The 70,746-nt window shown below is 42.4% G+C and overlaps 1 protein-coding gene across 1 annotated transcript; it reads right to left on the bottom strand.

Moving 5' to 3' along the window:
• Nucleotides 1-10,682: 10,682 nt before the first annotated feature.
• HPSE (heparanase) lies at nt 10,683-61,123 on the bottom strand. The gene is made up of 12 exons (XM_032239734.1): nt 60,804-61,123; nt 39,917-40,062; nt 36,195-36,320; nt 30,747-30,920; nt 29,109-29,277; nt 28,402-28,449; nt 27,783-27,876; nt 27,239-27,345; nt 24,592-24,706; nt 20,036-20,154; nt 18,890-19,036; nt 10,683-10,866 (listed from the first exon to the last, which is right to left on the bottom strand). Exons 1-12 carry the CDS (start codon nt 61,028-61,030, stop codon nt 10,707-10,709), a joined length of 1,632 nt encoding a protein of 543 aa, XP_032095625.1. The 5' UTR covers nt 61,031-61,123; the 3' UTR covers nt 10,683-10,706.
• Between the last annotated feature and the right edge of the window lie 9,623 nt (nt 61,124-70,746).

Raw genomic sequence — 70,746 nt, 5'->3', positions numbered from 1 at the left:
GTGTTTATTCATATGGAACGGTTAAAAAAAAAAAAAAGCTTTGAAAAACCTACTGAACCCAAAAGAAGAACTTGCATACAGGGTTAGCCGTTTTAAGACAAAAAGTGGCCACATACAAGACTGTAAATTAAAATAGCATTTAGGGTTAAGGGATGTTCGTTACACAAGTGAAAATTTTAAATTTGACAGCCATTCAAAGGAGTAGGTATAATTAACAGACAGCCAGCATGTATGTTGCTAAGAACTGACCAGCTGAAAAGTCTGGTCAGCATTTTTTTTTTTTTTTTTTTTTTTGTGAGATAGAGTATTGCTCTCATCCAGGCTAGAGACCAGTGGAGAGATCATGGCTCACTGCAACCTCCACCTTTTGGGCTCAATCCATCCTCCCATCTCAGCATTTTAAACAGCTGGGAACACAGACGCCAGCCACCAAGCTAAATTTTTAATTTTTTGTAGAGAGGAGGGCTCACTATATTGCCCAGGCTAGTCTCAAACACCTGGGCTAAAGTGATCCTCCTGCCTCAGACGGTCAGCACTCTTATTCATAGGCAACTCTGTATACTGCTGTCTGCCAGGCACTTTACGTGTATCATCCTATTTAAGCTCTTACTGGGTAACTCTAGGCAAGTAACTCATCTGGATTTTAGTATTCTAGGAAATTGACTTAGGCTTTCGGCTCCTTTCCTCAAAACCTGTACAATGATTCTGTGACTACTTTCAGGTCTCAAGCACAGCAAGTTGATTGCCTGGCCACTTTGGTGTAATGAGGCAGGGGGTACCCAGCCTTTCTCCTGCCTGCAAAGAATAAATTCCAATAGGAAATTTAGTAACACTCCTAGTTGTTTAGGTTGGAGACTATTTAGATCAGACTCAAACCTGAAAAGGGTGTAATATCAGTCACGTATTGCATCCATGACCTTCCAATTTAGGCCACACTCTTTGTTTAAAAAAAACATATTAAGAATTTCAGGATGGCAACGGCAGGGCATTAAACCAAGTACAAGGTGCTTCTTAACATAGGCCCTGAGTGACTGCACAGGTACCCATGATGCTGACCCTGCCCAGAGCTGAAATGATTCTAAGATATTTAGTCCAATTAAAGTGCACGGGAGACCGATATAGGTACCCACATGTCGCTCAGTTAATTTGTAGGACAAGAGAACAGTCACATAGTGTAGAACCCTAACTTTCACGAATTTCCTCGAGACTAATGCCAAGGCACAGTATGCCCTTGGGAAAGCCATTTAACTGCTGCAAACTCTTCAGAAAAGGCAGGGACTAGGCCTTCCCTAAAAGGGCCAAAAGGCTCTGATTCCTCATTTTGGCTTGGCCAGGAACTTGTTTTGTTTTAAACTTATTACCCACAGGAACTGAAATGGTTAATTTTACATGTCAATTTGGCTAGGCCCTAGTGCCAAAATGTTTGTTCAAAAATTATTCTGGCCAGGCACCGTGGCTCACACCTGTCATTCCAGCACTTTGGGAGGCCCAGGTGAGAGAATTGCTTGCGCCCAAGAGCTCAGGACCAGCCTGGGCAACATAGTGAGACTTCATCTCTACTACAAATTCAAAATTAGCTAGGAATAGTGGCATATGCCTGTGGTCCCAGCTACTTGGGTGGCTAAAGTGGGAGGATTGCTTGAGCCCAGGAGGTTGATGCTTCACTGAGCCATGTCACTGCACTCCAGCCTGGGTGACAGGGTGAGACCCTGTCTCAAAAAAAAACAAAACAAAAATCCTCTTTCTTTCTTTTCTTTTTTTGTTTTTGAGATGGAGTTTCACTCTGTTGCCAGGCTGGAGTGCAGTGGCGTGATCTTGGCTGACTGCAACTTCCACTGCCCGGGTTCAAGCGATTCTCCTGCCTCAGCCTCCTGAGTATCTGGGACTATAGGCATGTGCCACCATGCTCAGCTAATCTTTGTGTTTTTAGTAGAGATGGGGTTTCACCATGTTGGCCAGGATGGTCTCGATCTCTTGACCTCATAATCCTCCAGCCTTGGCCTCCCAAAGTGCTGGGATTACAGGTGTGCGCCACCATGCCCGGCCTCTTTCATCTTTTTTATAGTAGCTGGAAGAATGTATTACAATGATTGACAAGGCTTTGAAAACAAGACAACCCCTCCCCACATCACAAGGACTGAGAAAGGTGATCAAATAGATTTTGCAGTATGTTCAATGGTGATAAGTGGCATGGAGAAAAGAAGAGTAAGGGAGCAACGTAGGGACAGGTTGTATGTATACTTAAAAAGGGTGATTGGGGTGGTAGGGTGGCCCTGATGTCACTTTCGCAAAGACTTGAAGGAGGTAAGGGAGTAGCTATGAGAGATCTTAGGGAAGAATAGCACTAGATACTCTTAGAGGAGATGGCTAGTGCAAAGGCCCTAAGATGGGAGCAAGCTTGAAGTGCTTTCTTAATAAGAGCAAGGAGGCCGGTGTGGATAAAGTAGAGTGAGCAAAGGGGAGAGAGATCAGGGACGAGAGCAGAGAGTATTGGGGACCAGCTTGTGTGGGGTCTTACATATCATGGTAATGACTTTGGCTTTTCTCTAAGTGAAATAAGGGGGAGCCATTGGAGGATTGTGAACAGAACTGTGACATGACCCAACTTCTATTTTATTTATTTTATTTTTCTCTCATAGTTCTTGTCTCATACTGACTTCTATTTTAAATAATTATTCTCACTACTGGGTTGAGAGTAAACTGTAGGCAAACAGTGATAGAAGTAGGGATATTAGTTAAGACGCTTATGAGGCTCAGCTTGATGGCTCACTCCTGTCATCCCAACACTTTGGGAAACTGAGGCAGAAGGATTGCTTGAGCCCAGGAGTTCAAGACCAGCCTGGGCAACATAGTGAGACCTCATCTCTACAAAAAATCTTTAATAAATTAGCTGGACTCCTTTAGTCCCAGCTGCTCAGGAGGCTGAGATAGGAGAATCACTTGAGTCTGAGAGGTCAAAGTTGCAGTGAGCTATGATCACACCACTGCACTCCAGCCTAGGTGACAGAGCAAGACTGTCTCAAAAAAAATTAGACAAGTAAACCATTATTCTGGTTGTTTCTATGAGGGTGTGATATGGTTTGGCTGTGTCCTCACCCAAATCTTATCTTGAAATGTAGCTCCCATAATTCCCACCCGTCATGGGAGGGACCCAGTGGGAGGTAATTGAATCATGGGGGTGGGTCTTTCCCGTGTTGTTCTTGTGATAGTGAATAAGTCTCACAAGATCTGATGGTTTTATAAAGGGGAGTTCCCCTGCACAAGCTCTCTTGCCTGCCACTATGTAAGACATGCCTTTGCTCCTCCTTCAACTTCTGCCATGATTGTGAGGCCTCCCCAGCCATGTGGAACTGTGAGTCAGTTAAATCTCTTTCCTTTATATATTACGCAGTCTCAGGTATGTCTTTATTAGCATCATGAGAACAGACTGATACAGTACTGGTAGAGTAGCGTGCTGATGTAGATACCTAAAAATGTGAAAGTGACTTTGGAACTGGGTAACAGGCAGTTTGGAAGGCTCAGAAGGCAGGAAGATGTGGGAAAGTTTGGAACTTCCTAGAGATTTGTTGAATGGCTTTGACCAAATTGCTGATAGTGATATGCACAGTAAAGTCCAGGTTGAGGTGGTCTCAGATGGAGATGAGGAACTTGGGAACTGAAGCAAAAGTGACTCTTGCTATGTTTTAGCAAGAAGACTGGTGGCATTTTGCTCCTTTGCTAGAGATTTGTGGAACTTCAAACTTGAGAGAGATGATGTAGAACATCTGGCAGAAGAAATTTCTAAGCAACAGAGCATTCCAGAGGTAACTTGGGTACTGTTAAAAGCATTTAGTTTTATGTATTCACAAAGATATGGTTTGGAATTGGAATTTATTTTCAAAAGGGAAGCACAGCATAAAAGTTCAGAAAATTTGCAGCCTGATGATGCAATAGAAGAGAAAAACCCATTTTCTGAGGAGAAATTCATGGGGGCTGCAGACATTTGCATAAGTAATGGGGAGCCAAATGTGAATCACAAAGACAATGGGGAAAATGTCTCAGGGCACATCGGAGGTCTTCATGGCAGGTCAGAGGTCTTCACAGCAGCCCCTCCCTTCACAAGCCAGGAAGCCTAGAAGGAAAAAATGGTTTTGTGGGCCAGGCCTAGGGCCTTACTGCTTTGTGCAGTCTTGGGACGTGGTGTCCTGTATCCCAGTTGTGGCAAAAAGATGCCAATGTACAGCTTAGCCGATTGCATCAGAGGGTGCAAGCCCCAAGCATTGGTGGCTTACACATGGTGTTGTGCCTGTGGGTGCACAGAAGTCAATAATTGATGTTTGGGGACCTCTGCCTAGATTTCAGAGGATGCATGGACATGCCTGGATGTCCAGGCAGAGGTCTGCTGCCAGGGCAGAGCCCTCACAGAGAACCTCTGCTAGAGCAGTGCAGAAGGGAAGTGTGGGGTGTGAGCCTCCACACACAGTCTCCACTGGGACACTGCCTAGTGGCGTGTAAGAAGAGAGCCACCATCTTCCAGACCTCAGAATGGTAGATCCACTGAGCTTGCACTGCGTATCTGGAAAAGCTGCAGCCACTTAATGCCAGCTCATGAAAGTAGCCAGGAAGGGGGCTATATCCTGCAAAGTCACAGGGTGGAGCTGCCCAAGAGCATAGGAACCCACCTCTGACAGCAGTGTGACCTGGATATGAGACATAGAGTCAAAGGAGATCGTTTTTGAGCTTTAAGATTTGACTGCCTTGCTGGATTTCAGTCTTGCATGGGGCCTGTAGCCCCTTCATTTTGGCCAATTTCTTTCATTGGAAACAAATGTGTTTATCCAATGCCTGTACCTCCATTGTATCTAGGAAGTAACTAATTTCGTTTTGATTTTACAGGCACATAAGGGGAAGGGACTTGCCTTGTCTCAGATGAGACTTTGGACTTTGGACTTTTGAGTTAATGCTGAAATGAATTAAGACTTTGGAAGACTGTTGGGAAGGCACGATTGATTTTAAAATGTGAGGATATGAGATTTGGGAAGGGCCGGGGTGGAATGATATGGTTTGGCCATGTCCCCACCCAAACCTCATCTTGAATTGTAGCTCCCATAATTCTCATGCATCATGGGAGGGACCCAGTGGGAGGTAATTGAATAATGGAGGTGGGTCTTTCCTGTTCTGTTCTCATGATAGTGAATATGCCTCATGAGAACTGATGGTTTTATAAAGGGGAGTTCCCCTGCACAAGTTCTTTTGCCTGCCACCATGTAAAACATGGCTTTGCTCCTCCTTCAACTTCTGCCATGATTGTGAGGCCTCCCAAGTCATTTGGAACTGTGAGTCAATTAAACCTCTTTCCTTTATAAATTACCCAGTCTGGGGTATGTCTTTATTAGCAACACGAGAACAGACTAATACAGGGTGTTTTTAGGATGAAATTAACATTTAAAGTGGTAGATTTTGAGTAAAGCAAATTGCCCTTCATAATGTGAGTGGGCTTCATCCAATCTGTTGAAGGCCTGAATAGAACAAAAGATTGACCTACCTTAGGCAAGAAGGAATTCTCCCAGCAAATGGCCTTTGGACTTGGACTGCAATGTTGGCCCTTTCCTGGGTCTGCAGTCTGCCAGCTAGCCCACCCCGCAGATTTTGGAGATATATATATGTCATTTCCGGTAGTCACCAGCAGGCATGTGCAGTGGCATCAGCAGAATACAATCCTGCTGAAGAGAGAGAGAGAGAGAGAGAGAGAGAGAGAGATATGTTTCTATATATCCTATTGGTATATATATATATATATCTGCCAATGTCCATATTTAGATATATATATCCTGTTGGTACTGTTTCTCTTCCTTGGAGAACCCTAATGCAGAAATGTAGCACCTAGTAGATGGTGAATAAATTCATTAATCCCACAAATATTTGTTTAAGTCATGTGTAAACCAGAACATTCCACTTTATTTTATTTTATTTTTTTGAGACGGAGTTTCGCTCTTGTTGCCCAGGCTGGAGTGCAATGGCGCGATCTCGGCTCACCGCAACCTCCGCCTCCTGGGTTCAGGCAATTCTCCTGCCTCAGCCTCCTGAGTAGCTGGGATTACAGGCATGCACCACCATGCCCAGCTAATTTTTTGTAGTTTTAGTAGAGACGGGGTTTCACCATGTTGACCAGGATGGTCTCGATCTCTTGACCTCGTGATCCACCCGCCTCAGCCTCCCAAAGTGCTGGGATTACAGGCTTGAGCCACCACGCCCGGCCTACATTCCACTTTATATGTACCCTTCATTTTACAGATTTACACATTTGAACCACTATATTCATATTTTTCATATCTACTATATTTCATCTGATTTTTTGGGTGGGCCCTGGAGAAGGTGTTTTAGGCTTAAAAAATGTTTATTGGCTGGGTGTAGTGGCTCATGCCTGTAATCCCAATACTTTGAGAGGCTGAGGCAGGCGGATTGCTTGAGCCCCAGATTCAAGACCAGCCTGGGGAACATGGCAAAACATCGTCTTTACAAAAAATACAAAAATGCATGGTGGCACACACCTGTAGTCCCAGCTACTAGGAAGGCTGAGGTGGATTGAGCCCAGGAGGCCTGGGCTGCAGTGAGCCATGAGCGTGCCATGCCACTACACTCCAGACTGGGTGACAGAGTGAGACCCTGTCTCAAAAAAAGAGAAAAAAGAAAAGAAAAAAATATTTATCATTTGACTCCCAATGAGATGTTAAAGTGACTTTCAAGCTTAACAGATACAATCATTAACTATAATTGCTTCAGGTCTTAAAACAATTTTATGTGAAACTGGTGTTCTTTATAGAAATTGGAATTGACAATAATGCAACTATAAAATGATAACTGATGAGAAATAAGAGAATATTAAGAGACAAATTTTGGGAGGCATCCCCTACGCTTCTCAGTAGTGCTGGTGGAACTGAACGCTCATTGCCTATGGCAGCAAACTCAACAGCAAAACTTAATACTGGCTTTTTCTTCTCCTCCCTCTCATGGTCCCTGATCTCTCATTCCTTATGCTCAAATAACCCACCTGATGCCAAGTCCTTGTCTCAGACTGTGCATTGGAAAACTCCCACTTCTGATACCTAATAGCATAATGAGGGTGAAACTCAACACACTTGTGGTTCCATATCCTGTTTCCAGGTATAAACAAAGCAGTGAAAGAAAACAAGGCTTCCAAATGTAGGAATCTGTAGGCTTTAGCTTTACTAAAAGAATAGTCATACAATATCAAGGTTATAAAAATTACTTTATTTCAAATGTGAAAATATAAAAACCACTTACATAAAAAAATTTAAGAGTATTGAAAGACCTAAAATTTAATTTCCAGCTTTAGCTCCTTATGAATGTACTTAAATTTAATTGAATGAAATTAACCTAAATGTCCATCAACTGAGAAGTGGATTAAGAAAATATGGGGTGTGTATATATATATATATATATATATATATATATATATATATACACACCATGGAATATTACTCAGCCATAAAGAAGAATAAAATAATGTATTTTATAGCAACTTGGATGGAACTGGGGGCCGTTATCCTAAGGGAAGTAACTCAGGAGTGGAAAACCAAATACTGCATGTTCTCACTTATAAGTGGAAGCTCAGCTATAGATACACAAGTACATACACAGTGGTATAATGGACACTGGAGACTCAGAAAGGAAGAGGGTGTAAGGGGGGTAATGGATGAAAATTACCTATTGGGTACAATGTACATCAGTCAGGTGACAGGTACACTAAAAGCTGAGACTTCACTGCTATACAATTCATCCATATAACCAAAAACCGTACACCCCTAAATCTATTAAAATAAAAAATTTAAAGATACTGCATTCATAACAGGCATAAATATAAAGAATTTTAATCCTTAAGAGAATTAAAATACAGGGGAAAATATTATATGTTGTCACTGGTAAAAAGCAGAGAACTGTAGTATTCAGTATGCAGACTGACCAACATCCTCTCCATTCCAAAGGATTACTCAGAGAAACCTCACTGTTGTTGGCAGTGACTGGTGAAATGGTCACATTACCCATTTCTGAACAGTAAGACGTAAGGAGACATGAGGAGAGGTTTGCTGTGAGAAGCTCTGAAAAAGAGTTATTGACATCTATGAAGGAGACTCAAAAAAATCGCTCATTTTTTTCCTCTGGTTGCTACGAGGTCTGAAGGGGCCCATGGAACAGCCACAGCCACCATCATGCTACCAGAGGCTGAGAATGAAGCCAGCTCTAAAGATGGCAGACCAGAGAGCTGGGAAGATCTCAGATCCCTGGCAACATACTGAAGTGCTCGAGCCTGCCCTATTTGAATGTCTAGTTATGTGGGAATATACATTTCCTTATTGTTTAAGCCATTTGAATCAGAAGTTTCTGTTACTTGCAGCCAAAAGCTTCCCAACTGAAACAAGAATGAAAGGTAGAGAAAAAGTAAACATTAACAGATGGTTATAATGTATTGGGTGTTTTCTAAAATTTATCCTTTTGGTAAATCAATGTCATTTATAGTAATTTTAAGTTTACAGAATCTCTCCCCTCTGAATTGTCATTAATCATTTTTTATACTATTACATCTAGCAATCTGTCCTCACATATTATTGCTGACAAACAGGAGAGAAGAAAATCAGCAAAATCTAGCTCTCTTTTAAGGTGCAAATAGATAGTTTCTCTTTTACAACCAGTTTCATGGTAATGGCACGACACTTTTTCTGATGGGAGCCAGTAGAGATGGCACATGAAGGAAAGAAGTCTAAAATCTTCTAATACATTTTGAAAGACAAATATAAAACTAAACACCTTCTTAAAACTCCAAATCTATCCTTTACTTCCTTGTTTCCTGGCCATATTAGGAGCATTCACATACTTTTTTTTTTTGAGACAGAGTCCTGCTCTGTCGCCAGGCTGGAGTGCAGTAGTGCAATCTCTGCTCACTGCAACCTCCGCCTCCCAGGTTCAAGCTATTCTCCTACCTACCTCCCGAGTAGCTGGGACTACAGGCACGCACCACCACACCCAGCTAATTTTTGTACTTTTAGTAGAAACAGGGTTTCACCATGTTGGCCAGGATGATCTTGATCTCCTGGCCTCAAGTTATCTGCCCGTCCTGTCCTCCCAAAGTGCTGGGATTGCAGGCATGAGCCACCGTGCCTGGCCCACATATTTTTTTTTTTTTTGAGACGGAGTTTTGCTCTTGTTACCCAGGCTGGAGTGCAGTGGCACAGTCTCGGCTCACCGCAACCTCCACCTCCTGGGTTCAAGCAATTCTCCTGCCTCAGTCTCCTGAGTAGCTGGGACTACAGGCGCATGCCACCATGACCAGCCAATTTTTTGTATTTTTGGTAGAGACGGGGTTTCACCGTGTTCACCAGGGTGGTCTTGATCTCTTGACCTCATGATCCACCTGCCTTGGCCTCCCAAAGTGCTGGGATTACAGGCGTGAGCCACCGCACCCGGCTAAGATGGAGTCTTGCTCTGTCACCTAGGCTGGAGTGCAGTGGCACAATCTTGGCTCACTGCCACCTGTGCCTCCTGGGTTCAAGCAATTCTCCTGCCTCAGCCTCCCACATAGCTGGAACTACAAGTGTGTGCCACCACGCCTGGCTAATTTTTGTATTTTTAGTAGAGATGGGGTTTCACCAGGTTGGCCAGGCTGGTCTCAAACTCCTGATGTCAGGTGATCTATCTGCCTCAGCCTCCCAAAGTGCTGGGATTACAGGTGTAAGCCACTGTGCCTGGCCATTTTTAATAACTTTAAATAAAGACTGGGTGTGGTGGCTAATTGCTGTACCCACAAGTATTAAAGTCTTTCACTGACTAGCAACACTGCACAGAGGTAACATCAAATGATTTCCTGCTGTACCATGCTGTACTCCCAAAGAAATCCCAGCACTTGGAAGGCCAAGGTGGGAGGATCAGTTGAGTCCAGGAATTCAGAACCAGTCTGGGTAACATAGCAAGACCCCATCTCTAAAAAAAAATTTTTAAAAATAGCCAACTGTGATGGTATGTGTCTGTGGTCCTAGCTACTTGGGAGGTTGACACAGGAGGATGACTTGAGCCCAGGAGTTACAAGGCTGCAGTGAACTATGATTGCACCACTGCACTCCAGTCTGGGCAACAGAGTGAGACCTTGTGTCAAAAATAAAACACTGCTGGGTGCGGTGGCTCATGCCTGTAATCCCGGAACTTTGGGAGGCTGAGGCGAGTGGATCACTTGAGGACAGGAGTTAGAGACCAGCTTGCCAACATGATGAAACCCCATCTTACTAAAAATACAAAAAGTAGCTGGGCATAGTGGCAGATGCCTATAATCCCAGCTACTCAAGAGGCTGAGGCAGGAGAATTGCTTGAGGTTGTAGTGAGCCGTGATAGCCCCCCTGCTCTCCAGCCTGGGAGACAGAGCAAGAATCTGTCCCCCCAAAAATAAATAAATAAAAAATAAAACAAAACTTTACATAAAAGTAAAACATGCAAAATGCCAAGCAGTATTTGGAACAAGGTATTATTAGCTATTATTATTAGCAGTGTTCTACCTAGAGAGAAAAATACTGTGCTAAATCTAGCACTGAGAGTGTCCCAATGTCTCTCAAGCATCCACTAGTTGCTTTGTAAGGTATCTGCTTCCTTTCCTATAACTTGAGTTGCTTTATTCTTAGTACACTTGAAAAATTCAGTGTCAGGACTAGTATATTTTATTTTCAGATGCAAGCAGCAACTTTGGCATTTCTTATCACAAAAAAACTATATGAGAAAGCTGGCAGGCCCAGTGAACTTCCTGGCCGGAGAGTTTTTTCCATCAAAGGTGGCAAGGTCTGATCATCCACCATCTTTAGAGTTTGACCATTGAGCTGGACAGATCTGCAGAGGGGAAAGATATACCAAGTTAAACAAGTGGTGCACGCCCCCACCCATGCCCCTACGAAAGCCATGAAATCTTTCTTAAACCAAAAAACTTTTTGTGTGTGTGTGGCAGCCTATATTATATAACTTGTATTTCAACGCTATATCAGTTAGGCATTTGACCTAGATAATCTTTAAGCTACAATGGCAGAATTGAGTAGTTATGACAGACACCATATGGGCCCCTAAGCCTGAAATACTTACTGTCTGGCCCTTTACAGAAAATAGAACACACATAATTTATACTAGGCAATATGGTGGTGGTATAAAAAGGATAAATATGACACAACTTCTGGAATGGTGGCTATTTTATTTAATGGCCAGTAATTGAAATCATTTTTATATAAGCAAATGCATATATATAATAGAATGCAGTTTTTATTAATTTAGCATAAATGGTAGCCAATGAAGTTTCTCACTTGTAACTATGCCCATAAACTGTCTGATTCCCATCTCCCACAGGAGGTATGCATTCATTTTCTTACTGTTATGAAGATACTTTGGTAGAATGCTGTGGTGAAACAAAAACAATTTTATTTGGCTAAACTACAGAAAAATTTATATTTTCTATGTATTTCACTATTGGAATTCAAATTAAAAACTGTTGAACATTTTTAAAAATTAAGGGAAAGTGTTATTTCTTATACATACTTATTATTTAAATCAAATTAATGCATATCCAAAGAAGCAAATCAATGTGAAGAAGAGCTTATGAAAGAAAAGCTTTAGTTGGCTGTAGGTCTATTGATAGTTATTTTCATAATTCTTTTTTTTTTTTTTTTTTTTTTGAGACGGAGTTTCACTCACGTTACCCAGGCTGGAGTGCAATGGCGCGATCTCGGCTCACTGCAACCTCCGCCTCCCGGGTTCAGGCAATTCTCCTGCCTCAGCCTCCTGAGTAGCTGGGATTACAGGCACGCGCCACCATGCCCAGCTAATTTTTGTATTTTTAGTAGAGACGGGGTTTCACCATGTTGACCAGGATGGTCTCGATCTCTTGACCTCGTGATCCACCCGCCTCGGCCTCCCAAAGTGCTGGGATTACAGGCATGAGCCACCGCGCCCGGCTATTTTCATAATTCTAAATGAGACGCTTATATCTCTTTTTCTGAAATATGTTTTATATTAAGAACAAAGTTAGCACTCTTTAAATACTGAAAACTTGTAAGATTAGGCCTGGCTCAGTGGCTCACACCTGTAATCCCAGCACTTTGGGAGGCTGAGGCAGGCAGATGACTTGAGGCCAGGGATTCAAGATCAGCCTGGCCAACATGGCAAAACTCCATCTCCACCAAAAAATACAAAAATCAGCTGGCATGGTGGTATGTGCCTGTAGTCCCAGCTACTCAGGAGGTTGAGACATGAGAATTGTTCAAACATGGGAGGCAGAGGTTGCAGTGAGCTGAGATGGTGCCACTGCACTCCAGCCTGGGCAATAGGGTGAAATTCTGTCTAAAAAAAAAAGAAAACTTATAAGATTAGTTACTGTTAGAGTTATATTTATGTCATTTATGTAATACATGTAGTATATGTAGAACACTTGTAACAGTGCCTTTTATGTAGTCAACACTATAAAAGTGTTATCTATCATTATTATTACTCAGATAAATATAAGAAAACTAACCTAAGTCATCATTAACTGTTTTAAACATTTTGATGTATATTCATTCTTTCATCTATTTTTTATGTACATACGTATGGTCATATGCCACATAATGATGTTTTGGTCCACCACGGACCGCATATATGAGCATGGTCCCATAAAATAATAAAATTAAGTTGAATTCCAATAGTGAATAATTCCTATTGCCTAGCAATGTCATAGCCATTGTAACATTATAGCACGACACATTAGTTTTCTGTGTTTAGACGCACAACTACTTAACACAATGATAACTTGCCATTGTGTTAGGTATTGTATATTCACTACAGTAACATGCTTTACAGGTTTGTAGCCTAGGAGCAACAGGTTATACCATATAGCCTCGATGTATAGTAGGCTAGACTATCCAGGTTTATGTAAATTCAGTCTGTGATGTTCACACCAGGATGAAATCACCTATTGACCCATTTCTCAGAATGTATCCCCATCATTAAGCAACACATGACTGTACACATCTTTCTTTTTTTTTTTTTTTTTTTTACTTAAGTATGGGTATACTGTATTTTCTTAAAACTTTACTCTTCCCCTCCGCCCCAGCATATCCTAAGATTTTCTCACACCTTTAAACATTCATCCACTACATAATTTTAATGACTGCACAAGATTCCATGGTGTGAGTATACTATTTACTTAATTCTCTAATGTTAGATATTTTTCCATGTAGCATTATTATATACCTTTTTCACTTAAAAAGAGTCTCTCGGCTGGGCGCAGTGGCTCACACCTTGTAATCCCAGCACTTTGGGAGGCAGAGGCAGGCAGATCATCAGGTCAGGAGTTCGAGACCAGCCTTGCCAACATGACAAAACCCCATCTCAACTAAAATTACAAATACAAAAATTAGTTGGGTGTGTTGGCGGGCGCCTGTAATCCCAGCTACTCGGGAGGCTGAGGCAGGAAAGGCGGAGGTTGCGGTGAGCCAAGATCACACCATTGCACTTCAGCCTCGGCAACAAGAGTGAAACTCCATCTCCCAACAAACATATGAAAAAAATGTTCATCATCACTGGTCATTAGAGAAATGCAAATCAAAACGACATTGAGATACCATCTCACGCCAGCTAGAATGGCGATCATTAAAAAATCTGGAGACAACAGATGCTGGAGAGGATGTGGAGAAATAGGAACACTCATGCAGTTGGTGGGAGTATAAATTAGTTCAACCATTGTGGAAGACAGTGTGGCGATTTCTCAAGGATCTAGAAACAGAAATTCCATTTGACCCAGCAATCCCATTACTGGGTGTATACCCAAAGAACTGTAAATCATTCTACAATAAAGACACGTGCACACATATGTTCACTGCAGCCCTGTGTATAATAGCAAAGACCTGGAACCAACCCAAATGCCCATCAATGATAGACATGGTGGTACATATACACCATGGAATACTAAGCAACCATAAAAAATGATGAGTTCATGTCCTTTGTAGGGACTTGGATGAATCTGGAAACCATCATTCTCAGCAAACTGACACAAGAACAGAAAGCCAAACATCGCATGTTCTCACTCATAGGTGGGTGTTGAACAATGAGAACACATGGACTCAGGGAAAGGAGCATCACACACTGGGGGCAGTTGGCGGGGTTAGGGGAGAGACAGCAGGGGCTGGGGAGGGAGTGGAGGGTGGGGAGGGATAACATGGGGAGAAATGTCAGATAACTATGCACCTAAAGTAAGATTAAAAAAAAAAAAAAGGAACTCCGTCTCAAAAAAATAGTGAGTCTCTCACACCCTGTCCTCATTAAGCATCAGTGAGCAGATAAACTGGTTTCCATTTTGACCTAATGAGATGCTCAGCCCTGGGCTCTGTAACTTAAGATGTATCAATAGCACGGCCATGACTGTGCCAGAGGCTAGCGTGTCTGCATTGTAGTTGTACTCAGTCTACATGAGTTGGTTTTGTTTAAAAGCCTTTATCACGTTAATTTTTAGATGGGGTGAAGGAGGAAGTGCCATGACCATCATCAGGAAACCACAAACAAAAATAGGTCTTGAAAAGGTCTCCAACTGACAGTGGTAAGAGTCTGTTCTGCATGAAATTAAGAACCTTACCAGAGTACACACAAAAGTCTTAGATATGCTTTTGGAGAGAGTATTTTGCTACAAAGCTTAAATGTGAATCTGATCATTGTGAATTAATACTGCTGTGGCTAAGATGAGTTACATGGGCAAGATATTATACCATCAGGCTATATTGTTTAATCAGCTGTACATTTATCTAAAAGATGCTATACATATATCAAGGGTAAGCTTAATGTATGCTGATTATTTCCACATCAGGCTGGGCAATGAGGATGGGGTTTTATTTGAGTGTGGCATCTTATTTTATATTCTGAAATCAATAACATGATGACAAATAAATAGAAGATGTTTGTCAAATTTCAGATGAAATGAAGCTGGAAGGAATTAGCAAGCAACAGATTCAGCAGAAGTGGGGATGCTGGACAAAATTTATGAGATAAATATAAAATACTGCCTTTATATTAAAAATATGTTCATTCAGCCCAGATGAGGTGGGTCATGCCTGTAATCCCAGCACTTTGGGAGGCCAAGGTGGCCTGATTGCTTGAGTTCAGGAGTTTGAGACTAGCTTGGGCAATATAGTGAGACCTCGTCTCTATTTTTTTTAAAAAAACCATATGTTCATTCAAATATTTATTAAATGCTTATTATGCAGGACCCTAATCATTTTTAGGGCTAGGTGCAGTTGTTCACATCTGTAATCCCAGCACTTTGGGAGGCTGAGGAAGATCAGTTGAGCTTAGGAGTTTGAAAGCAGCCTGGGCAACATAATGAGACCTCATTCCTACAAAAAATTTAAAAATTGGCCAAGTGTGTTGGCATAAGCCTGTGGTCTTAGCTACTTGGAAGGCTGAGGAGGAAGGATCACTTGAGCCCAGGCAGCGGTGGCTGCAGTAAGCTGTGACTGCACCACTGCATTCCAGCCTGGGTGACAGAATGAGACCCCTGCCTCAATAATAGTAGTAGTAATAATTCTTAAAGGTGACTGTTGTTTAACTCTCTGAGATCATTAATAAGAGCAAGTGTACAGACTGTGCACTCATAAACTTATCTAGGATACTTTTTTGCAAAATTTTAAAGATGGAAGAGTGTAAGTAATATATACTTATCAAAGAGAATTTAGGGGAAATAAAACATTGTCTCTAATTTCACCGGTTTTCCAATTATAAAACATGAAATGTGTGATCAGAATGTAATAGAGGCAGGGCATGGTGGCTCATGCCTGTAATCCCAGCACTTTGGGAGGCCGAGGTGGGCGGATCACTTGAGGTCAGGAGTTTCAGATCAGCCTGGCCAACATAGTGAAATCTCATCACTACGAAAAATACAAAAATTAGCCAGTTGTGGTGGTGGATTCCTGTATTCCCAGCTACTCAGGAGACTGAGGCAGGAGAATCTCTTGAACCTGGGAGGCGTATGTTGCAGTGAGCCAAGATCGCGCTACTGCACTCCAGCCTGGGCAACAGAGTGAGACTGCCTCAAAAAAAAAAAAAAAAAAAAAAAGAAAGAAATTAAAAAAAGAATGTAATATGGTCTGCTAAATACAGCATAAAGAATAGTCATTGAAGAAATTGGACATAGCCTAAAGTCAAGACAATCCAATTTTCCTTCAAATATTTGGGAGTTATCCCAGAAAAAATGAGGTATTCAGCATTACTCTAGATTAGGGGTGGCAAACTCAAATGCCACAAAGGCCAAGAAAGTGATATGTGCAAGAACAGCAGAACAGGAATAAGACAGTAGGGTCAGGTAGAGACTGTAGATATCTGTAAAGCTGAATGACCTGTCTAAAGTATACAACCCCCATTCAACTCCAGTTAGTTGAGAAAGCAAGTCCAGAGTTGCCCAAGTATCCATTTTTAAAGAAAAGCTGGAGATCCTGATATTTTAATAGCTGTCAATTTTTCGATGTTGACAATTAACTAAAAACAAAACACAATGTGCATGCCAAGTTCCCCTAGCAGAGAAAGGGGAGTGGGGAATCCTCCAAACCAACTTGTCAACAAGAATGAGGTATAGTTTTCAACTCCTCCTCTAGAGAACAGAACTAAGAGCAGCAAGTGAAGGCCCCAAGAGGCTCACTTTTCCCTTGCCAGAGAGAGCAGTCACTCTGAAGGGCTTTCCATGGGTAGTTGGACTAAAATGATCTCTTATGACACTTCCAACTCTACAACTGTTATTCAATTACTTCAGAAAATTATTTTTATCAGCAGCAAACAAAATATGCAAAAAAAAATTCAGAAAAGATCAGAATTGAAATTGAAAATAGTATCTGTTACCCTAAAATGCATTATTTACAACAGGGGGAAGAAAAGATTTAAACAGTAGGAAAATGGTTAACTAAACCATGGTAGTATTTTATAAAACATACAGCCCATTAAAAATGTCTACAAAGGAGCCAGACATGGTGGCTCACGCCTGTAATCCCAGCACTTTGGGAGGCCAAGGCAGGTGGATCATTTGCGGTCAGGAATGCAAGTCCAGCCTGGCCCACATGGTGAAACCTTGTCTCTGCTAAAAATACAAAAATTAGCCAGACGTAGTGATGCATGCCTGTAATCCCAGCTACTAGGGAGGCTGAGGTGGGAGAATCGCTTGAACCTGGGAGGCAGAAGTTGCAGCGAGCCGAGATCATGCCACTGCACCCTAGCCTGTGTGACAGAGTATGACTCTGTCTCAAAAAAAAAAAAAAAAAAAAAAAAAGAAAGAAAGAAAGAAAAAAGAAAAAAGTGTCTACAGAGGCGATGTTAGAAAGGCTTTTGGGAAGACTTCTGGACTTCTCCCCCAACCTTGCCTTTTTCCTATTACATGTTATATGATTATAGTTAGAGTAAAATAAAGCATAGAGAGGGAAAAAACATAAAAGAACAGTAACCAGTGTTAATGCTGTTTGTCTGTGGGGGATAGGACGTTGGAGAAAGCATGCTTACTGGACTGCCTCAGGTTCCGAGGCTAATATTCCTGGAACATATCACTTATGTGGCATTTGCAAAGATGGGAGGATTTTGAGAATTTTGTAAACTCTTAATTTTTATTTATTTATTTATTTATTTTGAGACGGGTTCTCACTCTGTCACCCGGGCTGGGTGACAGGAGCACCGTCACAGCTCACTGCAGCCCTGACCCCCTGAGCTCAAGCAATCCTCCCACCTCAGCCTCCCAAGTAGCTGGGACTATAGGCATGCACCACCACTCCTGGCTAATTTTGGTATTTTTTGTAGAGACAGAGTTTCACCATATTGCCCAGGCTGGTCTCGAATCCTGGGCTGAAGCAATCTGCCTGCCTCAGCTTCCCAAAGTGTTGGGATTCCAGGCATGAGCCACTGTGCCAAGGCTGTAAACTCTTTTTATGCTCCAATATGAGAATAGTCATGAGAAAGAAACTCCTTCCAACATACATTGAACAGAAACCTTAAAATATTTATATGCCTAACTCTTCAAGACTCGTAGTCAAGCCGGGCGCGGTGGCTCAAGCCTGTAATCCCAGCACTTTGGGAGGCCGAGGCGGGTGGATCACGAGGTCAAGAGATCGAGACCATCCTGGTCAACATGGTGAAACCCCGTCTCTACTAAAAATACAAAAAATTAGCTGGGCATGGTGGCGTGTGCCTGTAATCCCAGCGACTCAGGAGGCTGGGGCAGGAGAATTGCCTGAACCCGGGAGGCGGAGGTTACGGTGAGCCGAGATCGCGCCATTGCACTCCAGCCTGGGTAACAAGAGCGAAACTCCGTCTCAAAAAAAAAAAAAAAAAAGACTCGTAGTCATTTTTTGGCACTCCAGTGAATTATGTAGTCAATAATTGGTTTTTGAACTTAAGTGTATGAGAATCTACTTAAAAAGTACACTCTAGCTATTCTTTTTCTTTCTGTAAAAATGAATGCTGTAAAAGAATCACACTGATCTCACATAGTATGATATTTTATACCAACCCACATACCTTTGATAGCAATTATATGTAGGTATATTTTGCTTTACTGAATGTGTTACCAAGAATTGTGTCTTTTTAGAGTAAATAATTTAAATGTGTTGAGTAGATCTTGATATGTCAAGTTAGTTTGAAATGAAAACTTATTCTCTAAGTAACTGCTAGTTTGTGTTCACATCCTTTTGCTTTAGACTCAGGGTGAGTTATACTCATCTTGGTAAGTATTCACACAGAAATTTCCTGAATATTAAGTCTTCTTAGAACTTGAAATAGTTTACTTTGTTTTTTGCTCCCTGTCCAAATTCTCTGTTCTGATAAACACCAATAAATTTATTGAAGTTTGAAATGAACGAGGAAAATTACTTACTTGGAGAGTAATCCATCAGGTCCCAAAGGCCTTAAAAGGTATTTATCCACTTGCTTGTTAAAAAAAGGATGGGGCAACCGCAAGTACTTGGTGACATTATGGAGGTTTATGGTATACAGAGTTAAATCTCCTTCTTTATACCTTGGACTAAAAGCAAATAGGTTAACTCAGTAAAAATATTTATCTAATTTAAGTAATTAAAAACTCAATTACAAATGTGATCCTAAGTATTCGTATTCATAATTACTGTGGATCCTCTGAGTATCCTTCTTGTATGATCCTATTGGACCACTCGTGTGGTCCTATTTTGAAAACACGATTAAAATCATTGCTCTTCATGCTGCCAATGTCTGAGCTAAAGCATGCTGAGATCCTCACAGCTCTGCCAACTGGGTTGCTAGGAAGCCGGCTAGACTATCCATTTTCAGACATAGGAAGGTAAAAGGCAAATTTTGTGGGTTCATGTGAATTCAAATTATAAACATACAAACGGGCTTTTCCTAGCCTTATAAAATGACTGAAACAAATAAGAAAATTAAATCTATTGACATTTTTACGAATTTATCCATTCAAACCATTCCCCTCGCTACTTCCCAGTGGGGTCCTCACTATCCACAGAATTCCCAGTCACCAACAGTGGGAAACAGTAGATGGTCTTTCTTGGCTGGAATTAGTATTTCAGTATCATCTTATCAGGAATGATAGATTGAAACCTATCTAAGAATATTCCTGAGATTTAGGAACATTTTTTGCTACCTCAAGCAAGAGTATGAGGCTATAAAAATCTCTGTGGCTTCTCAACTCTAGAAACTGGTTGCAACTTTTGAAAACAACACTATGGTTATTATTGTTCTCCTTTTCAAGAATCACTTGAACCTGGGAGGCGGACGTTGCAGTGAGCTGAGATTGCACCACTGCACTACAGCCTGGGTGACAGAGCGAGCCTTTGTCTTAAAAAACTACAACAAGAAGAGTATCATTTTTCTTTTTTAAAAAAATGAAAAATAAAGTAAAATCATATAAAACGACTAAACTGCAACTGCCTATACTTATGCAATGTATAGATATATGCAACAGGGCGGTTTGAGTAAAGTTACGTGCTTACCCACTAAAACTTGATTGGTAAAGGGTGTGTTTCATACTTACTTGTTAATGTTTGTGCAATGAAGGTATACTCGAAGATTCTCTCTCTCTGGGCCTTTCACACTTGCCATTAACACCTTGGTGCCCACCAATTTCTTGAACAGAAGAGATAGCCAATAATCCTAGTTGTGGTGGTTGGGGAGAAAAAGAGACAAAAATAGATCTTTACTTACTTCCTTATTTAACGAAACCAGTGACAAGCAAATTGTTATCCTACAAAGAGTATCACTGTTATCCTCGGGGCTTTTAAACAGGATTCTTCTTTTCTTTTTTTTTTTCCTCCCGTGTGACCACCATGAATCTGAGAGCAATAGCTTGCTTGCTGCTTTTTATCACTGGAGGATACAATTCAAAAGGCCATAGCCTCTAGGGGATATCTGTCAAGAATGATCAGAGTTTAAGTATTCTTGGTTATCTTTCATCTACGAATTGAAAGCAAAGCTCAAAGCCAAACTTTTAGACAGACAGACACACACACACACACACACACACACACACACACACACACACACACACGGCACAAAGACAAATTTTTAAAGCAAAACTTCCATCTGTTTAAGAGACAAATAATTTTATTTATACCAGGCACAGTGGCCAAAATATAATCACAGCATGTTAGGAGGCTGAAGTGGGTAGATCGCTTGAACCCAGGAGTTGAAGACCAGTCTGAGAAACATGATGAAACCCCTTCTCTAAAAAATTAGCTAGGTGTGGTGGTGTGCACCTGTAGTTCCAGGTACCCAGGAGGCTGAGGTGGGAAGATCACCTGAGCCAGGAGGTCAAGGCTGCAGTGAGCTATGATTGTGCTACTGCACTCCAGCCTGGGAAGCTCAAAGCACATTTGAGCTTCCAGAAGCACATAATAAAGAATTCTTGCAAAAAATAATGATAATTAAAAAAACCCTAAACAAACTGAAGATTCTAGGTATAACTACCAGTTTATAGGAAATACAGGGGACAGAGGAACATGACACCACAGGAAAAAAATTTAGCAAACTCCAGAATGTGGGAAGTACTGTAGAACCTATAGAACAAGTTACCTGTTTTTTCACATTAATAAATTACAAGAGAGGAAAGAAAGGGACGAAGAACTTAAAGATGAACAAGCTTAAGAGACGTATCAACCAAATGTGGTATATGGACCTTGTCTGGATTCTGATTTGAATAAATTATCAACAATATTTTAGGCAATAAGGAAAATGTAAAACACTGACAAAATATTTGGTGATACTAAGGAATTATGAATTATTCTTAATAAAGTAAGATGAAAGTATTCTGTTTTTACAAAAAGGATACATACTAAAATATATATATTTTTTGAGACATGGTCTTACTCTGTCGCCCAGGTTGGAGTGCAGTGGTGTGAATGCAACTCACTGCAGCCTCAACCTCTTGGGCTCGAGTGATCATCCTGCCTCAGCCTCTCATGTAGCTGGGACCACAGGCATGTGCCACCATGCCCAGATAACTTTTTGACTTTTTTATAGAGATGGAGGTCTCACTTTGTTGCTGAAGCTGGTCTTGAACTCCTGGGCTCAAGTGATCCTCCTGCTTCAGCTTCCCAAAGTGTTGGGATTATAGGTGTGAGCCACCACACCTAGCACATACTGAAATATTTATAGATAAAATAATATATCTGAGATTTGCTTCAAAGTAATCTAATAGGTGACAGAGCGAGCCTTTGTCTTAAAAAACTACAACAAGAAGAGTATCATTTTTCTTTTTTAAAAAAATGAAAAATAAAGTAAAATCATATAAAACTTGACTAAACTGCAACTGCCTATACTTATGCAATGTATAAGTATTTATAAAAAAAGTGGGTAGGATTATGGATTAAACAAGATCAAAGTATACAGGAGGAAAACATAATTTTCCTTCTACTTTTAGTTCTTATTTGGGATGGACCTCTGTAACAAGACATAAAGCAAGAGAAAAACAAATGTAAGTATATTAACATATATATTTCACATATATATATATATATATATATATGCAGAAAATACCAAGGGAACAAGTAATTCTCAACAAGGTGGCTTAGAACTCCAGCTTATATAGCATCTTTAACAAAGAACAATAAATTTCTGGGCAACAGACATGACAAAGGAAAAGGGTTTTGAGTCTCTAGGGGTGGCAAATTGTGGGAAGGAAAATAAATGAATATGTAATATAGATTCTTCTAGAGCCATCTTTAGACCAATAAGGGTCTGAAATTATCTTCAGTGATTAACTCTTCTTTTTCCTGGTAGAAAGGGAAGCAGGGGACTTCTGTAAATTTATATCCTGCTTTTAGGCAAATGGAGGAGGACAGATAACTTTTCTTCTACATGTTTCTTCCCAGTTGCCTTCAGCTCAAAATAATCCTTATGCCAAAGTGGCATATTTTGGGATGGCATATTCTAGTCTTCTAAAGTGGGTCCATATACTTTCCTCTGTATTTTGTATATGATTAAAATTTTCTTTTCTTTTTTTTATTGCATTTTAGGTTTTGGGGTACATGTGAAGAACACGCAAGACTGTTGCAGAGGTACACATATGGCATCGTGATTTGCTGCCTTCCTTCCCTTCACCTATATCTGGCATTTCTCCTCATGCTATCTCTCCCCAATTCCCCACCCTCACACTGTCCCTCCCCTATTTCCCCCCAACAGACCCCGGTGTGTGATGCTCCCCTCCCTGTGTCCATGTGTTCTCATTGCACTGGTCATTAGGGAAATGCAAATCAAAACTACATTGAGATACCATCTCACGCCAGTTAGAATGGTGATCATTAAAAAATCTGGAGACAACAGATGCTGGAGAGGATGTGGAGAAATAGGAACACTTTTACACTGTTGGTGGGAGTGTAAATTAGTTCAACCATTGTGGATTAAAATTTTCGATAGTAAAAGTTCTTCTTAAAAAACTTAGGGTCGGTGGTGGGCACAATTACACCTGTAATCCCAACACTGGGAGGCTGACGCAGGAGGATCACTTGAGCCCAGGAGTTTGAGACGAGCCTGGGCAATATAGAGAGACCTTGTCTCAATTTAAAAAATACTAAAATAAATAAATAAATAAAACACCACTCAACACATACCCCAACTTTCCTTCTTGAATTGAGGGAAAGTAGACTTAACAAGACAAATGAGTTTTGTTTCTCTGCTTAAATTCACCTTTTTCACTGGAGACAAGAGTGGAATCAACTAAATGTTTTCAAAGGAGACATAAACATGGGTCAATGACTAGTAGTAGGGTAGAAAGCATGTGGGCCTCAGAGGCAAGATTTGAATGGGATTTTCAGAGTAACATAGGACTACAGCATGGCTTCCTGTAAATCATGCAATCTCTTCTCAATTTGAAGTTCCTTATTTAAAAAATGGATCCAAGATACCTGCCTTGTCACCTTACAGGACCGTCATGCAAATCAAATGAATTCACAGACATGTTCAGTGAGTTTAAGTTTAATTCCCTTGGATCTACAAGTGTCAAGGGTACCATTTGCTCTTGCAAGTTTTTCTAGCTGACTGAGAACCTTGAAGGAGAAGCATATTTAGTGCATATACAAAGAGTTTGTAAGTCAAAGGTTTATGTCTGGGCCCTGGGAAAATTTGGATGAGATGAGATAAAAAGGCCAGGAGTAGATTTCGAATGTTTGTCTAGTGAAATTACTATGCTTAGCTTAGTTTAACTCTATAGATGACATGGGGAAAGATAAATTCCATTTTTGCAAGGTCACTTTTCTAAGAATTTTCTAAAAAAGGATGAGTAATATGTTGGACCACTATAGATAAAAAGCAATTTTGTTGGGAAATCTATCCGCAAACCACAAAAGCCTAGCTTATATTTTCACATATGCTCTTTGCAAATTTCTTAGCTTTCCTACAACATTCAAGTAATTCCTTTAGGAATTATTCTTAGAAAATAGGTATCTTCAAATGACATTTTAGACTATAAAAATCAAGGTCATGCTTCTCAGGGCTATGTCAATGTTATCTCTGACATATATTTAGACATATAGATCTTCCACGAGGCTTTTTGGGAAGAAACATTTCCTGATTTAGCACCAGCTGTAGTTGAAGGAAGGGTTAGAAGTGAGACTTTATTCCTAAGTATCTTGAAGATTATTAATAAAACAGTAAATTCTTAGCGTAACATGTTTGAGCAAATATATGGTACTGGGTCATTTTAAAGTTAAATAAATTACAATTTCATAATATAAAAAATGTTTTGAAGCATACTATAGGCAATTATAACTGATTACTTTGTAAAACATTTGAAAATCCAAGTTGTTATTTTGTACAATGAGTCATAAAATTTCAAATTATCCCTCTTTTAAACAAAATCCACACTATGCCCCAAATGGCTCACATTTAATAAGTTATTCCTAGTTTTTGATTTCTTCTCTTCAAACGCACGCAAAAAATGTTAGATTGGATGATATCTAAGGGTCTTCCTAAATTCATCATCTCACGATTCGGCTAGTTATTGAGAGGACTGATTATTCATAGAAGGTTAACACCAGGAGTCCCAAGTTGACTTTAATCTACTCTTCAAGAATTATGAAAAAGATGGTCACTTACGGGTAAAGGATCGAAGTGTTCATCCACTAAATGGTAGTTTCCTGCTCCAAAGAATACTTGCCTCATCACCACTTCTATTCCCATTCGGGCTGACAGGCCCAATTTATCCAGCCACCTGGGACAGGGCGAGACCAGGCTTTCTTCAGGTTTGGAAACAAAATCACTCAATTCTAATTGCACACCATCTTGATCTTATTTATTTATTGAGACAGAGTCTCACTCTGTCACCCAGGCTGGACTGCAGTGGCGTGATCATAGCTCTCTCCAGCCTCAAACTCCTGGGCTCCAGTGATCCTCCTGCCTTAGCCTCTTAAGTAGCTGGGACTGAAACCACCTTTGCAAAAATTGTAACTGAGGAAATTATGACAATGAAAGAGATCCCACCTAATTGACTCCATCTTGCTTCTAACCTTTAAGCTGTCCTTGTTTATTCCTGGGCACAGGCTGAACTAACTTTGGGAAGGAATTCAGTTCATGGTTTGACTCTGAAACAAAACTGACAATAGCCCTTTTCTGAAAAGACCCCCTTCTTGCCTGGGGACCAGTCTACCTTTGTAGGGCTAACGAATTAGCTACAACGTTAGAGATTACAGTTTAGGGGTAATGCAGCCTCTGGCTCCAAGAATCTGAACCTCCTCAAATTGTTCCTGAGGATAACCTCACTATTATAAAACCTAAGATCAGTGCTTGAGATACCTTGCAGACCCTGCACTGCATGAATCAGTTGACACAACCCAGATGGGTAATCTGGCCCAACCAGTTCTGCCATCCCACCCAGGAACAGTAGACAGCAAGAAAACCTCCCTTGCACTTCCTGTGATTCCATCTCCAACCTAACCAATCAGCACTCTCCGCTTCCTAACCCCTACGCACCAAATTATCTTTAAAAACTCTGATCCCAGAATGTTCCGGGAGACTGATTTGCGTAATAATAAAACTTTGGTCTCCCGTGCAGCCGGCTCTGCATGAATTACTTTCTCCATTGGAATTCCTCTGTCTTGATAATCTGCTCTGTCTAGGCAGTAGGCAAGGTGAACCAGTTGGGCAGCTATAGGACTATAGGTGTGTGCCACCATGCCTGGTTCTGAACATATTCATCTTTGAGGGAGGTCATCAATTATACATAAGTCATCTAAATGAAATGGCAACTGCGTGCAGCAGCAGCAGAATCCGTCCCTTTACATCTTTCCATACAATAACAAATCCTAGAAGACTATTACCATGCTAGAGGTATCCCTTTCAGGGTGAGACAACTTCCACAGAGCAGAGTGGACCAATTCCCACCCCTATTGACAGTTCTTCATCCTATGAGGTCCCTGCACAACCACAGTGTGAGGGCTGAAGAAAAAGTTGCAGTCGGCAGGGGTAAATGTAAAATAAGTAGAATTGCATCTAAGCTATTATCGACACCTCTTTCCACTTCTCCATCTCTATCCCCCTCTCCCTGACACCCAGATCTTTAGTTAATGGGAAAACAAACATCTCCATTCTTTTCTCTATTCTTCATGCTTCCATGAGCATAAAGGATTTGTGCTTTACAGTATTCTGGGCTTAGAAGGATGAGGAGGAGAGAAAAAAGAATGAAGGTGGGAGAGAAAAGAGAAAAAATTTCAGTGTGGGGATATAGCACTATAGATTAAAAGCACTAACAGAGTTACTGAATGTAACTAAACCAGTATTTTAAAGCAATCAAGTTTGTGGTGTTGGATAATGCGATGATTTAATACATCTTTACATTCAATGATAGTCCCTCTGATGGGACCTTATACTTCAGGCTCTAAACTCCTTGGGAATCTATGAATTATAGCTACATACACTAAGTATCCTCCTGAGAGACAAAGCTTGTAATATGCTCTAAACTGTGTTTTGTGTGTGTGTGTGTGTGTGTGTGTGTTTTGTTTTGTTTTGTTTTTGAGATAGGGTGTAGCCGGGCACGGTGGCTCATGTCTGTAATCATGACTTTAGAAGGCTGAGGCAGGCAGATCACTTGAGCTCAGGGGTTTCAGACAAGCTGGGCAACATGGCAAAACCCATCTCTACTAAAAATACAAAAATTAGCCCAGATGGGTGATGTGCCTGTAGTCCCAGCTACTCAGGAGGCTGAGGTAGGAGAATTGCTTGAACCTGGGAGGCAGATGTTGCAGTGAGGTGAGATTGTGCCACTGCTTTCCAGCCTCGGTGACAGAGGGGAAAAAAAAAAAAAAGACAGTGTCTCATTCTGTTGCCCAGGCTAGAGTACAGTGGTACCATCATAACTCACTGCGGCCTCAAACTCCTGGGCTTAAGCAATCCTTCCACCTCGGCCTCCCAACGTGTTGGAATCACAGGGAACTACCAGACACAGCTACATGCATTCTTTTACAATGCATTTCTTTAGCGTAAGTACTACTTGACATTTGTATGGGCCATAATTAAAGGAGAACATTTCTAAAACAATTCATCCTTACAATGATTAATTGGGACACTTGTCAAAGATGTCCATCAAGCTTTAGTAAATCATTTTCTCATGAAATCTGGTATGAATTTTGGAGCTCAGCCACTGAAACTGTCTTTGATCTGCTTTTTGGCTGGGGAGCTATTTCAATGGAATAGAAGGGTGGAGAAGAACTGCACTTCTGACTCCTAATGCCAGTGCTGCCTCACTCACATAAAGCCAGCTGCAAAGGTGTCGGATAGCAAGGGTGCTCCGCCTCCATATGCAGAGCTTGTTTCTCCTAACCAGACCTTCTTGCCAGGCCTGGTGCTCTCAACCACCTATAGAACAGAAAAGAATCCACGGTAATTGCAAAAGAGTTGATGTGTGGCTTCACCTGTGGTGTTAAACAGCATTCAAAACCTTGTATTCCTAGACCCATCAGTCCTACATAGTTATAAAATATGTTCATAGTCATTTAGGTCTTGGGAAATTTTCTTTTATTGGAATAGAAGGCTGTGGAAGGAATAGGAAGTAAACCAACCCACTCTTATCATCTATGTGAGTTAATTCTACTAAAGGCTATTGGAAATATTTCAAATTTTTAATCACATACATGGGGTAAGACCCAATGCTAAGGGGGAAACCAACAGTGAATAAATTTGCTCTCTAAAATTAGAAAACCATGTACATATATATACCTGTAGGATTTAGAACTAGCTAGACTATAAAATAGGGATTCTGGTTTTACATTAAAAATTTATAAAAAGACTATTACCTGGAAAACTTTTTGCACAGATGAAATAAAAATGTCCAGTACATCAGGGTTTAGAAAATCTTCTTTTGTAGCAGTTCGTCCATTCAAGTAGTAGCTAAATTATTCAGAAAATATTAAAAAAAAAACAACTTTACTTTCTACTTTTAGGTTAATTGCTGACCTTATTCTCCTTCTTGCCTCTCCCACTCACCTGCTACTAAGAAAAGGTAGAAGTTCTACTAGGGAAAGACCAAGATAAAAGGCGGATATGAGGAAGTGTCTGTTCTATGCAAGTAACTAGAAATCTATTATTCTGTCTTGAAAACACACGGGGGCAAGTACATGCACTCCTGGGTTACTGATTCTTTGGCAAGTAATTGGTTTTAGCTACTCATATGTTCCATGGTTTAATTGGCACTGTTCTTTGATCTTTATAGAAACCACCACATTATTTAAAATAACATTAAATTTTTGTTTTATTAATATTAAAACTGGAGTACTGTGCTAATTGAGACACTATTTGTTTCTTATTTGAACTGCAAAATCAATCGGCAGTTAAGTGGAACTAACTTTTTGAAAACTAGGTAATAAATAAAGCTAGCCTTACTTTCCTAGTATTAAGAATAGGAGACATACTTACTGATGCCATGTAACTGAATCAATCACTTCTCCACCAGCCTCTAGGAAACTAGAAAAAAAAATTATACTAAGTTATCATTCAGTCGTCATATGATAATACATATATATGCACAATATATGGATGAGAGTTTTAGTCCCTAAAAATGGGCTGGTTACTACTTTAGGATCACGTGAACACAAAATTCCTAATTTTGATAGCAAATTTTATCATAGGTGTCATTTGCCTCAGATCTCTTGATATTCTGAACCAGTCAAAATTTTATTTTTTTGGCAAATCATGTATTCAGGCAGCAAATTGTTTAATAACATGTGGACCATTGAGGATTGTCTACCAGAGAGATTTTTTTTTTTTTCCCCGGAAAAGTGGTGGCTGGGTATGGTGGCTCATGTCTGTAATCCCGGCAATCTGGGAGGCTGAGATGGGAGGAAGGCTTGAGCACAGGAGTTCAGGAGTTCAAGACCAGCCTGGGCAACAAAGGGAGATCCCATCGCTACAAAAAAAATTTTTAAAGTAGCCAGGTGTGGTGGTGTTCACCTGTAGTGCCAGCTATTTGTGGGGCTGAGATGGGATGATTGCTTGAGCCTGGGAGGTCAAAGTTGCCATGAGCTGTGATCGTACCACTGCACTCTAGTCTGGGTGGAGTGGTGAGACTGTCTCAAGAAAAAAAAGGAGAAAAGAAAAGTGATTCTGCATCCTCTGGTTCTTACCTCTTCAGCATCTTAGCAGTCTTTCTTCGAGGCTGACCAACATCAGGACCATAGAGTTTTGCATTTTTGAAGGTGGACTTTCTTAAAAGTTTATGCAATTGAATAAAATCTTCTCCTAACTGCGACCCATTGATGAAAATATCAGCCTTCTTAAGGAAACTGTTAGGTTCTGAAAGACAGCAATTCTCAAAATATATATTGAGAAATGTTGTATTTAAAAGCAAACATACAGAAGTATGTAAAAGCAACAAAACATTTTCCAAATTACAAAAACTTATAATTCAAAGTCAAGAAAAGTAAAATCAGGCCTGGTGCTATGGCTTATGCCTGTAATCCCAGCATTTTGGGAGGCTGAGACAAGAGGATCCCCTGAGGCCGGGAGTTTGAGACCAGTCTGGGTAACAGTAAGACCCTGTTCCACGAAAAAAAAAAAAAAAAAAAAATTAGCTGGATGTGGTGGTGCACACCTGTAGCCCCAGCTTGGGAGACTGAGGGAGAGGATCACTTGAGTCCAGAAGGTCGAGGCTGTAGTGAGCCGTGATCATGCAACTGCATTCCAGCCTGAGTGACAGAGCAGGGCTCTGTCTCAAAAAAAATAGGTAAAGTAAAACTCGTAGTTATAGATAAGATACTCCAGAAAAACAAAACAAAAATTTTAACTGTATAACTGAGCTATGAGGGGCTACTGAACAATTTGAAGTTAATGAGGGTAACAAACCAATATATATGGATATCTGGGAAGTAGCCTATGCTCCATATCTAATAACCTCATTTACTTTAGAAAAAAATGGTTGGGACCGGGCACAGTGGCTCATGCCTGTAATCCCAGCATTTTGGGAGGCTGAGGCAGGAGGATTACTTGAGGCCAGGAGATTGAGACCAGCCTGGGCACCACAACAAGATAAAGGAAAAAAAAATTGGCTAGGCATAGTGAAGTACTAGTTAATCAGGAGGCTGAGGTGTGAGAGATTGCAAGAGCCCAGGAGTTGGAGGCTACAGTGAGCTATGAACATACCACTGCACTCCAACCTGGATAACAGAGCAAGACCTTGTCTCAAAAAACAAAACAAAAAAAAAAGTTTGAGGAGGAAGAAGACATGTGCTCACCTTATTGCTACATTTCATTTCCCATTTAATCCTCATTTCTATTGGTTGATATGTGGAAAAAGCACTCTTTGTTTTGAATAAATGTGGCTAATCATGAATACTTATAGTTAGAATTTACAAGTTCTTTGCAAAAAATTGTGAAGAAGGAGACAATCAGGAGCTTGACCCAGGTAGGAAGGGATGAATAAAACAAACTACTAACTTCCCAGTTTTGCTGAAGCCAGCCTGCCAAGCATAATAGGGTTAAGTGATTCTGAAAATCTCAAGGGAACTTGGGAGCTAGGAAGGTTGCTAGCTCCAGCTGGTTCTCACTTCAAATGTAACGTAAACTGAGATTAGCAATAATAGGTTCTGGAATAGATACAGGAGTTTTCTGCCATCTGCCATTCCAAAAGCTGCATTGTTGAGCACTTGTAAGAATGTGCCCAGGCAGAAGTATATTTGCTAATATTAAAAAGAGTGTCATAAATAGGAAGAAATAATGCTAGTGGGGCATCTCCTTATTAATGAATTATTCCCTCAGGTACTTACCATTGCCTAGTTCCCAAGAAATGTTATACCTCTTGGAAGAGCAGTAGTCCAGGAGCAACTGAGCATTAGAACTGTTCCACTGCAAATCTGCTGTTCTTAATAATGCATTTAGGCCAAAGATCAAGTCCAGTCCTGAGCAATTTGCAAAAGTGTACAGCATATCTACAGAGCTTCCTAAAAGAAAAATGTTGCAATTTAATGATTAGCTTGGCACCACAATGAAGAAGGCCTCCAGATTTGCTTTTCATAATGAATTATTATTTCTGTTGTTAAACTGAAGAAATTCTAGTCCTAAAAAATGATTATGTCTATGAGACACCAAAATTGGAAAAATTTTGAAAAAATCAACCTGACTTCATTTGCTCCAGCTGTTGAATGAAGTCCCATGGAAGACACCAGAAGCTCTGGTCTGACACTTAGGTTTTGTTCAAGTGACACGAGGGGAATTGAGGAAGCCACAATTTATAGCTCAGGGCTCCACATGCATAGCCAGACTCTCATTAGTGAGCATAAAGCCCACTCTTCATGATCTAAATGTCTCTGGTCACAAGTTCAGTTAAAAAACATTTTGATAATTTAAATTATATTTAAAACAATTTTTTAAAAAATTCCTGTATATAATTTATTTAAAATGAATCAAATTTTACATTAAAAAATTGGCCTAGGGATATAGGACCGTGGTTTCCAAACTTTGTACAAGGCAGGCTGGGGAGCACCAGTAAATGCATGGGTACAGCTGCAGTATTTAGTAACTAAAAGTACAGGACATCTAGTTAAATGTGAGCTTCAGATAAGCAATAAATAATTTTTAGTGCATGTCCTATGTATTAGTGAAGAAATACTTAACACAGGGGCCAGGTGCAGTGGCTCATGCCTGTAACCCCAGCACTTTGGGAGGCCGAGGTGGGCAGATCACTTGAGCCCAGGAGTTCAAGACCGCCCTGGACAACATGGCAAAACCACGTCTCTACAAAAAACACAAAAATTATCTGGGCATGACGGTGCGTACCAGTAGTCCCAGCTACTTGGGTGGCTGAGGTGAGAGGCACCTGAGCCCAGGGAGGTCAAGGCTGCAGGGAGCCATGATCATGCCACTGCACTCCAGCCTGGGCAACAGAATGAGACCCTGTCTCAAAAAAAAAAAAAAAAAAAAAAAAAAAAAAAGAGAAAGAAAAGAAAAAAAAAATTAACATGAAAAGAATTAGTTATTATCTGAAATTCAACTTTAACCAGGCAATGCTATTCACAGAGGCACTGCAGGATCTTTTAAGTTTGCAAGAGAAAAACATCAACATCTTTTGGACAACACAAGACCTATTACTATTAGGTTGTGTAGATCTTACAATTCAATAATCAAAACACAGGTATTTTTGTGGCCTAGGCATGCTGTAAAAAAGTTTTCTGAGATATACAGGTGCCATAAGTTTGGGGGCTTCTGTCCTCTGCTTTTTAAACCATCAGCTGTTATATTATCACTTTTTGAGAGTGGCAACAATATTATTTTAAATGTTGTCTTTAAATTGATTATCATATGCATAGAAAGTCCTTCCAATTTTCATGTATATCTAGAGTCGTTTGTTTAAGAGTAATTCATTCCCAAACTCTTGTAGTTAAAAAAAAAATTATCTATCTGGTAAACGTACACGTTAAAAGTGACTTTGTTTTTGTTTTATTTCTAAAACCTTGGCCTGAATTACTTGGATAACTATAGTATAATGTTAAATATTAACTATTTAGGCTGGGTGCTGTGGCTCATGCCTGTAATCCCAGCACTTAGGGAGGCTGAGGCAGATGGATCACCTGAGGTCAAGAGTTCAAGACCAGCCTGACCAATATGGTGAAACTCGTCTCTACTAAAAATACAAAAATAAGCTGGGTGCGGTGACATGCACCTATAGTCCCAGCTACTCAGGAGGCTGAGACAGAATTGCTCGAACCTGGGAGGTGGAGGTTGCAGTGAGCCGAGGTCACGCCACTGTACTCCAGCCTGGGTGACAGAGCAAGACTCTGTCTCAAAAAACAAAAAAACTAAAAAACTAAAATTAATTATAAAGGCCATCAGGCAGAAACAACTCTTGTAAGTTTTAGGTGTTTTGATATTTGCTGTGTCACCCGCTTCCAAAAACTGCTGCCTACCATCAAGGAATGACAGACCTTTGGGTTTGAAAAACTCTCTAGGGTCCTGTGACCCAGCATTCTACTGGATCTAGATCCACAGTTTAGGGCAGTATGGAGGCTTTGGGATCACCAGCTTAACCTCTACCCTCATTTTTCTAGGAGGAAACTGAGATCCAAACAAGGTAAGTCTTTGCCCAATATCACACAGCTGTTTGGTGGCAGTGCCATTACTAGGGCCTGTTACAAGGGGTGACTCACCTGCTTTAGTCACACATTATAGGCTTGTATATTGCAAAATCATGTTGTAGAAAGTGTCCTAGATCAGGAATCGTAAGACTTGAGCTCCAGGCACAGCTCTCCCACTTACAGACCATAATATGATCGAGGTAATATCTTTACCCTACATGAACCTCAACTATGGATCTACAGTTCTCAAACGCCATCACATACCTACTCCATAAAACCAAGGTTGAAATATCACATGTGAAAACTGTCTGTTAATCACAAAAAATCTCTTACAGATAAATAGCACTTTGTACTATCCCTGTGTGCAAAGATTATAGCATTTTCACAAAACCTGGAATGCTTGCGCTCATACATTCCCCTTCCTCCATTTCTTCATTCTTCCAAATGTGCTTGGAATTTACATAGCTTGAAATTCTATTATACACCCCCTATAACATAATAAACTGTAAAATCTCCTGGAATAGAGGCTATTGATGACTGAGTTCAAATCTACTCTTTTTTTTTCTTTTTTTGAGACAGCCTCATTCTGTCACACAGGCTGGAGTGCAGTGGCACGATCTTGGCTCGCTGCAACCTCTGTCTTGTGGGTTCAAGCGATTCTCCTGCCTCCTCCACCAAAGTAACTGGGACTACAGGTGCATGCCATGAGGCCTGGCTAATTTTTATATTTTCAGTAGAGACAGGGTTTCACTGTGTTGGCCAGGCTGGTCTCAAACTCCTGACCTCAAGTGATCCACCTGCCTCGACCACCCAAAGTGCTGGGATTACAGGCGTGAGCCACCGTGCCTGGCCAAAACCTACTCTAAAATAAAAAAAAACTTTTTTTTAAAAAAGAAGGGCCACCTAGCCTACTCCTTCCCCACAATAGAAAGAACATTTAAAAAACTTGCAATTCATTATCGTATCCCCAATCCTTTTCCAAACTCTCATCTCTTACTTATGTGGTATAAAGAGTGGAGAGATCCTTGGAATGAAGCTAACCACGATGACACATCGAAAAAAAATGGCAGACTCTTTCCCTTGCACTATACCACATAAGTCTATGTCAGCATCCAGTGTGGGCCAGGGTGTAGGGGATGGAAGAATGGGGTGATGAGGGGAACAGGAGGAGAAGAAGAAGTACAAAGAGTTAGCTCACTCAGGATGATTACTTTAATAAGGGAGTCATCCTTTCTGCTGTCACACCCAGAATTACATCTGTAACATTGCTTCCTTTCCCTGCTCAAACAGGTTTAAAATGTGAGTCCATATTCTCATGACAAATGTTTTTGTCATCTTCTGCTTAAGTGGAGCACACCATTCAAGAGCACCTGTGTTAGAAAACTTACCTATATCTTCTGGGACACCTGATTTAAGGGTGCAGGCCACTAGCTAAGCAACGAACATGTCCTTGTCTCAGCAAGCTCTTGCTACTTCTTCCTCTATGGTATGTCCCCATGTCACTAGGGCATTACCAACCTCAGCCACAGGTTCAGAACAACATGTGGAATCTCCTATTGGCTTCTGAAATATCATCTGTCACTACAATGAGCAGGTGCCCAAACTAAACACAGTAGATTTCTATGTTTCCATGATGTGCCCATGAAAACTGAAAATTTCAAGCCAGAAGTCAAATGTTTCAAATACAAATAAAATTCTGTATTCGTTATACATTTTAGCATTGCCAGCAGGGTGGCTGGACTCACACTAACTAATCCAGTTGCACAGTTAGTAGAGGAAGGCATTTCCCCTGGTGTAGGAACTATGAAAGCCAAATACTGGAGATGGAAACCTACTATTTTGGTAATAGAAAGATCATGTGAAGTCACAAAACTTTCTTAGAAATTTAAGATAAACTGGTATAATGTTTAATATGACATATGACCCCTCCAAGACTTACCTATATCTTCTGGAACATGTGTTTTAAGAGCAAATCCATTAATTACCTAATACCACAGGGTCTTCTCCCAGCAGAGCTACAATGATTTATCACAAACATGACCTTACTTCTGTGGTTCTCTGGTACATGTCATTCCTTTAATGGGATCTGAAATGGCCCTGCCTTATGCCATCCCCATTCAATAATTAATTACACTTACTAAAGTATCAGAGTTGATCTCCCTCTCAAAATGCAAAAAAAAAAAAAAAAATGTTTAGAGGACATTAGCTATTAGCATATAAACTATTTTCTGATTTCTTATGGATCACATATTTTTCTGTACCATATACATAAAAATGTATATAAATTTGAAATCCATCTGATACATGGAACTCCAGGTAGTATATAGTAAAATCTTACAATCATAATTTATTAATTAAAAAAATACTTTAAATAATGTTAACTAACCCAGATAAAGTACAGTAACTTCAAGATAATTTATTTTCAAAAGTCAAAAGAAGAGCTTTAGAGTATCTGAGCAGGTTACTTCTCTAACTGAGACATGGGGGGACATCACCCCTCAGTTGGGTATAAATGTCAATCTTCAGATAAAAATATAATTCATAGTTAAAAAGAAGTTTGCTTGTCTCACTTACTTTAAAGCCCCATGTGACAATGTCATCCTACTTGGAAGACTAGAAGACTGTTTTAGTGACTGGAAATACAATAATGGTTAGCTGAGCTAGCCCTATGTCTGCAAAGCCTCAGAGGAAACAAAAAGAATTCTGCTTGGTAGCCAAGGCCGTCTGGAGTGACTCAGGGTCCCCCTGCCTAATGCTCTAAACCAATGCATCCTGGGAGTTATTTCTGGGAGGGGGATGGACAGCAAGGTATGAATGATGTCCACATTTTATCCTTTATGTATCTGTATTTTAATTTTACATAAGGAATATATTCATATTTTCCCTGACTCCCTAGTGTTTTAGAGCAGTGAAGGTCACTGTTAGATCATGAATGACTGATTTATCTTTCACTCTGTGGCTGCTAGGCAATGTCAGATGAAGAAAAAACGAACAAATTTTGAGTTCAGGATTTCCCATTTGGGAAATGCTTCAGTATTTTTAGCTTTATACAACTTCTGTAGGATTTGCTAGATTGGTGCCTGGGTCCAGTCTATCTAAATATCTCTGGGCTGGAGTACCTCTAGGGTGCCTTTCATTTCTTACTTGAGTAGGTGCTGTTCTTGAACTTTTTCTGGTAGTGTTCTCTGAGTAGCAATTGCTCCTGGTAGGGCCATTCCAACTGCAACTTCTCCTCCACAGCAGGAGGGATGGATCCAGATTTGCAAATATCTGCAAGGGGAAGAGATCATTTAGAGAATCTATTTTCATATTAAGCAGGCTGAAATTCCATATATTTATTTAGTTAGCTATTTATGTGACTAAAGCAGGATAATTAAATTCTGGTTATGAGATAGGAGAGCAGAGAAAAGATATATTCTGTAACACATGTCAGATTTGCTGCCTCATTAATCACCACAAAGAAAACAAGCAAGGGCAGGTTTCCTAAGAAATATTGAACATACACTGAACACGGATACATTGGATTTAACAATTTAGAGGGCTCCTCAGAAGTTTGAAATTACTGGTTAGGCGTAGTGGCTCATGCCTGTAATCCTAGCACTTTGGGAGGCTGAGACGGGTGAATCACTTGAGGTCAGGAGTTTGAGACCAGCCTGGCCAAATGGTGAAACCCCGCCTCTACTAAAAATACAAAAAAATTAGCTGGGCATAGTGGCAGGCACCTGTAATCTCAGCTACTTGTGAGAGGTTGAGGCAGGAGAATCACGTCCTCACTCCCAGAGGTTGTAGTGAGCTAAGATCGCACCATTGCACTCCAGCCTGAGTGACACTGGGCACCAAAGTGAGACTCTGTCTCAAAAAAAAAAAAAGCTCGAAATAACCAGAGAACCCTAGTGAAGAAAACAGTACAGTTCTCTTAAGGTCCACTTTCAAAATCCACAGCAATTTGCTTTACATGGCCTGTATCTGCAGTGTGGTGATTTCCTATTGCCATCATGGGAGCTAGGATGGGTGGGAACGATTGACTTTTTCTCCCTTTGAACTTGGTACCATCAAAGCTCTGGGACCACAACTTGTGCACTGAAAAAATCCACCCTGGCCAGGCACAGGGGCTCATGTCTGTAATTCTAGCATTTTGGGAGGTGGAGGCGGATGGATAGCTTGAGCTCTGGAGTTTGAGACCAGCCTGGACAACATAGTAAAACCCCGTCTCTACTAAAAATACAAAAAATTAGTCGGGTGTGGTGGCATGTGCCTGTGGTCCCAGCTACTCAGGAGGCTGAGGTGGGAGGATGACTTGAGCCTGGGAGGCAGAGGCTGCAGTGAGCTGAGATCCCCCCATTGTTCTCCAGCCTGGGAGACAGAGCCAGATCCTGTCTCAAAAAAAAAAAAAAAAAAGAAAAGAAAAGAAAAGAAAAGAAAAATCCACCCCATCCTGTCAGGCAGACCATTTCTTCATCACAAGACAGTAGGGTCACTTGGTGCTGCCTGCCAGGGCCGGCTGACTGGTTGACAACTTCCCTTCTGGAAAGCTGCACACTGACTTGCTGGCAGCTGGTGCCTCATCTGTCCCTGGGCTCACAGAGGATGTTTCAGAGGAACTCTGATAACCCCAGTTCCCCCCACCCACCATCCTCCTAGACACAGGATGAAGAAAACTGACGAGCAAAGGACAGTTTCCTGTCTGAACTTATGAGATCTTTTGGATACACATGACTGGTGGGAAAGGGCCAAGTCTAAACAGAAACTAGGCAAGTGTGGTGGCTATACCTGTAATCCCAACATTTTGGGAGGCCAAGACAGGAGGATCACTTGAGTGCAGGAGTTTGAGACCAGCCTGGACAATGTAGAAAGACTGTCTCTACAAAAAATTTAAAAAATAGCTGGGTGTGGTGGCGTGCACCTGTGGTCCCAGCTATTCAGGAGGCTGAGGTGGGAAGATTGCTTGAGCCCAAGAGGTTGAGGCCACAGTGAGGTATGATTGTGCCACTGCACTCCAGCCTGGGCAACAGAGTAGGCCTCTGTCTAAAAAAAAAACCCCTAAAACACAAAAGAAACCTATAAACAATTCCAACCTGGTATTTAAAGAGAACCCAACTGTCTTTTTTCTATTTTCTCTAATTACTGTTCCATCAATTTAGCCCAAATTACTGATGGACTGTTCTAAATACTTCCTAACTGGAGGAAATAAACAGAAGGAAAAGATATAATATATGAAATAATCAAATATTCCACATAATGAATATATACATTATATACACGTTATTATAATTCAATGGTATATACAATATTTTCAGTACTTTTTTCTTTTTAAATTATTTAAAAAAGGGGCAGGGGAAAAAATATTAAAAAAAAGAAAAAAATCATTAAAAAAATATAGAAAGGGTCTCTCTATGCTGCACAGGCTGGTCTCAAACCCCCGGGCTCAAGTGATCCTCCTGCCTTAGCCTCTCAAAGTGCTGAAATTACAGGTGTGAGCCACTGCACCCAGCCTAGTAATTAAGATAATGATTTAACTTCCGTTGGATGTCTGATAGCACTTCTGAAAGACAGGACACATTTTCATGGCTCCCTAGGGCGGGTTTCTCAGGAGAAGGCCACAGACTTTCAATATCAGAATCCCCTGACAAGCTTGCTAAAATCAGAACCTGACGTTGGAGCTTATACACCTCCAGGGCCATTTTATACACATTCTATAAAATAAAACATGTATAAAATAAAACGTGTATAAAATAAAACGTGTATAAAATGGCCCTGAAGGTGTGTAAGCTCCAACATTAGAGTCTGTTTGAGACCAGCCTGGGCAATGTAGAGAGACCGTATCTATATTTTTTAACACTTTTTTTTTCTTTTTCCCCGCCGCCATTTTTAATAATTTAAAAAGAAAAAAAGTACTGAAAATATTGTATATACCATTGAATTATAATAACATGTATATAATGTATTCTAGTAAATTTATATTTTATACATCCTTTGGACTTGGGAGACTCGGTATGAGTGTTCTGCCTGGGAGCACTTGCTCAGGGACTCCTAAATGAAATATAGATGCTGTATGTGAACAGCATCTATATTTTATTTAGAAGTCCAAATATTTAAACTCACCCAGGTGATCATGGATCTCTTTCACTCACATTCTATTTTTAGAATCTATATCCTTCAATCTATCATCGTGTCTTCAGCTAGAAATACTCTCTTTAGTTTGATGCGATTCTACCTACTTGCTCCCTCTAAGCAGCTCTGTCCTTCAGCTGCAATCACTGTTCTATTAATATTTGCAGTACAATGAGCTTTCAGTTATATTCAGGACATCTTTTTTTGTGAGGTCTCACACTGAACATGACAAACATCATGATAAGGAAACCTGCCCACTGCCTCCTCCTTTTTTTTCTTTTTTTAACTGAAATGGAGTCTTGCTCTGTTGCCCAGGCTGGAGTGCAGTAGTGCCAGCTCGGCTCACTGCAACCTCTGCCTCCTGGATTTAAGAGATTCTCCTGCCTCAGCCTCCTGAGTAGCTGGAATTACAGGCATGAGCCACCATGCCTGGCTAATTTTGTATTTTTAGTAGAGATGGGGGTTTCTCCATGTTGATCAGGCTGGTCTCGAACTCATGACCTCAGGTGATCCACCCGCCTTGGCCTCCCAAAATGCTGGGATTACAGGCATGAGCCACTGCGCCCAGCCCTGCCTTCTCCTTTTGTTCAGGTTCCTCCACAGGCCAGATAAGAGGAGAGGAAGTGAATCTCTTATGAATTGTTAGGCGTGAGGCTGGGTGCGGTGGTTGTGTGAGCAATAACATTTTTCTCTAAGAATTCTCATGACGAACTCACGTTAATTAAAATATAGAGTTAATCTTTAACAATTTTCACCCTGGTTAACTTGAGATTGCCAGTAACTTCTCTCTTCAAAGGTTGATTCCTTCTTGGGATCAAAAATTAGAAAGTCTGTCTTGGTGCCACCAAACCTCAGGTACGCAGGAGACAGGCCTCTGGCCAAAGTACGAAGCTTTGGAGAACTGTTAGGAAGACAAGCAGGAAAGTATAATTACTTTTTCCAAGAAGATCTAGTCAAACATTCTTACTTCCTTCTTTCCTGGTAGACCTATTTCTTAACATTTTCCTGTGCAGTACTTAGAGGAAAAAATCATATTGTTTTGTTTTTGTGATAGAGTCTTGCTCTTTTGCCCAGGTTGGAATGCAGTGGCACAATCTCAGCTCATTGCAAGCTCTGCTTGCCGGGTTCAAGCAATTCTTGTGCCTCCACATTCCAGGTAGCTGGGATTACAGGCAATATTGTTTAATTTTTATTTTTTTTCTTATTGGGCATGATAGAAGCGGAATCATTGTTTCAAAGAAGAAGCATCTCAATCTGAATCTAATTGAAGGACTGATCTAAGCACCTGAGGACAACTTGCAGCTCTAATTCTGGCAAGAGTTTGTGTGTGTGTGTGTGTGTGTGTGTCTGTGTGTCTGTGTGGTCTGTGTGTAGGGACGAGGTCTTGCTATGTTGCCCAGGCTAGCCTTGAACTCCTGGCTTCTAGTGATGCTCCTGCCACAGCCTTCCAAAATGCTGAGATTACAGGCATGAGCCACTGCACCCAGCCAGGAGCTTATATTTTAACTTGACAAGTAGGATAGTGTTTAACACTTAAATAAAAAAACCTCATAGCCTTTTATGATTGATGGAGAAAAAGAAACAAGAGAATGGAAACTAAGGGAAAGAGAGCTCTATGTCTGTCTGAAAAAACAAACACTCTGAAACTATGAGATAAAAAGATCAGTGGTCACCAGGGGTTGGGGGTGGAAATGCGGAGACGGAGGGATGAATAAGTGGAGAACAGGGGACTCCCCCGTCTCCCTCCAGGGAGTGCTTTCAGATGCCACTTAGAATTGGAGAGTTCATTAATCCCCCTGCAATACCTAGATTGGGAGGGCACCTCCTTCTAGCTGTATGCGAATCTCCCCTAATCCCAGCCAGCCCCACAGGAGCTTGCAGCCCTCTCTAACGGACCTGCTGCTCCCACATTTCATGGCAGGTGAGTCCAGTAGGACCCCTCCAATCACTCACACAGGGATTTAGTGGGGATTATGGAGTGACTATGACACCGGGAAAGCTGAGGACCTTATGTGAGGTGGACTGGCCAGCATTTGGGGTGGATTGGCCCTCAGAGGTTTTTTTATTTAAGTGTTAAACAGGGGATTTGCAGGGCACTGAAAATACTCTGTATGATACTATAATGGTGGATACATGTCATTATACATTTGCCCAAACCCACAGAATGTACACCAACAGTGAACCCTACTGTGAACTACGGACTTTGAGTGACAATGATGTGTCAGTGTAGGTTCATCCACTAGAATAAACACCGCTCTAGGGGAGATGTTGATAAAGGGGGAGGCTACGCTGAGGAAGGAGACCCTTAATCCTCTCAAGCTTTGAAGACTCCTTTCCCCTAGACTTCTACACTGCATTTCAATAGAAGTCAAGGCTGGCAGACTGGGCGGGCGCCACTCTTAATCACACTCCTGTAGATCACAGGCGTGGTATGGAGGAATCTTTCCAGAAGGCATTGTTTTTTCTTTTTTTTGAGACGGAGTTTCGCTCTTGTTACCCAGGCTGGAGTGCAATGGCACGATCTCGGCTCACCGCAACCTCCACCTCCTGGGTTCAGGCAATTCTCCTGCCTCAGCCTCCTGAGTAGCTGGGATTACAGGCACGCGCCACCATGCCCAGCTAATTTTTTGTATTTTTAGTAGAGACGGGGTTTCACCATGTTGACCAGGATGGTCTCGATCTCTTGACCTCGTGATCCACCCGCCTCGGCCTCCCAAAGTGCTGGGATTACAGGCTTGAGCCACCGCGCCCGGCGCCTTGTTTTTTCTTAAACACGATCAAACGCCCACCTAATCACATACCCTACACCTACTTCATGGATCAAGATCCTTTCACATGTGATTTCTAGAATTGTAAGGCTTTAAAAGGGCAAGGATTTTCTCTGTCAAGGAGCTCGATTGTTAAGGTATTTTCACCTGCCGCAGCTCCCGGCCCAATAAATCACCGAACGGGGGTTCGGTGTTCCAGAGGTTTGTTTGTGGCCGCCCCTGCTTCTTTTTGGTTCCCTGACTGGGAAATGAGTTTTGGTTGGCAGACAGCCGGGACAGCCTCCCAGGTGGTTTTGTCTTGCCCTGCAGAGCACCCCTGTGGGGACTCCAGCCCGTTTGGGCGACGCAAGTTCTGAGAGCGCTCCCAGATAGGCATTGGCCCTGGTGGAATGCCTCGTCAGAGCAAAAGCAGGGTAGGCCCCCACCGTGTGGATCCACCCAGTGGCTGAACACCGAGAAGGAATGGGTGCCTGAAGTGTCCGGATGACAAAAACATGGTAGGACCGGTCCTGGGAAACTTGCCCACCTCCTTTAAGCGGAAACGTGGCCTCATCACCCATGTGTGCCGGATTTGGCACTCTTGAACTTGGCTCTCTCTCTCTCTGCAACTAACCTTGGAAGTCTTGCTTTTGGTTTCAGTTTGGGTGAAGGGAGGTGTACCACTGTGTGAGTGATTGGAGGGGTCCTACTGGACTCACCTGCCGTGAAATGTGGGAGCAGCAGGTCCGTTAGAGAGGGCTGCAAGCTCCTGTGGGGCTGGCTGGGATTAGGGGAGATTTGCATACAGCTAGAAGGAGGTGCCCTCGCAATCTAGGTATTGCAGGGGGATTAATGAACTCTCCAATGCTAAGTGGCATCTGAAAGCACTCCCTGGAGGGAGACGGTCCTACCGGCCTGAATCGAAAATAAAAAGAGTGTATTGCATGGTGCAGGGTGGGAAAAACTGGGGAAGGTGCATGACTGTGTGAGTGATTGGAGGGGTCCAGTTGGACTCACCAGCCATGAAATGTGGGCACGGCAGGTCCATTAGAGAGGTCTGTTAGCTCAGAGTGTATTGTGGGGCCAGCTGGGATTGGGAGCAATCCACATATGGCTAGAAGGAGGTGGCCTCACAGTCCAGGTATTGCAGGGGGATTAACGAATTCTCCAATGTCAAGCAGCGTCGCAAGCACTCCCGAGAGGGAGATGGTCTACCCGCCTGAAGGGAAAGTGAAAGAGTGTGCCACGCAGTACAGGGAGGGAAAAACTAAGGGTGGAGTAAAACTCTACTGCCTGTGAGTACTGTTTTCTGTGCGAAACATGGGTCACACGCATAGCAAGCCTACTCCTCAGGGGCTATGCTGAAAAATTTCAAGAAGGGAATTAGTGGGGATTATGGAGTGACTATGACACCGGGAAAGCTGAGGACCTTATGTGAGGTGGACTGGCCAGCATTTGGGGTGGATTGGCCCTCAGAGGGAAGCCTAGACAGGTCTCTTGTCTCCAAAGTATGGCATAAGGTTACATGCAAGCTAGGACACCCTGATCAATTTCCATACATAGACTTGTGACTATAGCTACTTCTAAACCCTCCACAGTGGCTGAGAGAATAGGCAGCAACTGTACCGATGGCAAAGGGGCAGGCAGCTGGGGAAAACCCTGCCCCACCCACAGAGGGACACAGGCTCCTAAGGTCCTGACAGATCCAACGGCAGAAGGGCTTTTGCTGATGATACTCCCTCCCCCTTGTCAGGAGGAAGGATTCCTTGTCTCTGGGCCTGAAGCCTCAGCACCCCCGCCAGAATTGTACACCTCCAAACCACCAAGAAAAAAAAGAATCCAGAGGGACTCCTCCCATAGCCACTCACCTCCCGGGAAGAACTCCCCCTCTAGCAGCCCGTCTGCAACCCAAGGCAGGGGTGCAGATGCCTTTAAGAGAGCAAAGGTATACGGGAGTGGATGGTGGAAAGACATGTTTTCACATACTTGTGGTTCACCTCAGCTGATCTTATCAACTGGAAAAATAACACCCCGTCTTAACAGAGAAGCCCCAAGCTCTCATGACCTACTGCAAACTATTGTCTAGACACATAACCCTACTTGGGCTGACTGCCACCAGCTGCTTATGTATCTTTTTAACACCAATGAAAGGCGGAGAGAACTTCAAGCCACTTCCAAATGTTTGGAGGAGCATGTTCCAGTAGGTTACCAGAACCCCCAAGAGTATGTCAGGGCCCAGCTGCCAGGGACTGACCCCCAGTGGGATCCAAACACCCCAAAGGGCCTGCAAAGCCTAACCCGATACAGACAGGCCTTACTGGAAGACTTGAAAAAGGGAGCCCAGAAAGCTACAAATATCAATAAAGTCTCTGAGGTCATTCAAGGGAAAGAGGAAAGCCCGGCACAGTTTTATGAAAGACTGCGTGAAGCCTATCGCATGTGTACTCCTTTCGATCCTGAGAGGCCTGAAAACCAACGCATGGTAAATATGGCATTAGTCAGTCATTGTGCAGAAGACATTAGGAGAAAGCTACAGAAGCAGCAGGATTTGTGAGCATGAATACTTCACAGTAATTGGCAATAGCTAACCAGGTGTTTGTAAACAGAGACGCGGTAAGCCGTAGAGAAAATGAGCGTCAAGCTCGACAAAGCGCTGACTTGATAGCTGCCACTATTAGAGGAGCACCCCCAGAAGGGCGGGGAATGGGGGCTTCTGGAAGCCTACCCAGTCTAGTTGCTGCGCTTGCAGCATAACCATTGTGCTTACTGTAGGGAAGCGGGACACTGGAAGGACAAGTGCTCCCAGCCGACAGGAAAACAGGGAGACCTTAAGCACGAGGCTTCAGATAAAAGTGAAGGAGCTCTGTTCAGTCTAATGGAAGGGCCACTGGATTGAAGGGGACTGGGCTCAATTGCCCCCAAAGAGCCCATGGTAGGGATGACAGTGGGGGACAAGGACACTGACTTCCTTGTCAACACAAGTGCTGAATATTTGGTGGTAACCACCCCTGTGTCCCTCCTATCAAAGGAAACAACTGATATTGTTGGAGATACTGGGGTGTCAGAGAAACAGTCTTTGTTTGCCTCAGACTTGTGAGGTGGGGGGTCATGAGGTAATTCACCAGTTCTCATACATGCCTGATTGCCCTTTGCCCCTGCTAGGAAGGGATCTGCTCAGTAAGCTACGGGCAACCATCACCTTCATCGAGAGTGGCATTTTACAGCTAGCATTGCCTAAAACTGGAACCATAATGGCCCTCAGGGTTCCTCGTGAAGAAGGTTGGAGGCTCTTCTTAACTGAACCAGACCAGGAGATAGAACCTGCAGTAGCAAGACGATGGCCTAAGATCTGGGCAGAGGACAATCCGCCAGGACTGGAAATCAACCAGGTCCCCTGTGCTCACTGAGGTCAAGCCCAGGGCTCAGCCGGGTAGACAAAAGCAGTATCCAGTTCCCCGAGAGGCCCTAGAAGGCATTCAGGTCCATCTAAAATGCTTAAAGGACTATGGAATTATAGTTCCTTGCCAGTCTCCATGGAACACCTGCCACTTGCCTGTTCCTAAACCAGGGATCAAAGACTACAGGCCAGTGCAGGACTTTCTTGCATTTGGTTAATCAGGTACAGTGACTTTGCACCCAACTGTACCCAACCCGTACATGCTGTTGGGATTATTGCCAGCAGAGGATAGTTGGTTCACCTGCTTGGACTTAAAGAATGCTTTCTTTAGAATTAGAGTGGCCTTGGAGAGTCAGAAACTATTTGCTTTTCAATAGGAAAATCCAGAAACAGGTGTAACCACCCAGTACACCTGGACCTGGCTACCCCTGGGGTTCAAGAACTCTCCCGCCATCTTTAGGGAGGCACTAGCTCATGACCTCCAGAAATTTCCTGCTATGGACTTAGGCTGCGTGTTGCTCCAATATGCTGACAACCTTTTATTGGGACACCCCACAGCAGTCGCGTGCACTAAAGGAACGGATGACTTACTTCGGCACCTGGAGGACTATGGGTATAAAGTGTCTAAAAAGAAAGCCCAGATTTGCTGACAGCAAGTGCAGTATCTGGGGTTCACCATCTGGCAGGGAGAGTGCAGCCTAGGAGCAGAGAGAAAACAAGTCATTTGCAATTTGCCAGGAGCCGAGACTAGAAGGCAGGTGAGAGAGTTCCTGGGAGCCACGGTTTCTGTAGGTTGTGGATTCTAAACTTTGCAGTACTAGCCAAACCCCTATATGAAGTTACTAAGCAGGGAGACAAGGAATCCTTTGAATGGGGATCGCAGCAGCGGCAGGCCTTTCAGAAACTGAAAGAGAAACTTTTGTCAGCCCAGTTTCGGGGTTACCTGATTTAACAAAGGTCTTCACTTTGTATGGGTCAGAAAGAGAAAAAATAGCAGTTGGAGTTCTAACACAAACAGTGGGACCTCAGCCCAGGCCTGCAGCTTATCTATCCAAGCAGCTGGACAGAGTTTCGAAGGGATGGCCCCATGCTTAAGGGCCCTGGCAGCAACTGCTCTGCTAGCACAAGAGGCTGATAATCTAACTCTGGGGCAGAACTTAAATATCAAAGCACCCCACGCGGTAGTGACTCTAATGAATACCAAAGGGCATCATTGGTTGACAAACGCTAGGTTAACCAAATACTAGAGCCTGCTATGTGAAAATCCCCACATCACTATTGAGGTCTGCAATACTTTAAACCCTGCCACTTTGCTCCCAGTGTCAGAAGGCCCGGTTGAACACAATTGTGTTGAAGTTTTGGACTCAGGTTATTCTAGCAGGACTGATCTTAGAATCAGCCATGGACTGGAGTAGACTGGGAGTTGTATGTGGATGGAAGCAGTTTTGTTCATCCACGAGGAGAAAGGTGTGCAGGCTATGCAGTAGTAACACTGGACACTGTAACCGAGGCCAAGCCACTGCCTTGGGGTACTTCGGCTCAGAAGGCTCAACTTACTGTTCTGACCCGAGCCCTAGAACTGAGTGAAGATAAGGCTGTGAACATTTGTACTGATTCCTGGTATGCCTTTCTAACCCTTCAAGTACGTGGGGCACTGTACAAAGAAAAAGGACTGTTAAATTCAGGAGGAAAAGAAATAAAGTACCAGCATGAAATCTTGCAGTTGTTAGAAGCAGCTTGGAAACCCTGGAGGGTGGCAGTTGTGCACTGCCAAGGACATCAGCTGGCCCACACCTCCATAGACCTGGGAAATTCCTGAGCTGATTCAGCAGCTCGTAAGGTGGCATCTACTCCCTACCGAGCTGCAGTTACATCCCCTCTAATTCCCCAGATACCTAACTTGGTGCCCACTTATTCTAAGGAGAAAAAAACTTTCTCCAAGCAGAGTGGGGGCAAATAACTGTGGATCCAGCCGCAGTTGGAAGAGCAGTGGTGCTGCAGCTATTAGGGGCTGCGGTCATACAGGCTGTACAAAAAACCACTTATTTAGGCCAAGAGTCACTTAAGAAGTTGTTAGGCTGGTATTTTTACATCTCACACTTATCGGCCCTGACCAAAACTGTGGCACAGCGATACGTTATGTGTCGACATCGTAGTGCGAAGCAGGGTCCAATTATTCCCCCTGGCCTTCAAGCTTATGGAGCAGCTCCATTTGAAGATCTCCAGGTAGATTTCACTGAAATGCCCAACTGTAGAGGACATAAGTATTTGTTGGTCCTGGTGTGCACATACTCTGGGTGGGTAGAGGCCTTCCTGATTAGGACTGAAAAGGCCCATGAAGTAATCTGTATACTTCTTTGAGATCTCATCCCTAGGTTTGGACTGCCACTGCACATCCGCTCAGACAACAGACCAGCATTTGTGGCTGATTTGGTCTGGAAAACTGCAATGGCATTGGGTATCACTTGGAAGCTGCATGCTGCCTACCGACCACAGAGTTCCGGAAAGGTGGACCAGATGGACTGGGCTATTAAGAATAGCTTAGGGAAAATGTGTCAGGAAACAGGATTAAAGTGGGTGCAGACACTTCCCTTAGTGTTATTCAAAATTAGATGTACTCCCTCTAAGAAAGCAGACAGCGACTACAGAGTCACCTTGAGAACAACAAGCCTTGCTCCAGCCACACCCTGGAAGATGGCTGGTCCACGCATGGCTGAAGCATGAAGAAACTCATCATGGGACTTGTTCTTCTTAGAATTTGGACTTATACAGTAGGGACGTTAACTGATTTTGGAGAATGCTCTCAGTGTGTGCACCAGGTTACTGAGGTAGGACGGAAAGTTACTGCCATTCTTTTGTTCTGCAGTTATTACGAATGTGCAGGGACACAGAAGGAGACCTGTTTATATAATGGTAGTCAGTATAAGGTGTGTAGCCCAGGGAATGGACAATCTGATATCTGCTACCATCCATCAGAACCCCCTATGCATACAACTTTTGAAGTTAAACTTGTAACAGGGCGATGGAACAGCCCTACTAAGTTAATAGCTAAAATAGAGGATCAGGAAAATGAGAATGAGAGTAAGAACTTTCACTAATGCTGTAGGTGAGATTCTCAAAGGGGAGAGTGAGGAAGGAGACCCTTAATCCTCTTAAGCTTCTAAGAGCCCTTCCCCCTAGAATTCTACATTGCATTTCAATAGGTAAAGGTAAAGGCTGGCAAACTGGACACCACCCTTAATCACATTCCTGTATGTAGATCACGGGCATGGTATGGAGGAATCTTTCTGGAAGACATTGTTTTTGCTTAAACATGATCAAACCCCCACCTGGTCACGTAGTCCCGCCTACTTCATGGATTAAGACCCTTTCACATGTAATTTCTAGAATTGTAAGTGTTTAAAAGGACAAGGATTTTCTTTGTCGAGGAGCTTGGTTGTTAAGGTATTTTCACCTGCAGCAGCTCCCAGCCAAATAAATCACCACTTCCTTCCCCGTTCGGTGTTTGAGAGGTTTGTCTGTGGCCGCTCCTGCTTCAGTGCACGTGTGTGGGCAGGGGGTCTACGGGAAATCTCTGTCCTTCCATTCAATTTTGCTGTGAACCTAAAACTTCTCTAAAAAGTAAAGTCTATTTAAAACACACACACACACACACACACACACACACACACACACACACACACACACACATTTGGTGAATGACTTTTTAAAAAGTCTTCAAACACCTGTGTTTCCAGAGAAGTTTATAAATGACTTAGGATCTCTTCTCCTCTCCTTAACTCCTCCTCCCTTCACCATTCCCCACCGGAAAATCACTCTTTTGTATTTAAGTCAAATGAGTTAGAATTATATAGGATTCTAATTCCCGTCATTGACACCTCTAATTTGAACAATTCTAACTGCATATTCTGTGAAGCCAAAAATGCTCCCAATGGCTGCCTGTTATATGCACAGAATGGTACCAAATGCTATAGAATGGAATTAGAATGATCTATAATCCCCTCCCTCAAAAAGATGAAGATGTTCATAAATATTTATGTGAGCAAAACTAAGACAACAAAAAACCTGGATAAGAGACACACCTGTCATACATTTCTAAAGTATCAAACATGCAATGCTGGCCACACTGCTTCCTGGAATGCTCTGAAAACATATTAAACCAATGCTATGTAACTCTTGGAATGGCCTAAATAGTTTGTCTACATGTAGGTTTATTTCAAATTGGGAAATTATTGCTGGAGCACTAATTGCCAATACTTTTTTGTTTGTTTGTTTGAGACAGGGTTTCATTCCCATTGCCCAGGCTGGAGTACGATGGCATGATCTCAGCCCATTGCAACCTCTACCTCCTCGGCTCAAGTGATTCACCCACCTCACCCTCCCAAAGTCTTGGGATTGCAGGCGTGAGCCACCATGCCCAGCGAAATTGCCAGTACTTCTTAATACCCTAGGAATGAAAGATCTGATCTAAAATTTAAAATTTTAAGATGTGTTCATGCTTAATTATATATGTATAATGCTATGTAAAATTTTCGAAGTATTTCTTTATGTTTAGGAAATAAAAGAGAAATTGAACAAAAGATAAGTCTCCTATATTAAAACTTCGGTGATTCCTCCTCACCACATTTTTGTTTGTAACTTGGGAGCCCTCTAAAAGTATGGTGGGCTCTGGCACTAGGAACCTCAGAATAAAGTGAGATTTTAAAATGTTACTGACCCAGAATTTACCCTGACTGAAATACCTGATAGCCCTAAAGAGCTCTAGGAAGGATGACACCTGCCATGGGATCCTCAAAACCACTGCTAAATAAATGGAAATGCTGATGTAAACTAACTAAGGAAGAAGCAGCCATTTTCAGTTTGGTAGAAATGCAAATAAAAATAAACTGTAGGGAGAGGAAAACAGAGGATGAACTATTGTTTAATGCGTACAGAGTTTCAGTTTGGGAAGATGAAAGACTGGGACAGATAGAGAGTGGTGATATTTGCACAACAACGTGAGTGTGCTGAGTGCACCGAACTGCACGCCTTAAAATGGTTAAAATGGCAAGATTTATGTTTTGCATATTATGCCACAATAAAATAAATAAATAGTACTTATAGTGTAATTTTAACAACAAGCAAATATATATTTTTATATAGGAGAGAAATATGCCGGGATGATAGCAATGGTCATTATGTGGTGAGATAGAAGGTAGACTTTTTCATTACTTTCCTGTATTTTGCAAGTGTTCCATAACAAGCATGTGATATTTTAAATTATACAAGCTGGTGTGTGTGTGTGTGTGTGTGTGTTTGAGACAGGGTCTTATTCTATTGCCCCAGGCTGGAGTGCAGTGGCATGATCTCGGCTCATTGCAACATCCACCTTCCAGGTGCAAGCAATTCTCTTGCCTCAGCCTCCCTAGTAGCCGGGAATACAGGCACCCACCATCATGCCCAGCTAATTTTTGTATTTTTAGTAGAGATGGGGTTTCATCATGTTGGCCAGGCTGGTCTTGAACTCCTGACCTCAAGTGATCCTCTTGCCTCAGCCTCCCAAAGTGCTGGGATTACAGGCATGAGCCACCATGCCTGGCCTATGTGTCTGTTTTAATAGGTGACAAAAGCAAGATTTACTTAAGGAGATAACGATCTGTTAATTTATTCAACAAATATTTGTTGCAGGTTGACCCTGCTAGGCATTATGCTAGTTGCTGGAGATGAACAGTAACCAGGCAGAGATAGCAGCCATTCTCATCCAGTTTATAGTTTAGTGGTAGATACAAACAAGTAAATAGGCAATTCTTAAATAACGCTATGGAAATATTCAGAGGGGCTCCTAATCTAGACTTGGGGCTGAGGGTAGAGGGGTGGTTAGAGAAGGTTTTTCAGGGGAAATGGCTTCACTGCTAGACATAAAAAAGGAATAAACCTTATCTAGATGAAAGATAGTGGGGTAGGATTGAAGAAAGCATTCCAGGTAAAGGGAAAAGTCTGTGCAAAGACCAGAGACAGAAGATAAGCTGGAATCACTGAAGAGCAGAGGGTGTGGCTGGTGCCTAGAGATGGGGAACAGAGTGAGACGTCGATCACCACCTGCGGAGGTCTGTCCTGCAGACTCTGACTCAACGAAGGATGAATGAATGCACTCTCACACCATTAGTGACTCAAGTGGGCTAGGGATGGTCGTTGACTGCTTTCAGAGATCTACGGCTGCCAATCGACCAAGACCACCCTGTCACATCGCAACATTTATTTTGTAAAGATTTCATAACAGAGGTTCTAAGTCAACAAACTTGTGGATAATTAACATGATTAAAAGGGTGGTTTTATGAATGATAAAAGCTTTAGGTTCCAGAGCCCAGAGTAAACACTGTTAATGGAAAATTCCCCTTTGATCTCCCCCTGAGAGGGCCATCCAGCACAAAGTTTACATGAGTAAACAAAGTAGAGACAAAGGGATGCGGGGTAAACAGACTTAACAGGGAAAGCCTCTTATCATCTGTCTTTTCCCTAATCTAATGTATATGAGCCGGCTGCCTTCGGCCTGTCCCAATAAAACCTTTTGGCCTTCCAAAAGGTTTGAGACTACAATCTATAACTTTCCCTAATATTTCCCTAATATTTTGCCAGCACCCTGAATGAATCTCAACAGCAGAGAGGCTGGGAAAGAACATAATGGAGAGGCAAATATGGCCACATCATGGAGGGCCAACTTCATATGAGGGCCAGCAGGGAGCTATGGAAGGATCTAAAGCAGTTGGAGTGACCTCACCAGACTTATTTTAGAAAGAAATTACAGGCTGCATTACAAATAACTGAAGAGAAGGAACAAGACTCTGGTCATGTTAATGTGGACAAAATGTAATAGATTGAGGTAAGGTAACAGCCCAGAGATGGAAAGAGATGGATAATTCAAGACACATTTAGAGGTAGACATAGTAGATTTGGATGTACATATGTGTGTGTGTGTGTGTGTGTGTGTGCATGTGTGTGTGTATTGCTATATATATATATAAATGAGAAGGGTTCCACCCTGTTGGCCAGGCTGGTCTTGAACTCCTGGCCTCAAATGATCCACCTGTCTTGGCCTCCCAAAATGCTGGGATTATAGGCGTGAGCTACTGTACCCAGCCTAAATTTGACTGTTAACTGGATGTTGAGGAGGAGGCAAGGATTGCTCCTAGGAAGCACCTTGGAAGATGATAATATCATTTGCTGGATGAGGAATAGGTAATAGATTGAAGGTGGGGAGGAACGGTGAAAAGAAGGGGCACTCAGTTTTGTAGAATTTGAGATACCAATGGAACACCAAAAAACGTATTTCTATCCATTGGGCACTTGGCTGTGTATTTCTGGAACTCAAGAGACACATCTAGGCTAGGGATATAGACTGGCAAGTCCTCAATGGAAATGTCAGGGACTGGTAACCCCTAGCTCACAGGTCCCAAGGCATGGCCCTAAAACCAAGATGAGGAACTTCCTCAGAGAGAATCACTCCAGGTTGGTTCTGTGCCACTGCCTTCAGCTGGGCATTGATTCTGGTCCTTGGCGTTTTGATTGGGTTTGATGTTAAAGGCAGCTCATTTGGGTTCCTCTAGCTGTATTTGTTAGCAGTTGTGCTGGGAAGTGGGAGGAAATGAGTACCCCAAAAAGGGGCTGTGGCATCACATGACAGGCATCTGTGCATGACCTGGGTCACAGCCTGGTCCCTAGAGGTACAAACTGTACCACCTGGGGTCACTCTCAATCACACTGCCTTGCCTTTATTTTCTTCAGAGCATTCATTGCTCTCTGAAATCAGCTTCCTAGTTCCTTTCCTTGGCTTACTCTCTACTGCAGCCCCCATCTCTGCTGCAAGCTCCCCGAGAGCAGGGACCTGACTGACTTACCAGAATCTACTCAACACCTAGATAAGTACTTGGCACACCGCTGGTGTTTAACAAATATTTAAGTGAATGAATGAGCAAGGCCTGCCTGATGTAAGGGTAAGTGGGGGCCAGATGAGGACTGTTTCCTGAACAAAATGAAAACCCAGTGCTGCTTGGGTTTACCACTTGGACACTGCTCAAAGTTTTGGTATTAAGGACCTTTTCATTTGTCTCTTTTGCAATGAAATATTTTCTTGTTTTGAGAAAATACTACTGATGCCCTCTGACAAAAACTAGATTTAGTATGGCTGCAAATCATGCCATAAAACTAAAACTGATCAAATATGCAGTATTTTAATCACATACAAGAAAAATAAAGGAAAAATAATCCCATCACCACAGTGACATGAAAGTAACAGACAAATGCATGAAAGAAGCTGCAGCTATTCCATTTCTAGAGCAGTTTGTTAAGGAAAAAAAAAAGGCCTCTAGGTGTTTTTATTTTACCTTTTGTACAAAAATAAGTTACTTTTCTCTGACACGAAAGCAGAGATGTGCTGGAGTGGGCTGTGCCACCTTGTCAGCCTGTGAACGCCACATGTTAAATCTGGAGAAATTTTGTGAGCCAGTTGTTAAACTGTTGGCAGACTGAAATTGACCAGGCAGGGAGTATTTACACCAGAGAAATCAGCAAAAACCATAAACCAGTCTCCCTCCTCCCAGAGAGCCAGTTGTTAAATAGTTTCCAGCATAGCACTGCATTGGCAGCAATTTAAGTAATTTCTGGAAGTGGATGAGACCACCCAGGGAATACATGAAGTGAAAAGAAGGCCTAGGTTAGAAGTCTGAGGAATGCCACGTTTAAGACAAGCTAGAGAGAGATGGAGAGGAATTGTTAGAGAACCCACATAAAAAGTGACGGACCTAAAGAGGTAAGAAAGTGCTTGCATTGTCAACCTTGCCAAATGTCTCCAAGTGTCCATTAGTTTGTTAGCGTTGCTGTAACGGAGTACTGTAAACGAATAGGCTTGAACAACAGAAATGTACTGTCTTACAGTTCTGAAAAGCCATCAAGTTGAAATCGAGGTATTGGCAGGGCCATACTCCCTCTGAAGACATAGGAAAGGATTTGCTCCAGGTCTTTCTCCTAACTTCCCATAGCTTTTTGACTGTAACTCCATAACTCTAGTCATCACATGGTATTCTCCCTATGTGCATGTCTGTCTCCAAATTTCTCCTTGTTATAAGGACATCAGTCATATTAGATGACAAGCTCACCATATTCCAGTATGACCTGATCCTAACTAATGACATCTTCGATGACCCTATTCCCAAATACAGTCACATTCTGAGGTACTGGGGGTTAAGACTTCTAATATGGATTTTGGGGTGACCTCATTCAACCTATAACAAAGACCAAATAAGATAGTGTTTATTAGGTTTCCCAACAGAGGAAGGCCATTGATGATGTCAGAGAGATTGATTTTAGTGACACAATAATGTGCCATCATGAGGGTGGATCACAAAAGAACAGGCTGCAGAGGGGAAGGAAGAAATGGGTGGTTTCTGCAGAGGCACCTCTGTGAGGAGGTGATTGAGATGGGAAAGGCGAGGGGATGCTTATATGCTGAGCGGAAGAAGCTGGTGAACAGGGAGGAGCTGAAGATACAGGAGAGGAAAGAGGTGACTGATAGAGCCGAGTCCTTGGGGGTCGGGGAGGGGATGGGATTCAGAGCAGAACTGGAAGAAGCAGCCTGAGATCAGAGAAAGGAGGAAAGCTGGACATAGGCGTGACATGTCTGCAGATTTGATGACGAGGAAAAGGAAAAGGAAGTAACTGCTCATTTTCTTTGGGAGGCAGAAGTACAGTCATGTGCTAAGAATGGTAAGGTGAAGGTGGAGTCAGAGAGTTTTAAAAAGTAGAGAATGAGAAAGGCAGAGACATGGAGAGTTAAGGGTAACATTAAAGGCCAGGGAAGTCTGGAAGCTAAAAAATGTATGGTGCAACATCAATCTATGTGGCTGGGAGACTGTCCACTCCCTCCTCCCACAAGAGCTCAATAGCCCGGCTATACAGCATGGCCACTGAGACTGGAAATGAGGCATAAAAATGACTTATTAATATGCATTAAAATTAACAAGTAATATATTTCCATTTCCAGGTGTTTGGGCCACCCGTAGATTCCAAAGAGAGAAAATACAGTTAGACTAAGCCAGGTTTGGGATTTTAGCAGGAAGAACAATGGGACAGGGATTTGGGGTTATTATCACAAGAGTGGTTCACAAGGTAGATTAAGAAGCTCAAATCAGATATGGAAGAAGTAGAGAGAGAAGGAAGCTGTTCAGTGGAGGTGTTTAAAAATTGTTATGATGGGAGCTACAGAGTAGGAGAGCTGTGGTCTGGCTCTCAGAAAAAAAAGGTGCCCTGCTTTTTAGTATTTGCCAATTCCCATGGTAAATATTCTCACCATGGGTGATTTCCAGATACCCACAGGATGCCACTGAATGCAGAATTGAGAAGAAATGCCTACAATTCATGAGCTGGACAAGCTGGTTCTGTTACACCTTGAGTGTTACATTGAGTGTAACATTATCTGTTACAACATATAAAATAATGTGAGAGTGAAGAAACCAAGACAGTTTATGTAGGCAACTTGAAGTCATCTAGGATGATGGTGAGACTTGGAGGTGGAGACAAAACTGTGAGATCAGTGCCAGTCTTCAGTTAATAAGAGGGAGTAAGTAAGAGAAGGACAGGGTGCAGTGAGCAGGAGCGCTGGGTGAGAGGCCAACGTGGAGATGAGGAACAACACACTGGAGTCATGGCATCATCCATAATTCACATCAGGCTAGTCCAAACTGAGCGTTTAGGCAACAAAGCTACCTACCTTCTTTCACTTCATCTCAAAACAAGTCAATGAAGCAAGTAGCATCATTATCATCATTTTAAACAACAGGAGGTAATTTGCCAAAGTAACAAGTCAAAAGGGATTTGAACTATAGCAGTATGGAGTTCAAATTAGTGGGTTATTGTCCAGAAGCCGGACTGGAGAACAGGAAAAGAACTGGACTATGGGAGAGTGTGCAGCCGCTACTCAAAAGGGCTACAGGGAAGACAGTGTCTTCAGAGAAGAGCCAAGTCATAGCTTGGACAAGGAGGTAGAGGAGATATTCTGAGAAGGCTAGAATAGGGTTACCCCACAAAAAGCTCCTATTGTTCCCTTCCCCATTAACCCTATCCACTGTACCCCAGGGCATAGTGGATAGGGTTAGTGGGGAAGGGAACGATAGAGCTTAATAAGAGGGACAGCACTTTTGGGGGGTTAGGAAACATGAGGGATGTGATTGTCCCCAGCTCTTTGTTTCCCTTTGGCCATGGATATTTCTGCCATCAGTAGGCACATGGCGGAGGAAGGGAGGGGGTCTGTGCCTCTTTCCAATAGTGGTTATCAAAGCATGTGTTTAACATTGATAAGTAATTTTCCAAATGTGAAAAGCAACTCTGTCTATGAAGATGCAAGAATCTAATAGTGAAAGTTATGAGTAAATATTTATCAAATCGGCAAAAACAGATAAACTTTGCTGAAGGAATATAAGCAAATTGTGATGAAAAGCAAGCATAGTTGCATTATCACTGAGATTGCTGTTTGTACCACTTTGACTCTGCAGTACTTAGGATTTCTACCGCTGACAGCACTATACTTTTTGTTACGCTTGTATATGTGTCTTCACTGAAATGCAGATCCGTACTGTCCACTACCATAGCACTAGCTACATGTGTCTACTGAGTGCTTGAAATATAGTTAGTCTGAGATCAGGCACAGTGGTTCACACCTGTAATCCCAACAATTTGGGAGGTTGAGGTGGGCAGATCACCTGAGGTCAGAAATTCGAGACCAGCCTGGCCAACATGGTGAAACCGTCTCCACTAAAACTACACAATTAGCCAGGCATAGTGGCGCTTGTCTCTAGTCCCAGCTACTTGGGAGGCTGAGGCAAGAGAATAACTTGAACCTGGGAGATGGAGGTTGCAGTGAGCCGAGGTAACATCATTGCACTCTAGGCTGGGCAACAAGAGTGAAACTGTCTCGGAAAAAAAGAAAAAGGAGAAATATAGTCTGACAAGTACTGTAAGTAATACATGCCAGATTATATAGACTTGGTTCGAGAAAAGGAAATAATTAATATCTCACTAATATTTTATATTGATTACATGCTGAAAAAACATTTTGGATATATTGAACTAAATAAAATTATTAAAATTAATTTCAGCTGTTTCTTTTTACCTTTTTAATATGGCTACTGGAAAATTTAAAATTACATATGACCTTGCATATGAGACCCACATTCTACTTCCATTGGACGGTGTTGGTTTAGGGCCAGGCTCTCTTTGGAATTCTGTACACAGTTGGGCTTCAGAAGTATTTTGACTGGTTTCTTAAATCCCCTGGGGGAAGAGGACAAATTGAAATATTTTTTTTTTCAAATTTTAGATTGCTCTACCACTAGTATTTAAGTTTTGTGTACTTTATCTTCTCTGATTGCAAACATGAAAAAAAAATGTATTTGCCATCATGGAGACCAGAACCACGCCATATAATTAAGTTTGCTTAAGCCTCTTTGAAGTACCTTAAATGAAGGTTTGGACCCTGATGCTTCTTTTCATTATATCGATCTTTCAATTCATTTCCAAACAGTCTTTTTCTATCATATCATACTCTCTTTCCTGTAAAAAATAATAACTGCTAGGCCAGGCACAGTGGTTCACACCTGTAATCCCAGCACTTTGGGAGGCCACGGCGGGTGGATCAGGAGTTCAAGACCAGCCTATCCAAGATGGTCAAATCCTGTCTCTACTTAAAACTACAAAAATTAGCCGGGCACAGTGGTAGGCTCCTGTAATCCCAGCTACTCTCAGAGGCTGAGGCAGGAGAATCGCTTGAACCCAGGTGGCAGAGGTCGCATTGAGCTGAGATCTTGCCACTGCACTCCAGCCTGGGTGATAGAGTAAGACTCCATCTAAAATATATATATATTTTACATATAATGCTTTCCCTTTTTATGGGTACTATTGTCTCATGTGATCAGAATTTAGTTTCAAAATGTGGCCAAGTTACTTAATCTCCCTGAGCTTCAATTTCCTCATTTTTAAAATGGGGATGATAAAAGTAGTCACCTCATAGTGTTGTAGCCTAGGCTAAATGGTTTAACACCTAGAAGGTGCTCAGAACAGGGCCAGGCAAATGACAAGAACTCAGGAAGTGCTCACTGTTTGTGTCTGCCTCTCTTTCCTTATTCCTTCAGCTTTTCGTCTGAGCATCTCAGCTCTTGCCATCCCACCCACACATCTTCACTTTTGAGGAACTGTAATAAATAAACAGGCGTCCTATTCTCCTCTACTGTGGGCCCATAGAAAGCTTAGTGCTGTCTTCTGAGATGGCTGGCCGCTTGGGGCCTCTGCCCTACTGGGGAGATGAACCCTCAGACTCTAATTTAGAAGCTAGGTCTTAGATGAGGAGAAGGGGTTTCTGCCTTTTTTAGGTCTTAGCAGAGAACATTCTGGGTGTGCTTGTTGATGCTTCTGGGAAGCAGGTATGGCAGATGGCCTCTCCAGGGAAGGGGGCTGGAACAGACAGCAGCTAGCCTTGGAGAGAAGCATGTATGGACAGGAATAAACTGTTTTGTAAACCAGAAAAAAAGTTTTATCTATCACATGTTATGCTCTCTTGGTATTTCCTTATACTCAAGTCTTTAACAGAAAGGTGCAAGGCGCGAGGGGGAAGGGTGCTCTGGGAAACTAAAAGATGTTTTTAAGAAGAACGAAGGTATCATCCTCACTAAATTGCAGAGTGGAAGTTCTACATGTTCGGGGGGGTGTTAGTCAATTGTGGGGAGCTTGACTGATGGCTGATCAGGTCCAGACCCTGAAAGTCATACTCTGTTTTTTCTTTTGGGCCTGCTACTCTAGGGGGGAACCTCCATCTGTTCTTTCTAGGGGACATGTGGGGGAATATGCTGGCTGCAACAGAAGAGACCTCGAGTCCTCACATTTCAGCAAATGGACATCGACTTCATTCTCATTTTTAGTAAGCTCCCCCCTCAACTCCAGCAAGCGAATACTGGGGTCCTGAGATCTGGAGCTCTGTGGTTCAGCATTTCTCTGGAATAATCTTCCTATTCCCAAACTAGTTGCTGCTTAGTATCAGCTTCCTATCCTTAAGGGGAAGGGCAAAATGTGAGGGTTCCTTCTCACCAGAAAATTCTAGTGCCACAAGTGAAAGGAGAGGTTAACTATGATCCAAAGAAACAAAGCCGGTGAATGACTACCAAACAATTCCTTTAAGCGTCAAACACTTATTATGGGTCAAACACTGTGAAGCTCTTAACAAATCATCAAATCCTCTGGCAGTAATCCTTGAGGCAAGCTTGAGAAATTCCATTCTACAGCTGAAGAAATGGAGGGTTGGTGTAGCCAAGAGACATGGAAAAACCAAGTCACTCATCTTTGCCAGAGCTGAGAGTCAAGCCAGGATGGTCTGTCCATCTCTTAATCAGTACATTACCCATGAAATTGGCGCTGGCAACTATAGTGTAGGTTCAGGGAGGACAGCAGCTAAGTATTTGACACATGGTGATCTTTCCCTCTATCTTGGCTGGTCAAGATGTGGTCATTACTGGAGGCTCCCAGGGCCTACATAAAGGGACTAGGTAAGAAGCCTAGAAGACCTGAGGTTGTCCCTGTAGCTCCCCATCTTGGGGTCAGCCTGCATTCATGGGGCAGGAGCTCTGAACTTGCATCAGGATCCTTCTTTCTCAGGTAAGAAAAAAAACTTAGAGCTGATAAGGCAGCACCACATTTTGCAGCCCCATTTTGGAGAGACATCTTTTTGTTAGGACTTTGTAAGTCACTGCAGTAGTCCCCTCGGTCTCATTTATTATTGTTCTATGAAGCCCTGTTCATCTGCCCCCACCCCAAAAAAAAAGAAAAGAAGAAGAAAAAGAAATCTTCCTAACAGAGTTTAAAAGATGGAAGCCTAGGCACACTGTTACTTGTCCTACACTGCACAGCGATTCAAGCACTCTCAGGCCTCCACGTGCACCTGCCAGGTTCCCCTCCTCATGGGAAGAATGTACTGGAGCAAGTAGGCAGTTTCTTTTTCAAATTTCCGCTTATACTTGACATTACGTGGTGCTTAATCAACACAGAATGAAAGAAATGAAAAGGCTTATTTAGAATGAGCGCTAAGCAATGTGTACACACGGACTTTAGACACCGGAGACTCCAAAAGATGGGACGGTGGGAGAGGGATGAGGGATGAGAAATTACCTATTAGATACAGTATGCGATTCGGGCAACAGTTACACTAAGAGCCCAGATGTCACCACAATGCAATATACCCATGTAACAGAACTGCACTTGTAACCCCTAAATCTATTTTTTAAAAATGATACCCCAAAAAGGTGGTTTGGGGTCAGAGAGTAAGGGAGAGAAAGGGAGAATGAGAGGCGGGAAGAGGGGTGGGGCGAGGCAGGCGGGGAGGTTCCGGTGTGAAGTTGTTTCCGCGCAAAAGAAGAGTGGCTGGCAGGGCAGACATAGGTGTCAGGAGGACCGGGGTGGGGACAGGACCAGGAGGCTGGCGCTTACCCCAGGAAGACGAGGAACCGCGGGTCCGTAGCCAGGTTGGCGTCGATGGTGATGGACAGGAACGAGGGGCTCACCAGGTGCAGCGGCTGCTGGGTGAAGAAGTCCAGGTCCACGGCGTCCTGTGCTTGCGCGGTTCCGGGCAGGGCGCCCGGGAAGAGGGCACCCAGCGGCCCCAGGAGCAGCAGCAGCAGCGGCGGCGGCAGCGCCGGCTTCGAGCGCGGCAGCATCTTTGGCTCACCTGGCTGCTTCCCCCGCCAGGGGCCGCGCAGCGGAGAGTCGAGAGCTCGCGCACTTCCTCCCGCGGAGCCCCAGCGCCTTTTTCTCCTTTCCTCCGCCCCGTTCCGCCTCCTCATCCCTCCCACTGCGCCCTCCATCCCTCCCACTCCTCTTCTGCATCCCTCCCACTGCTCCCGATCCAACCCCGCCCCGCCTGCCCCGCTCACTCCCATTTCCTTGCTCTCTTTCCCCTCTGTGGCGGTCACGTCACTTACGAAATCACCCACACCCACTTGAAGGGAGCGGAGATGTCCGGGATCCAAGCTCCCGGGAGGCCTGGGGAGGAGCGCCAGGGGAGCAGCGTTGGGCACCCCGACCCCGGACCCAGCTTCCTGACGCACGTGTCCTGCGCGCGCTCGTGGGAACCCAGCGTTTCCCACTTCCAGGTCTCATTCTGGTGACGCCGGGTCTCTTTCTGACCCTCGAGTAAAACCTCTAATGGAGCATTCATACCTTCCCCTTCCATCTAGATTATAAACACTTCCCCGTCACTTGAGCCAGCCAAAATCTGATTGTCCTCTTGCCAGGTAATTTCTCAGTTCTTTTACTTTTGCCTGAAAAAATCTGACCTCCGCATACGCTAAACTGCAGCTAGAAAGAAATCAACCGCCCAAAATTGTTTATCCACTTCTTTTGAAGGCAATAGTTAGCAATCTTAAAGTGTTAGTTGCTCCAATGTCTGGAACTCAGGACCTGAAGCCCGCATACAAAGTGTAAAGTACGGAATGTCCCTGAGTGTGGTGCCTTTGCCAAATTTCCCCTCTGCGCATTTATCTTGGGCTATTGGTCTGACTTTTCTTCAGCTTTACCTTGGTGCTTACAGTGATGAATAATCATAGCGAACATCGCGCACTCAGTGCTTACTGTATGCCTAAGTGTGCTTTACCTGTGCTCTCTCCCCTTCTCACAACCCCTGCGAAGTGCAGACTGTCCTTGTTTTACACCCAAGCTCTGAGACAGTAACTGGGTGAAGTGTCCGAATAGGGATGTGAATGCAGTTACAAAACCTCGAGCAGATGGCAGTCTGTCTCAGCTGAAACGCAACTTCCCTCAAGGAAGATTTCTCTCAATCTCCAGGCTGCAAGTCCCCATGGCAGACTCTCATAGCATCCTCAGTTTGTTAGACTGCCTCACCCATTTGCTAGTATTGTGACATTACTCAACATTGGCTTCATCTACTAGATTATACACTCCATGAAAATAGAGATCAAGTTTGTCTTATACGCTGTGCTAGCCACAGCTCATGCGTGTGACCATGCTTGGTGCTTAGTAAGAGTCCAATAAATACTTGTTGAGTAAGCAAATAACACGAAAACCCTTAGATTTTTCCACTTGAGACTGTACTACCAATAAAGCAACAAATAAAAATTGTTTTGAAATGCATATCTAATTTGCAGAGATCAGGCCAGGCGTGGTAGGTCATGCCTATAATCCCAGCATTTTGGGAGGCCAAGGTGGGAGGATTGCTTGATCCCAGGAGTTCAAGACCAGCTTGGGCAACCTGATGAAACCCCATCTCTACAAAAAATACAAAAAATTAGCCAGTCATGGTGGCATGTGCCTGTGGTCCCAGCTACTTGGGAGGCTGAGGTGAGAGGTTCGTTTGAGCGTGGGAGGCGAAGGTTGCAGAGAGCCTTGATCACACTACTGCACTTCAGCCTGGGTGACAAAGTGAGACCCTGTCTTAAAATAGTAATAATTATTATCATTATTATTTGCATAGATTTACCTATTCATAAACAACTTAAAAGCTAAGCTCCTAGTAAATTTTGCAACTGAAATCAGGTTCATATCCTATAATTACTGTATACATAAGAAAAAAATTCACATATAAACACCATGCTACCAGGAGAGTGTAATAATATGGAAAGAAACACATGGAGTTGGAAAAACAGCAGCAGTTTCTTTTCCACATTTGTCATGACATTAATCTTACATCCCACCCCATGCCCCTGCCTCCTGTTGTGAGACAACAGTCACACCGATTTCTTTAGCATATTTGGGTAATTTGAAAAGCGGACCATTGCAAGTTTTCTAAATAGTGCATCCTTGTAGTCTACATGTGAGTTACTAATATGGAAACTGGGGGCCAGGCATGGTGGCTCACACCTGTAACTCCAACACTTTGGGAGGCCAAAGCAGGCAGATCACTAGAGCCTAAAAGTTCAAGACCAGCCTGGGCAACATGGCAGAGCCAGGAGTGGTGGTGCGTACCTATAATCCAAGCTACTCAGGAGACGAGGCATGAGAATTACTTAACCTGGAAGGCAGAGGTTGCAGTGAGCCAAGATCACGCTACTTCACTCTTGCCTGGGCGGCAGAGAGAGATCCTGTCTTCAAAAAAGAAAAAGAAAAGAAACTGGGAAAACATGAACAAGGAGGCAGAGAAGCAATTTGCACACAGGATGATCTGTTGGCTGAGATCAGATGAGTTTCTGGCTCCTGCCTCTAAGTTAGTTTGATTTACAATGTTCGATATGGGGACTATATGGATACAAAGGAAGGAGATACATATAGGAATATTAATAGGAACTGTCATTTCAGAGATATTTTATAAAAAGACACCTTAGTTTTTATAGGAAGTTACAGCTACATACATCTTAGCTAGAGCCCATTTTCAAGCTTCTTAGCCCTGCAGCTTGGTGGGATGTATAATCTTGGGCCAGATTGTCAATCTCCAAGAGCCTCAATTTGTTCATCTGTATGGTAGGGATAATAATACATATTTCATAGGATGTTTTTCTTTCTGAGAAAAGGTCTCACTCTGTCACCCAGGTTGGCGCACAGTGGTATGATCTTGGCTCACTACAACCTCCACCTCCCATGCTCAAGCAATCCTCCCACCTCAGCCTCCCAAGTAGATGGCACCACAGGTGTGCTCCACCATGCCTAGCTAAGTCTTTGTATTTTTGGTATAGATGGGGTTTTGCCACGCTTCCCAGACTGGTCTCAAACTCCTGAGCTCAGGAGATCCACCCACTTGAGCCTTCCAAAATGCTGGAATTATAGGCATGAGCCACTATACCTGGCCTATAGTCTTTTTTAAAAGAATTAATTGACAATATATGTAACACAGCTAGTTCCATCTACAATATGAAGCATGTGTTTAAGAGATGAGAGATTATTTTTAACAAAATTATTACCTCCACTTAATCTTTACAATAACCTTGTGAAGTAGGTTTACAGCTTTCTGATTCCAAGCCCAGAGTTTTTCTGCTATCTCACCCAGATTTGGGGACTCACAAATTATGTGATGATAATGATTTAGAAATAAAAAACTTCAAATGAACTAGAAAGTTTATATGAAACCTTTATTAATTATAGGGCCCGGTACAGTAGCTCACACCTGTAATCCCAGGGCTTTGGGAGGATAAGGAGGAGAATCGCTTGAGCCCAAGAGTTTGAAACCAGCCAGAGCAACCATCTCTGGTTTAGTGAGACCCCACCTCTAAAAAAAAAAGTTTTTTAATTAGCTGGGTGTGGTAGCATGCACTTGTAGTTCCAGCTACTTCACAGGCTAAGGTGGGACACTTGCGTGAGCCCAGGAGGTAGAGACTGCAGAGAGCCATGATCATGCCACTGCACTCCATCCTAGAAGTGAGACTCTGTCTCAAAAAAAATTAATAAATAAAAATACAAAAATAATTATAATGTGACAATCATTTTCACATGGCCTGTGGATTGATTTTCAGTACTGGCATTGTGTTTTTAGGGATTCACACAAGGTTTACCTGGTCAACAATTACAAACACTTGTAAAACAACAGACTGATTTCAGGATATTTTCAGAAAATAATAATCTTATCACTTGTCTATTTAGAAAATTAAGACTTTTCTAATGTAGAAATCTCTTAACAGGGACAAATTTTAGGCATCTGTAGTTATCTCCAGGAACATAAATGGTTACAAATGTGTTTTGAGTTACTGGGTTGTGAATTCCTAAAGTTAAGTTTTGCTTTTAATTATTTGGCAATCGAACTATATTTCAAAGCAAGGACAAACTGAGAGAAAATTTTTGCTGAATGGTGAAAGGAAGGAAGTTAACATCTATTGCATGCATGGTGTTCTACAAGGTGCTTTCACATATTTGTTTATTCATCTATTCATTCAAATAGTTATTGGGTGCCTACTATGTACCAAGCACTGAGCTAAGCGACAGTAAGCAGCAAGCAGGAATGGTTCCTGTACTCTGAAGTCTTACTGGGGAAGTAGAAGGCATTTTAAAAATCACAGGCTGGAGGTGGCTCATGCCTATAATCCCAGCTCTTTAGGAAGCTGAGGCAGGTGGACTGCTTGAGTCCAAGAGTTCAAGACCAGCCTGAGCAAAGTGGTGAAACCCCATCTCTGCCCAAAATACAAAACTTTAGCTGATGTGGTGGCATGTGCCTGTAGTCCCAGCTATTCAGGAGGCTGAGTCAGGAGTATTGTTTAAGCCCAAGAGGCAGAGGTTGCAGTGAGCCAAGAATGCACCGTTGCACTCCAGCCTGGGAGACAGAGACAGACTCTGTTTCAAAAAATAATAATAAAAATGAATTTTAAAAAATCACACAAAAGTGAAATTGCAAGTGTAGTAGGTGCTCTAAAGGTGATCATGGTGCTTTACACGTGATTTCAACTTTGGGAGAGATGGGGAGAGGGGTCATTGAGGATGTGACATTTAAGATCTGAGGCCGGGCGCGGTGGCTTAAGCCTGTAATCCCAGCACTTTGGGAGGCCAAGGGGGGCAGATCATGAGGTCAAGAGATCAAGACCATCCTGGCCAACATGGTAAAACCCCATCTCTACTAAAAATACAAAAATTAGCTGGGCATGGTGGCGTGTGCCTGTAGTCCCAGCTACTCGGGAGGCTGAGGCAGGAGAATTGCTTGAACCCCAGAGGTGGAGGTTGCAGTGAGCCAAGATTGTGCCACTGTGCTCCACCTGGCACCTGGCAACAGAGTGAAACTCTGTCTTAAAAAAAAAAAAGATCTGAAAGGTGCATAGACAACTAGGTAGAGGGAAATCATTCAAGGCTAAGGGGATGGGATGTGGAAAGGTCCTGTGGTGTGTGAGAACATGGAGAATGAGGAGACTGAGAGAAGGCTAGTGTGTCTGGATCACAGAGAGCAAAGGGGCAGCTGAAGATGTAGGAACAAACATTGCTGAGCCTTGCAGTATTTTTAGAGCAATGAGAAGCTATTGAAAAGGCTTCAAGCCTGGAATGAGTGCTGTGATATGATCAGATTCATATTAAATTAAATTAATTTATTTATTTGAGACAGGGTCTTACTTTGTCACCCAGGCTGGAATACAGTGGCATGATCTCAGCCCACGGCAGCCTCCACCTCTTTAGCTAAAGTGATCCTCCTCCAGAGTAGCTGGGACCACAGGTGCACACCACCACACCCTGCTAATTTTTGTGACTTTGTAGAGACATGGTCTTACCATGTTGACAAGGCTGGTCTTGAACTCCTGGACTCAAGCAATATGCCACCTTGACCTCCGAAAGTACTGGGATTACAAGTGTGAGCCATCGTACTCAGCCTCAGATTCATATTTTAAAAGGGCAAACTATAAATATTCTGTTTCCTCTCCTATGTAGATGCCTGTTCATAGAACATGGATGTGCATTTCTCTATAGATATGGAGTTTCTATTTTATTGATTAAGCTTATGTGTGTATATATCTCCATGTATACATATATACACATCAGCTTATACACACAGTACACAATTAATATATATTTCTCTCTGTGTCTGTGGGCAGTTCGGTACTGGGTACTGGGAATCAGCATGTGAACTAGAGGATGCCAGAGAAAGCAGGAAGCATCTCTAGAGCAAGAAGATTTCATAAACTCATTGACCACACAGTATAACCAGATAGATTATTATCCTGCAGGTTGAAGGATTAGTCCCTAAAGAGCTGACTGCCCAAGTTTGGTCACCTGTCTCTAGCATATGAAGGTCCTGGAAGATGCTAATTACACTCATGTCAAAAAAAGCACAATGAAGTGAATTGAGGGGGACATTACTTATGTCACCTTCAGGCTCTGTAAATGGTATAAACAGTATACACACAGGGGATATGTGTGTAGGGAAAACGCTCTCTCTAATCTTGCTTTTTCCTCTACTCTCAAACCACAACAATCATCAACATAAGATGACTTCTGTGACCAAAGGTATGTGTGGTTTTCCCCACACACACCAAGCAGCAGACACCAGCTGGGTGTTCTTTAATTCGGTTCTGACACTGTCTACTATCGTGTCAGATTCCACAAGTTGAGCGCTCAGTCCCCAAGACTGCCTCACCCTTTCACACTAGTTGCCACGTCTGGGCTTCTGGAACTTCTTATCAACTGGCTTCAAGTTGGGGCTTCCATGGCCCCCTTTTTGGGTTTGACTAATTTGCTGAAGTGGCTCACAGGACTGAGGAAAACACTTACATTTATTGGTTTATTATAAATGATATTGCAAAGGATAGAGATGAAGAGGCATGTAGGGTGAGGTATGGGGGAAGGGATCGGAGCTTCCCTGCCCTCCCTGGGCACCACTCTCCAGGAACCCTCACATGTTCAGCTATCTGAAAGCTCCCTGAACTCAGTCCTCTTGAGTTTTTATGGAAACTTCATGATGTCAGCACTCCCTCCCCCAGGGTACATGGCAGGATTCTCACTAGGGAGGGTCTGAACACCCACAATCAGAAGGGCAGATTGTATTAGTCCGTTCTCACACTGCTATAAAGAAATACCTGTCTACGAATGAAAAAGAAAAGAAAAAGAAATACCTGAGACTTGGTATTTTATAAAGAAAAGAGGTTTAATCGTCTCATGGTTCTGTGGGCTGTACAGGAAACACAGCAGCATCAGCTTCTGGGGAGGACTCAAGGAACTTACAATCATGGCAAAAGGCCAAGGGGGAGTGAGGCACTTCTCATGGCCAGAGTAGGAGGAAGAGAGAGAATGGTGAGGAGCTACAGACTTTTAAACAACAGGATCTCAGGAGAACTCACTCACTATCATGAGAACAGCACTGAGGGGATCGTGCTAACCCACTCATAAGAAACTGCCCCCATGATTCAATCACCTCCCACTAGCCACCACCTACAATGCCAGAGATTACAGTCCAATGTGAGATTTGGGTGGGGACATAGATCCAAACCATAGTAAGAAACATTAGAGTCCTTCCTTGGGGCAGGTGAAAGGAGGGCAGGAGAAGGTCAGAGGCCACTCCTGAGGCCTAACGCACCCAACATTATAGCCAAAGACTCTAAGAGGGGCTATCAGAGTTACGAGCCAGGAATCATGAATGAAAACCAATGTATATCATAACACCATAGCATGGAAGGAAGAATTCTACCAAGGGCGTTGAACATAAGGAAGTGGTTGGGGTAGGGAGATTGGGAGAAAGTGTCCTATGCTGATACTATATGTAGGCTAGACTCTCTACTATGTGCTTGGCTTTTGGCTAGATGTCAGTTTTTGGCTCTCTCAAGAAATATGTGCTTTGAAGTAGAGCAAAAATACATTCTGTTTTGTGGACTCCAAATAAGGAGTTAATAAGGAAGGTGGACTGTGTAGGAAAGACTGCTTGTGGAGGATCTCCTTTATCACTGGTGACTAAGGCCTTGTAATCGCTACCCTTTGCATTCAGATTCAGCCAGAGTGCGTGTGGGAGTGGCCAAAGACCTGGATGGGCAATTGCCTCTACAATTTTAATTGAATGGTTCAGACATTGTTATGGTTTGAATGTGTCCTCCAAAGAGCACATATTGAAATTTAATTGCCACTGTAACTATTAAGAGGCGATTGTAACTTTAAGAGGCGATTAGATCATTCATGGATTAATGCTGTTATTGTAGAAGTGGACTTGTTATAAAAAGAACCAGTATAGCTCCCTTCAGTCATTCTCTTGCCCTCTCCTTCTACCTCCCACGTAGGACGATGCAGCAAAAGATCCCCTCGCCAGATGTGGGCTCCTCAATCTTGGACTTCCCAACCTCCAGAATTGTGAGAAATCAATTTCTGTTCATTATAAATTACCCAATCTCAGGTATTCTGTTACAGCAGCACAAAACAGACTAAGATAGGCATGATTGTCCAATTATTTGAATATTGTATTAGACTTTGTCATTATTTTATGAAATGAATAGCAAATGGAAAATGCTATTGATAAGCAACATGGGTCTCATTAATTTACTTCATTTGCAACCAGGTGGAAAAGCATTAGGCGTGCCAGTAGAGACAAATCTTTATCCTCAGTCTGATATTCAAGATTTAAAACAGAAGTGAAATATGCTTTCACTTCTGAAGAAAAAACTAATACTAAAGAACCTATTCAAGAATGCTAAAAGTAACCTGATTTCAATACCAACTCAAATAAACCTTATTAAAAACCATTTATGAGGCAATCAAGGAAACATGGGCTAGATATTGAATAATATTAAACAAGTTATTGTTTATTTTTAAAAGACGGAATATTGGCATTGTGGCTATTCAAGTATGCTTGCTTTTCATAGATATCTGCTGATGTTTTTTTTTTTTTTTTTTTTTTTTTTTAGAGACAGGGTCTTTCCATGTTGGTCAGTCTGGTCTCGAACTCCCGACCTCAAGTGATCTGCCCACCTCAGCCTCCCAAAGTGCTGGGATTACAGGTGTGAGCCACCGCGCCCGGCTCTGTTGACGTATTTACTGGTGAACTGACATGATGTTTATGATTGGCTTCAACATAATTTCCAAGGGAGAAAAGGAGTAGGTACTGATATGGATAAAATAAGACTGACTGTGAGTGAACAATTATTGAAGTGGGAGATGGGTACATGATGGTTGTGGCAGATTTTATTTTTTAAATGTGGCAATAATGTTTTCCATCCATGTTCATCTGTAATTTGATTTTTCTATCATCTCATAGAAAGGCAAGGATGTATGCCCTTTCCCCATGAATATTAGGCAGGCTTTAATAAAGGAAAACAAATAACACAATGTGACATCTGAGGCTATTCTATACAAGACCACGCAGCTCCCACCTGATTCTCTTGGCATGCTTATTTTTCAGACACTACCTCTTAGAATACTCTCTTTAAGAACCCAGGTGCCATATTATGAGAAGCTCAAATCATGCTGGGCATGGTGGCTCATGCCTATAATCCTAACACAGCAGGAGAATCACTTGAGCTCAGGAACACAAGAGCAGCCTGGGTAACATAGCAAGATCTCATCTCTTGAAAAAAAAATTTAAAGAAAAAAATTATTTAAGAAAGAGAGAAGCTCAAGTCAAATGGACAAACCATGTATAGACATTCCAGTCAATAGGCACAACCAAGCCCAGCCTTCAAGTTATCCCACCCAGAAACCAGACAAGACTGAAGCAACTTCTGGGTGATCCTAGTCCCAGTGATTCAAGTTACACCAGCCTTTCTAGTCTTTCCAGTGGAAGGCCAGACATCATGGAGCAGAAAGAAGCCATCTCTACCATGCGCTGTTCAAATCCTGATCATCAGAATCATGAGCATAACGGCTCTTGATTTATATCATGGATTTGGAGTAGCTTGTTACATAGCAAAATATAAATGAAATTGGACTCTGTTATGCCATTCTGTTTATTACTTTTGTATATATTTGAAATTGTCTGTAATAAAACATTTAAAAAATTTTTATAGGCATTAAAAAAGAATGCTAGAAATATGCCATCAGA

The sequence above is a fragment of the Sapajus apella genome, unplaced genomic scaffold (assembly GCF_009761245.1).
Source record: "Sapajus apella isolate SASKATOON/1434 unplaced genomic scaffold, GSC_monkey_1.0 scaffold45, whole genome shotgun sequence".
NCBI classification, from domain to species: domain Eukaryota; kingdom Metazoa; phylum Chordata; class Mammalia; order Primates; family Cebidae; genus Sapajus; species Sapajus apella.
This window is presented reverse-complemented; position numbering and strand designations above follow the sequence as displayed.

Coding starts and splice junctions, on each gene's coding strand:
- HPSE (XM_032239734.1), bottom strand. CDS start 61,030: ATGCTGCCGCGCTCGAAGCCGGCGCTGCCGCCGCCGCTGCTGCTGCTG. Junction 30,921..36,194: donor CAAGAACAGCACCTACTCAA/GTAAGAAATGAA, acceptor TTTTTCTTTTAG/GAAGCTCTGTAGATATGCTG. Junction 10,867..18,889: donor CCTGATGGATTACTCTCCAA/GTAAGTAATTTT, acceptor TCCCCTCTGCAG/ATCTGTCCAGCTCAATGGTC.